This window comes from Mytilus californianus, unplaced genomic scaffold (genome assembly GCF_021869535.1).
Source record: "Mytilus californianus isolate M0D057914Y unplaced genomic scaffold, xbMytCali1.0.p SCAF_26, whole genome shotgun sequence".
In the NCBI taxonomy this organism is placed as follows: domain Eukaryota; kingdom Metazoa; phylum Mollusca; class Bivalvia; order Mytilida; family Mytilidae; genus Mytilus; species Mytilus californianus.
The window spans coordinates 199,392-266,657 of NW_026262675.1; the positions used below are offsets into that span (position 1 = coordinate 199,392).

Here is a 67,266-nt window from a genome sequence, read left to right on the forward strand (position 1 = left end):
AGATACTAGTAGGCATTAATGGTAGCCTTTTCCTAAATTCCTCTGCCCATATCGTAAACTTGGATATGTAATGGCTCGTTTCGAAGCTGAGACATTTTCACAGATGTGGTTAAGTTTTCGGTGTACGAAGTGTGTTTAGATTTTTCACAAACAAGGCAACCCCGAAAGGCCCCATATGAGTCCGCTTCGGCAAGTGAAAGGTCCCAATATCACACATTTAAATTCTCTGGGAATTCAATTCTTTACAAACATTTAATAACTCAAAAATTTTTACGTCCTTATTGTACAGTCTTCTGCTCTCCAAAAAAGCACAAATGGTTAAGCTCAGTAAATTATTAAAAATAGCATTGCATACAGGTTTTGTAATTTCTATTTATAGTTGAGTATCTCACTACGAGGCGAATTGGGGATATTGACCCAGCTCTTCAACGTTCGCCCGATGTTTTGAATTTTCAATTATCAAATGTATTTTGGACTCGAGCGTTACTGAAGAGACATAATTTGCGTTTCTGGTGCAGTAAAATTGGTACCGTTTAAGTTATTACTACCACTGGGTCGATACCTCTGCTGGTGAACTGTTACTCCCCAGAGGGTATCGCCAGCCTATTAGCCAGAACTTCAATACTGGCATGAAAATACGGATATTGTTTTAATGAAACTTGCTGTTATAATTTTTTGGACATAGTTCTTAATTAAGGAATATATCTCTCTCATGAAGACCTCTGATTCCTTATCTGAAATTGAATAAATGTTAGGTAGGCCCTTTTTGGTTTTATCAGCTCTTCAACGTTCGCTCGATGTTTTGCATTTTCAATTATTTTGGACTTGAGCGCCAGTCACTGAAGAGACATAATTTTCGTTTCTGGTGCAGTAAAATTGGTACCGTTTAAGTTATTACTACCACTGGGTCGGTACCTCTGCTGGTAGACTGGTGGTCCCCAAGAATATCAACAGTAGGTGGCAAGTTTGTCAGTACTGGCATGAAAATACGGATTTTGTTTTAATGAAAATTTGTTGTTATTAAATTTTGGATACACTTTAGGCTCTTTTTTTGTTTCATCATGTCTTCAGCGTTTGATTAAAGGTTTGACTTTTTTTAATATTTTGGACAAGAGTATCACTGAAAGAGAGGCGAAGGATACCAATGAGACATTCAAACTCATAAGTCGAAAATAAACTGAAAACGCCATGGCTAAAAAAGAAAAAGACAAACAGACAAATAACAGTACACAAAACAACATAGAAAACAAAAGACTGAGCAATACGAACCCAACCAAATAACTGGGGGTTTTCTCAGGTGCTCCGAAAGGGTAAGCCGATCATGTTCCACATGTGGAACCCGTCGTGTTGCTCATGTAAGTACAAACCTGGTGATATGTCTAATTCGGTAGGTCACATTCAGGGGAAGGGGACGAGATTGTAGTTACGACAATTGGAACATATCCGTCGTCATCTGTGAAACAGATATACCATAACGTTCAACCAACTAGTGATGGCGTCCGTAAAATTTTCGAAGGGATGATTTCAACTTCAACTTCAACTTGAATAGACTCGAAATTACAGTAATCGGCCAAATTGCACGGCAATTAATTGAAATATACAAACATATTTAACAGATTTGTAGTTCTGCTAGGAGGGATAATAGATGGAGTATGATTTTGACATAATCACTTTACTTTTATATATAGAGTATATAGTTCTCCACACTTTTCACTCTACCTTGACATTGATCTCTTTTCATAGTTTTATCTAGTAAAAGATTCAGTGATAATAAGTAAGCAGCATTCGGTAATTTTATAATCTAGGAAAAGAGGACGGATTGGAGGCTACGACACGTGGAACATATCCGGTTTAAACATTGACACAGATTTTTCATAACGTTCAATCCGATAATGTTGTCGTCCGTCAAACTTTCAAAGGGATGACTTCGACTCTAACACCCTTGTTCCGATCAATTTCTTTATTAAGAAATAATCCTTTGAGATATATATAAGTCAAATCTATGTTCAGCCTCAATCTGTGTCCTTTCCTTAAATCTCTGTCCTGTAACGTCATGATACTCAAATATGTGTCCTTTTTATTAGGTATCGGTAATTTGAATTGATGTCATGAAACTTATCTCTGTGCTATTTGGTTTCACCTGAAATTTATTTAACCATTTGCCCATCAAGACTTCGTTCAACTTGATGAACATGCCGGAACAGTGGTAAAATTTCACAAAACAAGTGTATCTTCCTTTGGCGTTTTACAATGTTACTTAATGGTATCAGTTACTAGATTTATAATTATATAATATTTAAGCCGTGCAATGACCTGCATTTATTATTGCAAAGTTTAATGGTGGACTTATGTTCATATGTAGTTATCAGCCTATTTTATATGTGCAAGTAAACTTTTAACGAACAATGACTGAGAAAACTCTCTAGTCCTAATAACTCTGTTACACAACGCTGTAAGTAACAAATATGACCAAGTAAACATTTGGAGCTAAACATCCGCATGGCAACACATGACACATATCAAAACGGTAGCGTGTGTGACGCAATATAGGACAGGGTATGACTTGGTTAAAAGGACACAGATTTGAGAAATATAATTGCAATGAATAGGACATGTATTTGAAAAAGGACACAGATTTCAGCCTAGACATAGATTTGACTCATGCATGTATATTCCATATCTAGGCGTTAATTGGGTGTGAGTACACAGCAATGGACAGTTCAGATTGGGAAAATTGAAATCATGTCTTTAGTTGTAGGTAGATTGTAGTTTTCAACCGTCCTTCATTACAATAAAAAAAAACGTTGCATGATTGTCAATGTGTCATGAAATAAAATTTCTTTCATAATGTAAGTTCTAAATGGAAAAAAATATTATATTACAGTATTTGTTCCTAACGAAATAAAGGGTATAGAATATTTGTTCCAAAAGGAATAGATCTTTTGGAATTGTTTATTACAAACTTTCTAGGAAAACTTCTGTTAGGCAGAACAAATATACGTTGCCAAATGAAACAACTGGTTTGACAAATAGAAATGTTGTGTTAAATAATGCATGTGTGCACTCAATCATCTCCCTAGCCTGCTGTCAACACCGCAGTGAATTTGAACTCCGCTTCGGCAAGGCGAGTTCGACTAAGATCTTAATTGACTATAATAGCAAGTTTTCTTTTCGCCGGGTAATCCGACTTCCTCACAAAAACCTAACAACCATGATATAGCCAAGTGTACTGAATGTGGTGTTAAACACAACCAATCAATCAATGAATCTCCCTAATTTGGGACAATGGTTAAAAATGCAACATTAAAACAAAACATAAAAATAATGTGAAAAGGGCTTGACTCCTCAGATTCGCGCTATTAACACAAAAACAACTAACAAAATTAAAAAGGCACAAATTTAAGTTATATATATATATGAGCACTCGCAGTTAATAAAAGCAGGTTTTAAGTCTTATTTCTACCAATACATAGGCCATAGCAAATTCATAGATGTAAGAGGATATAAGCTTTTTGTAATATCCTTAATTAATGTAAAGTGAACATATCCGTTTGATAAATCGATGACCTTGGCCTCTTTTGAGCTAATTTGCAAGCATACATTCAGGTGGATAAATGTCTCATTGCATGGCAACATCTTAATCCTATTTTTATACAGAGTTGTCTTTATTCTTTGCAAGCATACATTCGTTTGGTCTCTTGCGGATAGTTGTCAATGTCAACATACTCTATCCGTTATTTTTATACAAAGTAGCTTTTTAGACAAATTGTTTCTGATATAACATTTATTTCTTCATTTACATAATTTGATAAATTGATATATGTTTGGAAAATTATTTCAATAGGTTTTTTTTTCTTAAAAAGAGGAAAACTGTATACATCATCAGGGTTTTGAAGGCTTATCTATTTATGACTAACTATTCATGGTAAAGGTGATATAGAGAAATTGAACATCAATTTTCCATTTGAAGCATAACTTTGTGTGAAGCAACTTATTATGTTTCCTTTGTTCTTGAGAGTAAATAACACACCAGACCTCTCATAAACTGACAATAATTATGAATACCTGATTATGCTCTACAAAGAATCGATTTACATAAAAAGAAAACCATTCGATAAAAGTCAATAGGACAGTAACACCACAACAACAAAAAAGAAACAATAGGGGTCAATATACCTTAATGAAAACTGTTATGAACGTTTAATTATACTTTGATAGCTTTGTTTGGTCGAAAATGTTGTTCCTGGCAAATTAAAGAGTTGCAGATTTTCCGTTAAGAAATTCCGCCAACTTGTGTCCTTCGAGTGACAACTTTTGTTTTTACACTTGTTGTTAATCCTTCATTCCATTATAACTGTTATTTACCTGCTTTATATTGCTAATTAGGTATCAAGATGGAAAAAATAGTGCTTACTTCCAAAATTATGCCGCATTATGTATGTGTTGACAGTGATACGTATGAATAACATTGAACGTTAGCGACCTATTGTCTACAAGGATGGTTATATGTGTTACGTATGCATAAAAAGGGAATTTTCCCACGGTAAACATGATTAATACTTGAATTCGAACTTATCAGCTGAAACTATAGGTATTTATTTTTCACATACGAAAACATCTTACAAAAAACCGTTTAACATTTAAATATTTATTGTGCCTGCAATTGTTGTATTGCGTTCTAAATAGAATGAATTTCATAACAGCGTGGACATGGACACATGATATTTAAATGTTATCGTGTTTATCACTGGCTGTCGACATCAAAGACTTCACGCAATTGCAGTATTGTAAATGCTCTTTTGTTCCGACGTTGGAAAGTTCCGGGCGGAAAGAACTAACTAGCCGAAAAGTTCCGGAGGAACTTATTAACTAGTTACTTTGTTCTTCCTCTGGTTTAAAAGTTCCACCGGAACAAAGTGACTAGTTGAAAAGTTCCAACGGAACATATCAACTAGTTAGAAAGTTCCTTTTTGCCAAATTAGTCAAAACCGGAACTAACAAACTAGCCCAAAAGTTCCAACGGAACTTATCAACCAGGCAGAAAGTTCCATTTGGAGAATTGATGCAAAGTAAAAGCGCAACATATTATATTTGAACCTTTCAAAGGGTAACCAAGATACTGATTACAAAAGTCAAAAGGAACTTATCAACTAGCCACAAAGTTCCTCTTTGGCAAATAAGTCAAAACCGGAACTAACAAACTAGCCCAAAAGTTCCAACGGAACTTATCCACCAGTCACAAAGTTCCATTTGGAGAATTGATGCAAAGAACCACATGAGGAGGGGGGTATTCTTCCCTCTCTTGAGGGTACCATGAATACTAAATTTGCATGATAATGCAACTTATTCCGTTTTATGTGAGCTATGAAATACAACTTAAATTTTGCATATTTGTCCCCAAAGAAACCCCTTTCAGTGCTTTGGGTATTCTTGTAAATTAATGGTTTGCTCTTATATATACTGATACTCATTCTTCCCCCTCTTTCTACAAAAAGGACGAAATATGGTATATTCGGAACGATGTAACTAGTTGTTCTGTTCCGCTAGAACTATTCAACTAGCTACATTGTTCCGGGACTTTTCAACTAGCTACTTTTTTCCGGAACTTTTCAACTGCACTCGAAATAAAACAAATAGTTGGAAAGTTCCATCGGAACAAAGTAACTGACGGAACATAGTGGCTGTTACATTATTATGTCAACATAACAGTAACAGTGCACTGTGTAATGATAACCTTTAAACTGGGTGCACTCGTTTAATTATTCTAATATAAAAGGTATTATGAACATATTTAATTCATGGATAGATACTGAAACACAAATTAAAAAAAAAAGTACAATTCTAAATCAAATAGCTGTGATCCGTCCATTCGTTTTTCAAATCAACAGAACAGCTGCATTTAACAGGTCGGGCACATTTCCTTATACGAACATGTATTATTTAAATTAGCATACGTATGCCCCGTCAATGTATGTTTTAGTGTTTGTTTACAAATAAAGCTTCTTTTTTTTATTTTAGCGATTGACCAATCCACTGAATGATTTGCAAAGCATGATGGACTACTTGTCTATAAATGCATGATGGACTACTTGTATATATATATTCAAAACAAATTCCTATAAACTTTCATGCAAAAACTTTTATTTTATGAATTGACATGTGTAAAATAGTAATGATGTATATCCCCATTGAGAGGTCCCTGACATACTGTAATTGCGAGAAGTCTTTGTCGACAGCCAGTGACCGACACGATAACACTAATGTCTTGTAAAAGTATTAAAAACTTCTTTCAAAAAGAAAAATGATACGAGGCAGTTTATCCTTTATTATTCAATTCCATCAGCAAGGTACTTGAGTAATTGATTACAAAAGCGTTATAAAGAAAATCTTAAAAAAACACTTTTAAAATAGTTCAAAAAAGTGCGTCCTCTGTGATACAGATGCCTTCACATTTTTTGCCCTATATTTACTGCGTCGCTCTTTGATTAGTTGGCTTATAACCTCATTAACTTCATAGTTATGTGATAACGTTGTTACGGGAATGTTTGATACTGTGCAACATGTTCTGTTGCTGAAACTGGCGAAGATGCCGAAACAAAAGCCAGTGTCCGACGACTTGTCTCCTGTCTATAAAACATAAATCCACTGGCGGAACTAACTCACAGACTGGTAGAGCGAATACAAACGATGACTTTCAGTATGGATTTTTATTTACACTTTAAATGAACGGATGGTGTCAATTCAAAAGGCTGACTCCGACTGAAAACTTAACTCCAGTCGACACATTATAAAGATAGACAATGCTTACAGGTTACCAAAGAATTAAATTACATAATAATAAATTGACAAATTTTACAAACATACAATTAGTACGTAAAAAAAATAACAATAGACGATGATTGAAAAACGGATTAATGCCAATGCAATCATACATGTACTGAACAAGAACGGATAAACGGATATTCAAAAGAATTATCTATGTACGCTATAAACATTAATGGATTAAAAAAATAATGAAACGAAATAGTGATGTAGCATAAATTAACATATCTCTTGTAGAGTTTTTCACACAGTTTTAGATTAAAAAAGCACATGAATGGTATTTAAGAATGCAAATCGAAACACATTGTCTATTGAAGTTAGAATGAAATTGTCTGAAAAGATTAGACAGAAACTATAAAAAAAATATTAGAAATAAGTCCGAATGTCCGAAATAAGAAACACACAATTTGGTTCGTCTTTTTTCCACGATCGCAGTTACTGCAATTTAAAATTAAATGAATGTTATGATGTTTCTATAAAATTTCTATTTCCTTGTATTTATGCAATTGAAAGTTCATTTTGAAGAGCCGTTTCCTCTACACAAAACGTCCGGTATTTTTGAAATAAATATCTATTGCGTACTTTTTGCCATTATGTTAGAAAAATGATTTGCAGAAAGTTAAATCTGGTCTTATACTCTGTGTTTTATTTACAATGCACTGGAACGGAATACACTGGAAAGAATGTGTGTTGGTAAGATCCTTTTCTTACATTATTTTCTTTAAATTAGTGGGTTTCATAATAAAGTCATCTTTTAGATTTGCTTTAAAGACAAATCAAAAGAGTTCAAACAGACATCGTACAAATGAAAACTGTATAATTCCTACACTTCACGCATCAGAGATTTTTCTAATTATTCTTAGCCTTAATTGTCATAAATTTTCCCACTTATTTACATATTCGATTAAAAAAAACATATTTCATTAGAAATAGCCAATGACTTGAGAATAATATAAAAATACATTTTATTGTAACAAAGTAAAAAGTCAGGGTTTTGTTTACTTCCGTTACCAAAAACAATCATTTAAAAAAAAAACTTATACATTTCAAATAAAAATCAACTTCTTTCAACATTTTTTACCGCCCAAAAATGCATTATTTGCATGCCATGCTAGTATTTTGAAAACTTCTAATCTTTGTTAGACCTATTATGATATAGGCAGCGAAACTTAAGTTATTTTTAAACATTCACCTAAGTTTTTCACAAAATCTGAATCTTTTTTTAACTAAGTTTTCAAGGACGCCAGTCTAATCTTTGGTATGGGACTTTTGATATTATTATATTACAGCCATGTATACTTTGTTTAGAAATATAGGGCATTTTTTTTTAAATAATAATCAATTAAAGTATTTAGATAATACCTTTAAACAGACTTTTGTACAAATGTACATAACAGAATTAAACTTCACATATTATGTATGTAATTATTACAAAATGCAATAGTGTATTGGCTCAAACACATTTACAATACATTAAAGTTTAGGGAACAGTCATTATCTATCAGCTGAGGGGTCGGTTCATTTTAGGGGGGGGGGGGGGGGGTCATTACCAAAAATATCATACAGTTGGGGGGGGGGGGGGGGTTGCCATCAAAAATTTTATTTGACTGGAAGGGGGGGGGGGGTCACACAATGAAAGTTTTTATGTCTAACAAGCATATAAATTGTTGACGATATTGAAGTGAGTGTGCAATCTTTTAAATAATTTCTGTCATTATTAAATCATTGATCATGTACAGCACTAGCAGGATGCCTAAGTTCTCAAGGGTAGTGAATCTGGTCACTCCTTATCACAGTCATCTGTTATGGTTCATTATCCCATTGAACTATTATATTGACCCTTTATCCATAGGATGTGAAAGTTTACAATCCGACTTATCTCAAGATTAACAACTGTATAAAACATTTGTCTCTTACTAGTTTTGACCACAGGAAACAATGAGTTTTAAAAGTTTCTGAACATGTGTATTACAACTTTCTGAAGTGTTCAAATCATTTTGATGCGATTACGGATAGATATAGGACTGTAAAAGGTGTGTACGTTCTAAAATAATTTGTAAATATGTATAACTATTTTATGAAATTATTACAAAGATATCGAATAATAATAAGAATTTTTAATGTTCAAATCGAGGGCCCTTGTTGGGCAGCATGGCATTCACACACACAAAACAAGACACTGGGGTTTCGTAAAACATTTTTCACATTGAAATAAAATATTGAAAGTTCATATAATTATTAACCTACATTTATATTTCTTTATGTCAAATAAATCATGTACATTTTTGTACATATTTGATCCAGGAAGGACTAGAACCATAAAATCAGCAATATTTGTAATGTGCTATTTTCAGTTGCACTTCCAAGAGTGGGATTGAAATAAAAAAATAACTATACGATGAGAAAATTAAAATCCACAAAACATTTATAAAACTTCAAAATTTTAATAAAGGCATTAAAAGAATTGAGACATATTGTTTACTCTTTTTTTTATGTTTTTTCATTCACAAATAATTCTGTGTCAGACAGTAAATTTACATTTATTCATAATAGAGGGGAAATCATTATTGAAAGGTTATATATAAAATTTGTACAATTTTATAGGTTGCAGTCAAATAAATTAAATTTGGAACAAAGAATTTTCTTTTTTTTTTTTTTTTTTCTTTTTACGTCATTTCATTCATTTATAAGAGCACATGCTAATGTATATAAACAAATTTGGCTAGAATTAGCAGTTTCAAAACCAGGGACAATCTGTATTAAGATATGACTTCATTCTGTTCATGAAGGTTCAAGTTAAAATGCAATATATTTTTTTTTCATTTAAATGCTTATTTTGTCAATTTTTCTTCTTGCATGTGTCAGATATTCATATTCGAAAGAAAAAATACAAGACGAAAAACTCTATTGTATACTCAGGGTTTTCTCAAAGAAGAATAAACTGAAAAATGTTTACTAAAATCAGTTGCATCAGCTTCAAAACAAAGTACATGGAAGGTCATGATGAAACATCAAGGCAATATAATATTTACAGAATATCACCAGAGACATATATATACACATATATATACACATAATCACTTTAATACTAGTGTTTGCTAACCAGACAAAGTAAATTATCTTTATCAAATTAATTAGTTCAAGCTACTTATATAAAATAACAGAACTATAGTGTAGAATGTATTATAAAATATCAGTTCAAAATCAAAGAAAATGAGTACTGCAATCAAGGAAAATCTTTTTATGCTGTATTCTGTTACGGAAAGTGTCAATCTCCACATACTTCTCATAGCTATTTTTCAAGTCAATGCCTGCAACTTTGTACTATGTAGCTTGCAGTTATCATCTTTTTTGTTGGGTGGGGGTCAAACTATGTTCTCAGGTGGGTCATCGTGTGGTTCATAAGAATCATGGGGGGGGGGGGGGGGGGGCGGTGTTGCCAACAAAACCTTTTAATGTGAAAAATTTGAACCGACCCCCTCAGCTGATAAATAATGACCATTCCCTTATCACATATAAGAGCATAACATCGTTATATAATATCCAAGCAATATATAATTGGTGGTTTTAAATATATATATATATATATATATATAAGTCTAGAGATTTGCACAACGATACTAATATAAGATGGTATTATACGAAGATGTTGTTAATAAATCGTGTTGACAAATATTTCGGCTTAACAAATAGCCTTCTTCGGTGTCAATTATTTTAACAATACTGATAATATGTATAAAAATAGCTCAATAATACAGGTAAGTTTTGGTCTATTGATTTAATCCAAAATCCTGAACATCATAATATAAAACAAAACTCAATACTCAAATATACGTGACTGTGTATATTTACAACCCAAAATGAGTGAAAAATAAAACTTAATATTTTTTATTGATGCCGTTTGGATGATGTACATTTAGTTCCTTTATCCAAAAGCTTTCCCGAACCTGTCGCTGGGCATCACTCCAGTGAATGTTCTGTTCAATCACTAGGATCTTCATGCGGTTAAAGTCATCAAGTGTGTGACCAGACTGTCTGAAATGCTGAGAAACTGGGAGAAGTGGCTTCTTAGAGATATCACTCCTATGGCCATTGAGGCGTTTGTGGAAAGGCTGCTTTGACTCACCAACATATTGGAGGCCACAAACCGAACATTCTAGAATGTAAATAACATTCATACTTTTGCAGTTAACATTGCAAAATATCTTATAGTTATTTTCGGTTGCCTTACTGTGAAAAGTTGATGAGTGATGCATCTGTAGGCAGCATTTGCAGCGTTTTTCATCACACGAACGACATTCTCCAGAAGTATATATATATATACAAGTCTAAATTGAAAACAACGTTCAAACCTATGATTGCGTTGGATAAAAACCGCAATTTTTATACGTGTGCATGCAAAACAAATTTCTTGTTAGAGGGGTCTAAATACAGCACAAACAACATTTTCCAAAAGACCAAAAAAGTGAAAAAGTATATTTTAACAAAACGCATTTGACTAACAGGTCGAACAACAAATGTTCTTAAACTCTGCTGACTGCCATTGGCGATTGCCAAATAAACGGATCACCGATGTAATAAATGGATCTTAATTATAAATCTAATACTAAACAGAAAACAATAAACTTGCGGAAAAGATGATATACCGCAAACAAAAGGTGCAAAGGTTTTTGTACACCATATCCGGATTTCGACAATTAATGTCTCTTCAGTGATATTAGGAATCGAAACAGTATTTATGTACAAGTCTAAATTGAAAACAACGTTCAAACCTATGATTTCGTTGGATAAAACCCGCAATTTTTATACGTGTGCATGCAAAACAAATTTCTTGTTAGAGGGGTCTAAATACAGCACAAACAACATTTTCCAAAAGACCAAAAAAAGTGAAAAAGTATATTTTAACAAAACGCATTTGACTAACAGGTCGAACACCAAATGTTCTTAAACCCTGCTGACTGCCATTGGCGATTGCCAAATAAACGGATCACCGATGTAATAAATGGATATATATGCCTAAAAAAGTGTGCAAATCAATACCAATATTAAAAAAGGAAACAGTAAATACAAGTATCAATAAATATTTCGGATAACAGATATCATTCATCAGTATGATAATAATGGTGTAAAATGAATCATATCAATCTACGTATTTATACATCCAAAAATGAATAGCACTGTGCGATTTGAACTGATATAAATCTAGACTTTCAGAGTTGACGAAGGTATAGGGGTTATAACAGAGACGGCATCAGTATTCTGTTAATTCAGAAATTATTGCGTACATTTACTATTGCGATTTTTGAAGAATGGACAAAAATGCGAGATTTATTATTGCAATTTCAGGAAAATCTGCATACACTTATATGTATCAGATATCAGAATACGAGTTCTTATTATTGCAATTATCCCCCAGTCGCATTATTCGCATTTATAGAAACCTCGCAATAATTTCTGAATTTACAGTATTCAGTATTTGCTTGCAAGTCAGACATCTTTTGTTCCCACAACCCTTGCAAGAGCCCGCTGACGAAGAGCCTGGTTTAGAGGATAAATCAGCTCTCATCAGCTAGTCTTTAAGGCTTTTGGGCCTACAGAAAGCCAGTACGGGTGATGATCTTTGATAGTTTTGAATGTTTTTCTATTTCTTTCCAATTTTCTAGGATAATGTGTGATAATTTGTCAAATTAAGGATGGTAAGTCAGCACAAACGGGACTCTTTTGTTGACCTTAATCTCTTTATATTGCAAAAGTTCATCTTGGCTGACGTTTTCAGCGCGAGAAAAAACCTACATAATTATCTTGTCTTTTGTAGCCCCGATTTTTAGGTGACCACGAAGCTCTTGTAATCGTTTTTTCACAGAATCATTGGTGGAGCAAATCCGCTTCGTTCTGATGGCCTGGCTGTAGGGAATTTTCTTTGTGCAGTGTTTTGAATGACAACTTATGGGAGAAAGATATTGATTGTGAGTTTGCAACATAGATCTGTAAACATAATTCGATCCTTCACTTGTGTTGCAGTGTCAAAAAATGAGATCTTAGAGTCGGAGATTTCATAGTTGAATTTTATTGAGGAATGGACGTCAATGGCATGTTGACAGAACTTCTAAGTTCTTGTTTAGTATAAATATTAACCCACTTCATGTCAATATCGTCGATAAATCGGCACCAAGAGAGAGTTCAAGGATTCCATTTTCTTAAGATATGTGTGTTGTATCTTGTATGTAGGATGGTATGTTTTATACGTGTGGTCTTAAAAAAGTCAATAAATTCTGATATTTTCTCTGTAGAGTGGTCATTGGCTGAAACTATTGGTCTACCTGGATTGTAAACTTTGTGTATTTTTGACAGAAGATAGAAACGTCCCGTCTTTGATTTTTCGGTTGTAGGTATTCAAATGTGTCCTCATCTATATGATCCTGTTCACACATATTTTTCAGGTCTGTGGTGACTGTTTTGTTGAATTTAGGAGTTGGGTCAGAGTCTTATTTCTTCTTAAATCTTTCATCAGAAAGTTGACGTTCTGCCTATTGAATATAATCACATTTGTCCATGACGGCAACAGCGCTGCCTTTATCTGCTAGTTTTATTATTATGTCGTCTCTGTTTTTAAGCAACTGCACAGCTTCATTTTCTTCAGATGATGAATTGTTGAATGTATGGGAAGTAACGGTGTTACGTCGCATTTAATTTTGTCAATAATATGTCTAAACTGGCACATTTACTGGGTTTAGGAATCTATGAACTTTTTTTCCTAGATCTTGGAATTTCCACATTGGGCTCATACATGACACAAGATCAACAACTTCTTTAAAAGTCTGGTCAACTATTCGTTGTTTAATCTTATTCAAAAAATATTTTATCGAAATTGACTGAAAAAAATTATGGCTTGGAAAGGTAGTTCTTTAAATTTTGTGTCATAGATTTCAGATTTTTTTTACTTTTTAAAATCATGTTTACATTAAATGTATCAAAAACACCTGTACAAAATTCCAAGATTAGGGGCATCTTATCTTTTGGATATCTTCGGAATATAATATATATTTTTTTGTATATCTAACCGATTTTTTTAACAGTTCTATTGTGTAGAAAAATGACCACCATTCATTGTAATAGAAATTATATCGTTGATATCTAGTTAGTTGTTATATTGGTTGCGTTGTTCCTTATGAATCTTGACATACTCTCAACAGAAGAACTACTTCTATTAGTCATTTAATTGATGTTATGCCAACATCACTTTCTTTTTAGCGTAAAATTAGAAATTAACAAATATGGTAACTGTCCGAAATTGGGTCAAAATGTTGCGTATTCTAAAATATAATAGAGGTCACCTTGACAATGGTGATAAAACATTAATTTGAATTGACCGGAGAACGATTTGATATAATAGTGATAAACAAAATGTTTTCCTTTCTTAATAACATACAATTTTAGTAATCATTGTAACGTCACCTTTGTCCAAAGTTTATGTCAAATATCTGTCACAATAGTTCCCTGTAGTCATCACAATAGTTCCCTGTAGTCATACGTATTATTTTGTCTGATTTGAATACGATTGTTTCCAATGATTTCCTTGTTAGTTTTTTAATTGTTTTACTACATCTGTTTCCATTTTTAGATTATAAACAAACCGAAGTTGAATTTTAAATAAAGGATAAAACAGAAACAGTTGTCTGTTTCCTATCTTGACTTACATGTACTTTTAGAAACTGACAATGAGGGTCAATTGAGTTCTGATCTTTATGGCAAAAGCGGTGATGCTAAATTTCCTGTACCAGAAATGAGAATACTTGAGTTACAGTTATGAGGGTATGGATGGGATTTACAGAATAGAGAATAATGGGCAAAATGTGCAGAATAAATGGCAAAAAAAAAAGAATAGAGAAAAATAAGCCAAAACAATAAAGAATAGAGAATAATGTGGTGCTAAAATATACAGAATAGAGAACAATGGGCAAAAAGTATAAAGAATAGAGAAAAATTACCTAGAAAATTAAAGAATACAGAAATGAAAGACCCCCATCCAGACCCTAATTTATCTTGGAAAATACTTGATAAAACCAAGGAGTTACATTATATAATATAACCATGAGTTACATTATATAATATCACCTCCATGATAAAACTAAAGCAACGGTACTTGATGATGTAGTTCGCAAAAACTAATGCATCTGTTGTGTAGTACTTGCACCTTCTTTGAGATATATTTTTAACCTTAGTTTAAGATCTGCAAAATTTCCAAAAAGTACTTTTAAATCTGCAATAGTGTGCTCAATTTTTAAGGAGTAATTGAATGCAGTCCTGATAATTATAGACTTTAATGTAATACATTAACGTGTCACTACAATTATACCAAACTTAAGGATGATGAGTTAATAAGTCTTAATATTGATAAAAAAAATTAAAAAAATGGAGTTATATTTCTTAAAAGGCATTTGATTTGGTCAACAATCTTTCTTATTGAAAAAGTTCGAAATTTATAACGTCTCTAAAGATATTCTTGAATGGTTCAAATCCTATTTATCGGAGGGACGGCATAAAGTTAAGATCGCAAACACATTATCTGATATTCAAATCTTTCAATGCATTGGCACCTCCCTAATCAAAAAGAAAATATACAAAATGTAAATGTTGCAAATTAGCAGGTTTAGTTCCATTATCAACAAAATAAAAATACAACTGCCAAAGCCAAAGACATTGTTTTAAAGAAAACATTTGTGTATTTTGGTGCACTAATATGGAATAATTTGTGTTCACTGAGGTTGTGAGTACGAACCTGCTCGTTCGACTCGATCTTTATTGACTAGGATTGCCAGTTTTTCTGCCAAAAGTTGGTGGTTCTCTCCCTGCACACGACTTTCTCCGATAATAAAAGCTGGTCGCTGTGATTATACATCAATCAGTCAAAACATTTGGTTGTAAAGCCTCTGTCCTATGCCATTAGATATATAATTAGAATACTTTATTTTAATTCGATAAAGTATAAAACATATAAACATAAGCTCTGGTGAGCTTTTTCCGTCTATGAAAACGAATACAAAAACAAAGTCTCATACACGTATACAACATAAAACTGAATACAGTCATGCAACAAACAAACAAAAAATCTTAGCAAGCTTATATACAAATTACGATAGAAATGAATGACAATAACAAACAGCAATTCATGTGGCAAGCGCATCTCTGGGTCACTCAACAGCACTGAGGTCAGCACCGGTAAGATAAGAAAAATGTAAAGAGAAGCACTACATATCAAAGCAATCGAAGCTAAAAATTTGAGACAACAAATAAAATTAAGAAACCGTTTAGTAAACAAATTGAATAAAATGAGTTGCAATGCATACAGTATCAGCATGAGTGTGTTGACTTAATTATATTGTTTGGCTTATCAGAGCATACAACAGGCTGAAGCAGATCTCAGCATAGCGGGTGATATCAGGATTCCCTTAGGGTTTGTTATTTGTCTCTTCTTGGTCGATTTTTCAGATTGTAACATCGGTAAACTACTGTCGCCTTAATTCATTAGATTGTGAAGTCCAGAGAATTCCTTTGAGACGGTAAAGATGCATCACAACCAAACACGACCTTGTATGGTGAAACTCGTGCCTATAGAGGGGAATCCGTTTGGCTGTTCAGGATGTACAAATTCGCATTATTTCTGGACAGGGACGGACATAAATATGTGATGCCTCGTGAAAGGAGAGTGCCACGATGTCTGCACGTGAAGAACTCGTCTAATTACCGTTTCGTAGGTGGCCTGTTGGAAAGCAACATTTATGTCCCTATCCAACATAATAGAAAAGAAAGGATATGGGTATCCATACATGACACAAAATCAATATATGCAAGGAAAAAACAAAAAAAAACAAAGGAACATCCCTTTTATTGCTGTTCTTCATCATAAAGTCACAACGGAGCAAACAAATTCTCACCTCACTGCAAGTGTAGGAGGGCCCCTAGCACCGGTTTGAGCGGAATTCTTTGCAAACTGACGATCACGCCACAACTGTGAATTGAAGAACAAAGCCATGGAGTAATATCAATAAAATAAATCTGGCAAAGATATCAAACATGTACTGTCATAATTTATCCAGACAATCACACTGAAGCGTGTAAAAAACAATACAAACATTAAGACAACCACAGGGCACATAGCGATATATGTTAGATAACTTGGCTGGAAATAACGTATGTATAGGGCAAATAATACGGGTAGACTATACAAGATGTAACACCACTAACTCGGGCCAAGTCAAAAACAACATACACGTAGTATATATTTAAAACAAAATTGTTCCTACGCATAGGTGTAAATATTAAACTATTTAGAATACATTTTGGTATTTAGGTATCAAAGAAAGGTTAAGTACTGGGGATCCTTGTAGAACAACTTTTGACTGATAATTTTGAGTAATACAAAAATGTATGAATTAATTCTAAGATTTAGGGCATATATTGCCTGTATTTCAGATATGATATGAAGTACCTGGTTTGGTGTATTCAAAGTTCTTGTAATCAGTACGGTCTGATGTGTAAATAACGGTATATTGACATCCAACCCCCCAACCCAACCCAACCCCCCATAATTGTTTGAAAGTGAAAAAATTAAAGAAGAAAGCAATGGGGATCAAGAATAGGGGGTGTGCGTCTTATTAAAATTTGATTACACAGACTGGTCTTAAATTCAGAGAGCGATGTAACAAACACCAGAGAAGTTTGAAGTTTTAAGCGACATTTGAAAATCTCCAAGAGTCCTCTTTATCAGGGTCAACCCATTGCAGAACATACCTATTTGACTTATTATCAATGTGTTCTCTTCCTAAATATGCATGAACAATCTGCTACTGAACGCAAACAAATAAAATCACTCAGTAAAAAAATCCCTTTTTTAATCTCTGCTTCATATTACACACTTCTGGTTAGAATCTATATTTTCTATAAAAAAATCTTTTATAAATTTTATTCCATTACAAGAACAGTTTATCCTTCTGCCAGCATGACAAGAGTTCATACTTAACGCAGTTTCGCCAAAAAGAACTAATTATAGACATACAAACTTTCCGGATTCCCAGCTGGTATTTGAAGAATAAACTTAATTCCACCGAACCATTAGTTATTTTCTTTGCAAGATCTGTGTTTTTTGTCATATATGTCTCGATGAAAATGTCATGAAATTAAACAGGCAATTCATTGAATTGTGTTTCAAAATTTCAGTCATTTGACAAAATGACTTGGTAATTTTAGTCATTTTATAAATTGCCTGTAATTTCAGTCAATGTGATTAAATCAGAAAATGACTGTAACATATATATTATATATTGAATTCTAAAAGATCATCTTGTTTCTTTTCAAATACTGCTATTTCTTAGTTTTATTTCTCTTATAACTTTTAATTGTAGGAAGAAAACAGCCATGAAAGATAAACCAACGCCTTATTGTTGTTTTAATCATTATCATGACAAGAGTGAATGCAAAGGTAATTACATTTTGTTTTTTGCCTTTTCTATATTATCACAATTCTAGCACCAAGCTGAATTAACTTTTAAATCTGAATCGTGATTTATTTTTCAGAATGTAAACCAGGAAGCAAATCAACAGATGGAAAGAGATGTATTCCTTGTCCCCCTAACACATACGGAGACATTTGCAAACACAATTGTAACTGCGAATTGAATCAAAAGTAAGCAATAAGTTAGATTCTTTTAAAATATAAAACTGAACTGCAAAATATTAAGAAAAAATTATCCGAACGAAACATATCGAATATCTTGATTAAACTTTAAAACAAAGAAGATGCAAAACCTGATTTTAATGCACAATGTATTTGAATTTGTACTATTAGTCTGATAAGCTTAGTTTGTTTGTTTAAGTTTTCGAATGTATTCCCTTTTCCGGAGCTTTATCGTACAATTCTTTGAATCATAAAATACAATGTTACATCTTACAAAGTCTATCCGAATTATTTGCCCTATAAATACGTTATTTTATGCCAAGATATCTAACATATATCTTGATGTGCCCCGTGGTTGTCTAAATGTTAACATTGTTTTTGAACGCTTCAGTGTGCTTGTCGTGCCAATTATGACAGTACATGTTTGATTTATTTGCCAAATTTATTTTATTGATATAACTACATGGCTCTTTTCTTCAATTCACAGTTGTGGCGTGATTGCCAGTTTGCAAAGAATAACTTTAAGTGAGGTGAGAGTTTTTGCTCCGTGTTGAAAGCTCCTCGCTATGACTTTCAGATGAAGAACATCAACCGTTCAAAAGCGCTGTTACTTTGCTTTTTGTGTTTTTGGCTGTGCATGTATTGAATTTTTGTCATGGATGGATGCCCCATATCCTTTTTTATCTTCTTGTATCAAGCTCTAAAATCTTAAAATTAGAAAATTTAAATGGGAAGATATGATCTAATTGCCAATTAGGCAATTTTCCATCAGAGACCAAAAAGTAGAGGTTAGCAACTACAGATCACCGTACAGCCTTCATCAATAAGCTAAGCCCATACCTCATAGCAAGCTTAAAAGGCCCCGACATGACAAATGTAAAACAACTAAAAACGAGAAAAATAACTAATTTCATTTTTTAATTAGATGTGACAGACAAATTGGTTGCATAAATACTTATCCAGCATTGAGGAATGAAACTATCATACCAGTCAAATTGCCCGTTACACATGAATCTACAAGTATAAAAGGTATTTTTTTCAAAAATTTAATAAATTATATAAATCCGCTGACGGATTTTAGCCTTCAGTTTAAGAGCACTCAATTAATTGATTTTGCTTCAACTTTATATTTCGGATAAATGAAGAACAGAATACTTTAAGAACTTGTATTAAGTCATCCGTCGTAAATATTATAAACTGTACACAGAAAACTATTTTTCAAATGTCTATGACAAAGATTTGTAAAGACCACAATATGGTGATGTTTCGATACTTTTAAAACTGGGATTACCTTATAAAAATATTAACAAAGCCATAAAAGTTGCTATCCAGGCTGATTACCGTGAAGACTTTTTTTCCTTTAAATTACCAAATGACATAAGAAATAGATCATCATTATCTGTCAACATAAATGAAAATATAAGATATGAATATTGATTTTTTGAACAGATATAGTATCATCTGTGAAGCCCATAGTAATAAATAGAAACAGTGCCGTTTTGGAACATAAATTAACAACATATGGAATAGAAAAGATTAAGCACGTGACAAAAACAAGTAATATAAGAACAACAGAAACAAAACAACACACAGAGGATATTCTGCCACCAGGTTTGTTTTAGTTTTAAAAAATTCATATGTTTTTATTGTCCCCTGCGCAACGCGGTTTGAGGGACATAGAAGTACAGTGCGGACTCGACCATCCATGTGTCCGTGCGTCCGTCCTCTCACATGTAAAATTCAGCCAAATTTTTATGAAATGTATATTAAGGGTTTATATCAGCAATTTCTCGGACGAGTTCGAAAATCATTGGGCTGATCAACTATTTTTAAAGGTGTTATGCCCCTTGAAAATATGAATTACATGGACAATTGCAATGTTCACATATCTTGTACTGTTATGAAATTTATATCAAAAGTTTGTATCAATAATGTCTGCATGGGACGAGTTCGATAATCAGCACAAATCAATCATTTTACAGGAGCTATGTCCCTTAGAAAGGGAACCCGATTTTTTTTAAGGAAATTGCACTGTAAGCGCTGCTCTCAACCCTACATTTCTGGTCAAGATTTTTTTTTATGAAATAAATGTTTATATTAGCAAGGATTTGGAAGAGATCGATGATCAACGCCAACCAACTATTTTTTACAGGAGGTATAGACCCTCGGAAATATATAAGTTACATGGAAATTAACACTGTTCGCGTTCTCATGCCTACATTTCTTGTAGGATATTTTTAACGAAGTTCAAAAGAAAAAAAAAGAGTTGTTGCCTTTAAACTATGTACATCGGCGGGGGACATTTGAACACTGTTCTTTTACTTTCTTTTTTTTTGTGTTGAAAATGTGTTATACTTATAAGAAACAAAGAGTGGTTGTGACTTGAAAAAATGGAAAATTATTTTAAAGAAAATCAAACTTTAATGTAATAACCAATACGACTTTTCTATTGCATTTTGATAGTCTTATATGAAAAATGAAAAATTTCTACTTTCAGACACCAATTTCATATACTATGTGGTAGTAGCTGGAGGTTTGGTGGGTTGGTTTGTTTTTTGTGCTGCTGGGGTTAAAATTGGTTATAGGCGTTTAAAGCGAAAACACAATCTGCGTAATCAACAGTCCGAAAATGCAACAGTATCAGCTTTAATTAGTCCGTTTGCCACAGAGAGCATATATGATGAAATAGAAGAAATGTCCACTCCAAATCTTATATGCAGTCGTCGTCATTCCTACTTGAGTATACAAGAAGACGAAAAAGAAGATTTAATCGAATCGGAAGATAAAGACATTGTTCTTGCTTGTGAAGTTCAAATAAATTCTCAAAAAAGGAGATCATCAGGAGGGAGTGAGAAATCAAGTTTATCTTGTGGAAACTGTCAACAAAATGATGAAGGCGATTACCTTCATCCGTATACGTCGATACAGATTCAAGAGCAACAGACATACACCACATGTAATTAACATAAAAACATGATTATCACATTTCCCGATACATTGTAATATAAAAATAATAAACTTTCTGTTTTGTCTAAAACAGTGACACCAACAAATAAACTTACCTGTATGGCGGCACATGTAGTTGCTTGATCATCAGTCTACAAGTGCCTGTCAACATTAAATGTGCAGTTTTCATGATCAAATCGCCATCTACTATATTATTTTGATATAACATACCGACACTTTTCCTTTCCATACCTTTGCCTTTTTGAAAAGGAGGAATTAATGATAATATCAATGAACGCACTTACAGGGTATGTACTCCATGAAAAAAGTTGTCAGCCATGTCCCGTAACGTGAAGGTTTTTTATGGACACTATATTCATGCCCTGCCATTTTAATCCAATACATTAAGTCCTCTGTTATTTTAGAAGCCCTGACATTTTGCAAATTTATTGTCGGCTAGTTGTCGTGCAAAAAGGGAACGTCAAAAGTTTAATTGAAAACAACTAACACATCGGTCTTTAAGATCATGATCTTTTTATTACTAGTATCAGCAAAAGAACTCTGCTTTTATTTCATATTGCCCAGAGAGCTTTTTGTTGCTCATTACCTATCTGTTTGTTACAATTAATAACGGCTTTTAGCGAAACGTTAGAATGATAAGACGCCATATATGATTTATTTCTTATGAAACAAGAATCTTGCATTCTAATTGGTTAATTACCGGGTGTAAGCTAAACTATTTACACTGGATATAAAATTTGGTTTAAAATTTATATGAAAAAAATTGCATTAATTTCAAAAAATGCAAAAATTACAACAAAAAATTTGGAAAAAATTCTCAAAAAAAAATAAAATTGGGACCAATATTAAAAAAATATATATAACTTAGCCAAATTTTTGGCCAAAATTAAAAAAAAATAGTCATATTTGACAACGCGCAGCAACATCGGTGTTGAAAAAAAATGTAGTGGAATTTCTTCATAAGAATTTTTCAATTTTACACCCCGGTATAAAAATGAATAAAGAAACGCTTCATAAGCCTAAGTTCGTTTTCTTTGTTTAATCATTTTATCAGTTTAGTTATCTAACCGTTCGTTATTTCTTATGATTATTTGTAAAGAAGCATATCTTATGTAAATATTGATACTATCAGCAAATTTTGATATTTATATAATCATGCAATCAGGCAGATGGTCATAATTGCTTTTTGAAACGCATACCTTCTTTTGTTAAGAATTCGAGTTTCAGGTTTTTTTATAAAGAGTTGGCGCCTATAAACGTATTTACACTTTTGGTATTTAGCTATATTTTGCCTCCGAATGACCTTAGATCTACTCCGAATCACCTTTTGACGTCAGGCAACAATCACTTTATAATTGTGACGTCAAATGCTTTGAATTGTGATGTCAAAGTTTACGGGAACCTGTGTGATTTTACGTAATGGCGGACAAATTTGCATACAAGTGTAAATACGTCTATTTATGTAATGATAATAGTGCAGTTTTTTGTGTATGCCTGTTTCGGGGAAAAGTACATTTCCGTCGACAATTATATTTATTTGAATCATCGGGTCGAAGAGCGAACCATTGCCATATCTGATTGTGGTCTAAGAAACTGCTCTGGATCTACCCAATTGGTAATTGGATCTGTTCAGTTATTGTCCTTACAGTTCATCGTTATTAGATTTTTCATGTTCCGTCTATTAACTTGAAAACTTAAATAGACAAAATGTAGACATAAAAAATAATTAGAATACAAGATCATACAATACCACAAAAATATTTATATGAAGGAAACAATCGGGTTATTTTAGCGTGTTTGCCTATTAACTTGAAAACTCGAATAGATTCAAGCATTTCAAGCTACTTTAAGCCTGTGGTTTATCTTTTTGCTGTGCTTACAAATCAAGAAAAGATACGTATCATGGCTAGTGAATGATATTTTGATATGTCTGTATGAAGAAATCGTGCTTATCTTTACGTTTTTGATGTCACAAAAAGGGGGTCATGAATCTGATATAGCAAAATTTTACTAATATTGAATTAAATGTGATTTGGTAATAAGAACTGATATTTCGATATGCTTCGACAAATAAGCGAGTCACGAAATATCTGATTTTTAAAAGACTGACCAGAACATGCGCTTTGTCAAATGTTATGGCTTTGACGGAACTGGTTATGCTATTTTCCTCGTTAAAGAAATGAAGCAATTAGAACTTGGTCTTTTTTAGACTTGATGGGAAAACACATAGGATTCAATGTCTACCTGTATTTATATTTGTAACAATGACTAGATTCCTGATCGATTTTAAAATAACAAAACGGTACCTGACAAGTGAGCATTAAAATACACAAAAAACCTTTAGAATTTCTAATCATACAAAAATTTTGAGACTTTTTTTTTGTCTATTCCTTATTTTTTTAGCCATTTATTCTGCACTTTTTGTCCATTATTCTCTAATCTGTAAACACCCTATATCATATTCGGGAAGTAACCGCGTTTTTTGAGAATTTAAGTAAATGTGTCATTTTATATAGATATATGGTGTCTTCTAGCTATTCCTACATTTATATTTTCAGTTTCTGTCTATTCCTACATGGAAAGAACAATAGATGATTCTGGGAACTCCAACATGAATTTCTAATATTTTACCTATAAAATTAAAACTGCAGGAATAGTCAGAATAAACCAGATACATGTATAGTACACATGCTTTGCAATTTTATTTAGAAAGATCTGTAAATCATATAAACAAACCATACATTTGTAAATATCGTATATCAGCTCATAATTTAGGCATAGAAACAGGCAGACTCTATATGTGATCCGTGTAAACTCATCGAACGTTAAACAAACTTATTAGTAAATGTTATCTTATTAATGTTGTAATAAGATCTTTTAATATTGTTTACATTGGCAGTAACATCGATTTTGTCATCAACAAATTAGAACATAATTAAATTTGTATTCTTTTCGAGTGGTTTTTTGGGATGTATAAATACACATCCACGTTTATTTTCTATTTAGAGATTGCTTTATCGATATATAACATGATACATATTTATTATAAGATTAAATCCTAACTATCATACTGCCTGTCGATACTTTTATTTCAAAGTTCATTTCACAAGTCATGTCATCTTTGACTGTCCATGGCGTTAAAACACTAAATCCCTGGGATGTGTTTTAATTGATTTTAGTCTCTGATGCATGATTTTTTACTATTAATTGTTTTTGGCTTTTAACTAGCTTTCAGTAACTGCGAGTACTCCCAAATCGTACTTTCGTGTTATTTGACCTGTTGACACAATCTGCTATTCAATGTTTACTTATTTTGTGTTATATCTCGTCTCACTATTTTTAATATGTTCCACCTTTGATAAGTATTAAGTATGACGATACATTTTCACTTCTGTACTCGTACTGTGAACAACAAATGTATTTATTTTGTAAAAAATATTTCCGTACTCCTAACAACAAAATTATTATATTTAAATTTATCTGTGTACGTTACTTCCATTTTTTTCCCAGGTTAAAGTTGTCTTTTTGACATTGTTCTACATCTTTTTTTTTTTTATTAATATTGTATTTATATTTTGTCATAGATCAAACTTATTCGTTCAGTGCATGTTTACTTGTTTTTGTTTATATGTCTTTTTGATCGAATTAAGCCATTTCAATTGATATTTTATAGTGTGTCTTTTTATGTTGTAATGTTACACTACTGTTTCAGGTAAGGGTGAAGGTTGGCGCCTGTTAAAACGTTTAAACCCGCTGCATTTGTATGCACCTGTCCTAAGTCAGGAGCCTGTTGTTTAGTGGTTGTCGTTTGTTGGTGTGGTTCATAAGTGTTTCTCGTTTCTCGTTTTTTGTATAGATTAGACCGTTGGTTTTCCTGTTTGAATTGTTTTACACTAGTCATTTTGGGGCCCTTTATAGCTTGCTGTTCGGTGTGAGCCAAGGCTCCGTGTTGAAGGCCGTACTTTGACCTATAATTGTTTACTTTTTACACATTGTGGCGTGGATGGAGAGTTGTCTCATTGACACTCATACCACATCTTCTTATTTATAGATATTATTATGTTGATAAATGTACAAACTGTAACACTAGCTTTATTGTAGATGAATCATTTATCAATTATGGACTTTTGACGAGGTTCAATATAATCTAACAGGTCCATATATAACGTGTTGACGGAGTGAAAGTTCTTAGTTAATTTATTCATTACATATTATATGTAAATAGTGTAAGTTTGAAAATATACAAAATATATATTGGGAAACACGTGACCAAATAAACCAATGAGAAACAAGAAACATCAAACCATATGTAATATATCTCTTTATACTTGAATGTCAAAAATATAGTCAAATCCGAGAAAAGTATATTAAAAAGTATTATTGAAGAAATCCATCTGCATACAAACTAATCCACATGTTATCTGTCAGAAATATTAAAGAATTAAAGAATTTTGGTATATTATCTAAATCAGCAGAAAAACTGAGAATTTAATTGCATGTATTATATATGTAACACTCTCAAACGTGTCCATCTCCCTAAACGTGTCCAATAACCTTAAATGTGTCCTTTTCGCCAAACGTGTCTTGAAAACACAAATCACCCAAACGTATCCAATTATTTACTTCGCTTAAACGTGTCCGATTTTTTCCCTCTCATATAAAATGTCTGACAATTGTTATCCGCCGAAACGTGTCCAATTACACCCAACATCATGACAGTAGTTACAAAGCGGCTTGTCAATTTCAACTTTATTTTGAATTAGGATTAAACAATCTGATAATGTAGTAGCCCCTTTTGTTGTCTATACAACATTGTCATTTATTCATGACAATGTCATTCGATGTGTTTAAGCATCACCGCTATTTAACACTTTGTACATTGGATACCAATGACAGTTTGTCCCGCCTTCTTAAATTGATAGACAACCGTATTTTGAACGTCATATCGGGACACTTTTATACATGGATTAAAAATAAATCTATTAAATTAGAAATAATTTTCAGTAGAAAATCCAAATAAACTACTTTTTCCATTCCATTTCAAAACAAGCAATGCATTTTCAAGACATTTAGTCAAACATTTTATTTTTTTAAAAATGCATCCTCTTCCAAAAAAAGGGAAAAAAATCGTTGCATAAGAAAGAAAACTTCAGCATGTTATATTTAGTACCGATGTTTCAAATACAAATCAACTATGAAAGTTATTCTGGAGTCGTAAATTTTACGGGATCCATTGATTTCATTTAAATATGAGAACAGAGGAGAGATCAGGAGTTGTATAAATATAAGATTACATTGTACTTGCTTGAAAATAGTGCGTTTAAAAGGAAAGTTCTCGTTTGCAATAAAAGTCAGGAAAAACGTGCCTCTCTTTGTCAATTGAAATTTATACATTTTCGCTACGACTAACGTGCGTGAATATAATATACTTTTCTAAAAGAGGCAATGCATTTCACACACTAGTCTAACTCTTAAATGTTAATTTTTACTAAAAACTCACGATGTCTTTTATGAACAAAAATATGATAGATAAAAAAATACCGTTTTCGTCGGATATTCTTCGGTGCAAAAAGATGAGGACAATTTCCCCTGTATTTTTTTAACTTAATTGCAAGCTAAATATCTAAAATTTTGCATCGCTAACCAAATTTAATTAGTATGAATCCGAAAGACATTACATTATAAACCTTCTTTTTCATGGTGAATTGGTAATAATTATACACTTTCGAACTTATTCTTTGGATAAAGAAAGTCTGTGATGTAATTTACAACGCACAAAAATATGTTTGACTGGCATTATTTATGTGCCTGTCCCAAATCAGGAGATTGTAATTTAGTGGTTGTCGTTCGTTGCTGTGTATTATATACTGACGGACTTTAGAAACGCAACACACATTTTTGTGGGTTTTCGTTTTAAAAATCATGATTGATAATCATAGAACTACTATTCATGCTTACCATACTTCTTTATGTTCAGAAAAATTCAACACCTGACTTACCAGAGATTATTGAAAATACCGGATTATTGAAGTCGCACGAATTTCTTTGAGAGAAATTTGAAACCCATAATTGATTGTTTTAAGGGTTTTTTTCGTGAAACAATTCTTTCAATACATTCCCAAACTTGCATATATAAAAAAAATGTTGCATCTCTATATTTCCGAAACTGAGCAATGAAAATCTTAATCAAACCATAAGAATATTGCAGGCTGCAATACGTGAACGTGCTGTTTTCAAACAATTTCACATCAGAAACTCGCCTTACTGTCCTTACAACAATGGTACAGGCAGACGAGATTTGTTAATGACCATCCATGACCAGATCAACATGTAGTGACAACTCCACGTCAATAAAATTAGATTATGCAACGTCATTTGCGAGACATGTTTATGGCCACAACGGCAACTACTAATCTTGGCGCCAAATGCCTTGGCAGACAGATTCATGCCAAAAATTTTTCCCATATACTGAAATGCCAAAGAATTGTCTGTATAAAAACATTTAAAGCTCAAAAGTTTAATCCGTTTTATTGCCAAAACACACTGTAATGCATGGGACAGAGGGAAAATCAGAAGGTATAAAAAAGAACTCAAAACATGCCCAACAGACTTGGTTGACCTTTCTAACAATCATTTTGGCGTTGGTTACAGGCAGTCATTGCCTTCGACGGTGACACATCTTTTGATAAGGGGAAAACCAGGGTTTCAGTGCATACCACATGATTTGAACATTAAAGATGACGTCATCGTTTCAACTTTCGAAATGCAAACACTTTTTAGACAATAAAGAAATGAATGAAATTCATGATTAAATCTTTTTTTTTAGAAAAAAATGCATATTTGAAAATGATAATAAAAAAGAATAATCTAGTGTTGCGTAACCCTTTCACTGCCACGCCGATTTCATACTTTGCCAGGGCAGATTTTGGATATTCAAAAAACAAGTGTACTGCTTATGACGTCCACAATGAGAGAACGTCACGGAGAGGGGCACAGATAGAGGTGTACACAGAACAACAAGTATCTTGGGGTTTTTAAGATTTTGATCCGAACCGCAGCAGAAGAAATGCGAGTCCTATATTTGAGGGGTGTCGTAGTAATTTCAAGCGATACATTTATGTTTAGAATTGTTTCAAATTTAACCTAATAAAAGTATATCAGTTAAACTTGAATATTGAAGATCGAACATTTATTGAGTATGTCTTATTGAAATTCAACCTATTTTCACGGGAGGGGGGTCTCTTCCTATATGAAGGTATATACATATGTGCCGCTGGAATGGGTCCCTTTTTTGATTCGTCAGATATATCAATGGGGTGCAATTTTACCGAGGAAATATATCAATAGGTAGTAATTGACCAATTGTGATATATTTAGGTACTATTTGAGCTGATAAATATATGAATGGGTTATGATTTCGCTGTGAAATATATGTATAGGTAGGGATTTCACAATTATTCAATATATGAATGGGGGGTGTTTTTTAAATCCTAGCTGCATAACTGTACCCAAAATCCTGGCAATGTTGAGACCCCCCCCCCCCCCTCCCCCCCGTGCCTATTTTAAAATGAATAAGATTTATTTACGTGTATATACTGAATAATTGTAGAAGTACAATGATTTTGAACATGATATATCATAAAAAATAAAAAATCTTTGATAAGTATATTGGAGATTCCAGAAATGACATTAACAGTTTCTATTTAGTTGTTATTGGCTTTGAACTAGCTTTCAGTAACGGAGTGCGAGTACTCCCAGATCTATACTTTGTGTCTTTTGTGGTTTTTTTTAGTTGTTTTTGTTCTTTGTTACGATCTGATACGGGAGACAGATTTATAAAAGTTTTTTCAACTTTTCCGAATCCCATATTTGAATTTTATGTAAAATTGTACTACTGCATTGTTATAATTTTCCAATAATAAATACTTTTTAACCCTTTGAGCGCCGAGATGTTGTTTTTTCACATTGTTTCGTTGCCATACATATTTGAATGACGTTACTATAAACGATACGTAACGTAACGTCAACACATTACCTACAAGCATATGCACGTTTTCCTCTTTAATCGATAAATTGGACATCTCGTACATTCGGAGAAATTTCCAATATCCTCGGGACTAACCTTTAAACTTGAGTACACGTAGCAGACCTTGCGTATATTCAGTGATTTTGTTTTATTTTCGGGTTGGAAATCGAAGTTATTTTATTTCATTTCTATTTTTTTTTCTAGAATACTATAAAATAAAACAACGACAATATGGAAATAAATGAACATTTTATAACATGATATATATATAATAACAAACAATAAAGAAATATTGAACACAATATAACTCAATTACTGTATTTTGAGATAAAGGATCATGCAAGATTTGATATCATCGAGGGATTCAAAAGACGAGCAGTGTTCTCAGTTTCTTCATAGTTGGCGCGGATCTGTTTTTTTCTAAAGCACCGTCGACGAAGAGTCCGACTTAACACTTTGCGCATCACCACAAATGTCGGAATACTAGTATACAGCATAGTAAAGATTTAAACATCAAAGTCTAAACTGATTGAGCATAAAATCGAATGACAACTGCGTTCAGCGGCGAATATTTCATGAATATTAACAGCAATAACTTATCATTTTTTCTGATAATTAAATGTATAATCTGCAATAAGTTTACTTTAACATTACAATTGTGTGACTTATCCTTCATTTTGATTTGCCGATTTGGTTTTGAGGAACGTCACTTGTCTGACTAAACCAAACCAGTAGTAGTGAACTTTTAGCATCAATTTTTCTTTTTTTTATGTAGCCTAAACTGACCTTTTTTTGTTATTCAAGTCAATATTTTTCATTACGAAGGCATGCGAAGTTCCCTTATTTTCCCTCAATCTTTATTTTTTCATGCAACATTTGATGTCTAAATTTGATGTTTATCTGTGGTTGAAACTGTCTTGACCCTTTTATGGAGTAAGCCGATTTTTACAGATAATATTTAAGTTTTATGAACTTAAGTTCAGTAAAGAACACACTTATAGGTACAGGTTTAAGAAATCATTTGCTGTGTCCGACTTAAATCAGTTTTGTCATTATAAAATTAGGCTTGTCGATAAAATTATTTTATATTTCTTGTTGCGATCTTTGACTTCAAAAATCTGATATAAATCCCTTTTTCATTGGTGTGATTTAGGCAGATGATGAAAAGAAATAATCTAATCGTAGAGACACACTTTTTTGGCAAGAGTTCATTTAGGAATTCCAGTAAAATCGATATGGCCCCAAATGCTGTAACTATTTTCTTTCATTGCTTCCTACTTTATGATGTAGTACTTATTTTTCAAAACTAGTATATGGTTAGTTTGAACATGGAAGTATTATATTGATATAATACTTCCATGGTTTGAAGTATGACATGAAAGTGGTAAATTTTGGTACCAATAGCTATAGTTTACCCCAATCATAATTACGGACGATGTACTTTCCTTTTGACTGCGGTTGTTGAAGTTTTTGAATTTGATTTGATACATGCACAAACATAATCACAAACTGGTTACTTCAAAAACCCTTCTCCAATTTTAAAAAGAGATGCGGACTCGGTGTAAATGAGACTTTAACCCCAGGACAATATAAATAGGGGTCAACTTACAGTCTAAAAAGATAGTCGGACATTATACGATATTTCAAACACTAAAATGATAAAGTATACTTAGTCTGTGAATAAGTTATCAGACTACATGTACTAAAATTTGTTATCAGCATTCATTTCCTAAAATAAAATATAGCAGTCGGATATAAACGAACACAACCGCTTGGACAATAAAAAAATCACACTTAAATAGTAATGGAAACAACGACTGGGACAAAAATCAACTCTGACCTGAGTGAAAACAACCGCCGTTGACTGACACGGATAAATGGTGCCGAGTTGAAATAGTCACTTATATCCCATCATTTGTATAACGATGAAGCCGGGTTTCTGCTTGGGTCATAAGACAAAAAAGTATGAAAACAGCTATTCATTGACATTAATTCAGAGGTTTTATGGGCACAATTCCCGGTGATTAAAAAAGTTATTGAGTTTAAAGAAAAAAATGTTGACCTCGTTAAATTGAAATGGCTAGAAGGGTAATAGAATGAAGGATGATAAAAACAAATACAAATTGTATTATTTGAGAAGGAATCCAGACATGTATACATGTACCCCATTTCCATTCTCAATTTTATACAGTGACCATCTTAATGTCGGTTACAGTTGCAAATATTTCATTCATATCATTGACGAATATAGAAATTAAACGTGAAAAAAATGTTGTACATTAGGCATTCGTCATACCATTGGGTTTTATTTTATTTTTTTACAGTCGAAATCAATATTTATTGTGGTAATACGTGTGTTCTAATATGGTAATAGTTTGGCCTCGGGAATTACTGAGGATACATTTACTGTGTTTATACGTATCTGGTGCAGAAGTAGTAAGTGCATGTGGTGTTAAACGTTCAAGACAGCAACAAATATAGTAAGTCGGACGACACACAAACTTCTATCTATCTAGATGGGGTTAAACGCCATACACAGAATTCTGAAACATAATCCCCAAAGTCGAACGGGTTGGAACAATGTGAAGTAAAATTGGTACATATGGAGTTTTAAGTCAGCATAAGTGTTAAAGATGCTTCATAAATATTTTAACTTTACGTTATCAAATTTGTGTAAGTCTTAAAATAATAAGAATTACTGGCGGAACATATTTTTTTATCAGTTCTATATTGATTTTAATATCTATAAATAAAATACACTAAATAAAGTGCGACTGGATTTTTTTTCCTCTCAAAAAACCAATGTCATAAAAAGATCATATTTTTAAAATTAAGGACACTTTTTGATTATTTTGATATCAACATGATTATATTGGACGTTCGTAAAAAGGACACGTTTTGACGTCCTTCAGCAACTAGACATGTTTGGGAGTTCAGTGACGTCATATAGACACGTTCGGGGGATTGGACACGTTGGGGGGGGGGGGGGGGTGGGGGGGGGGGGTGGGTGGGGGGGGGGATGTGGACACGTTTCTGACTGTTACATATGTGTTCTTACATATTGTGTTCATTAACATATATCATTCTCCGTTCGTATTTTGTATTATGTATTATATTGTATTCCATGTACACTTTTATATTTATATATTGTGTAACTCAAGAATATTTTGTATAAAAATTCTTATTATTCGTGCATATAAAAATATAAAACAAATCCAAGTTAAAATTAGGTGATACAGAGTTAACGGAGATATTGAGATCTTTAATTTTGAAGTTGAGATTGTCTATTTGGTGTCAGATCAGTGAATTTTGCCGGGTCTTTGTGTTTTTTTATACTGATTCCAGAGCGAGATGCTATAAACGATTATATTCAGAAATGTGACTCTAGTAGAACTATATGAAGCGAGAATATTGACTATTTCTCTGTATTGATGAATGATATTGTCTACGGAGCTATTGGTCCGTAGACACAGTTATCGGCCTTTGGTTTTCGATGTCTACAAATATAGTCCCTAGTGTGGACAGTGCATAACTCGCAAATTTTTTTCATACACTGAAAGAGATTTTCCATTTTAATTTCGAGGGGTTCGTCCAATATGTTAAAGATTTATGGTAAGCTGTAATTAATAAATTTCTGGATTTTTTTTAACCAACTGTCTTTTACGGCTGTTGATATAAGGATTTGTCTTTCGGCAACTTGTCTTTCTATAGAGTTCTCTAGTCTTGAAATGATAGCAAAAGTTCCCAAGGCTTATTTATGGATTTTACTGATTACTGGAATTGTACCTGATAATATATATACGGTTTAGATATTTAATCTTACATCTTAGAATATTGTAAAGTGCTCAAGGCTTCAATGATCTATTCAAGAATTAGTTTCATTGCCAGTGCAATGTTTATAATTGATGCATGACTTCCTTTTTGAGATTTTTGTTTGTTTCACAATTCAACTTTTAGTCAGTTTCAATCACTGTGTGATAAAACCTTTCAATCTGATAAATGTGCTTCGGGGCAGTTGTAACTCATTTATACAAACTCTTTGTTTTGAACTGTAAATAGACCCAAATAATAGGATAATCCCTTACTAAGAACATGATTTACATTCATACTTCACAATTAAGAGGCATCCAATTCTACAATTTCATTGGTCGAGAGTACTTTGCTATATTCTAAGTATATGTAAGAGAATGATAATCCCTTTCTTCATGATTAAGTACGAGCGTCAGATCACCCTACCTTGAGTTTCTTTGTTCTGCATGCTTTCTTTTGTTCTGTAACATTTTGGCGGGAATGTTGAACACACATTGAAACTTAGAAATATTTAATTGGAATAAAGACTAACTTTCAAAATTTATGTAGAAAAAATCCACTAAAATTCCAGTGTCTATGCCGGGAATCGGACTCTAGACCTTAAGCATATGGACCCACGATTCATACCCCTACACCAAGACGACTAGACACAAATTCACTGTTTATTTAACATATTTAAACATTGTATCCGGGGCTCATAAAGGGTATATACTATATAGTAATATATAAAGTATATTATAATAATTGTATGGCATTCTGAACTAGATGTGATCAGATGTTATGAAGCGTAAAAGTTTTTTTTTTCGTATATTCTAAAAGAGCTGGGATGTAAAACAGTTATCCCACTCGGACTTGGTGTGTCAGTGTAAGATCACCCTCTGGCCTCCGGGATAACTATAACAAACTTTCAAAACACTAAACTTAACGTGCAGTTTTGATTATATCGCTTTTTGAAATTTTTTTTAAAAATATTTTATTAAGATATTAAAAATAGAAAACGGGCGAAAAGAGAACATACGTATCATTGTCGCGTTTGGGTACCTGTACGTGCTAAACGGAAAAAAACGGGACGAAACGAAACAAAACGAAAGGAAACGAAATGAAATGAACAGTAAATTTTAATTAAAAGTTAATATATAAAATAAAACAAGAGACAGACGGTTGTAAGCGGTGAATAGTGGATAACAAAATAAATATTTCTCAAAAGCGGAGAATTAATTTTAAAACAAGAAACACGGCTCTGATTATGATCATTCTTAGTCAGGAATAAAAAGCAAAAATTTCGAATTTATTGGTCGAAATGGACAAAAGAAATTCTAGGTTGGATAGTTAACTCCTATTTCACTATTGTGTTTGTTCTACACTTTTGCCCAAACGTCACTTGCTTGATAAAGCGCCCAGCATTTAGGAGTACTGGCATGAGAACTGACATCATTTAGAACAAACCTTTCTAAAATTGTTTAACTCCAAGGGGGAATCGGTCCGTTGGTGGCCTGATGCAAGGCAAAATTTCTGTTCCTATCAAATATACCCTAATTTATCAGTGGCAGTCTAAATTTTCCGACCTTCATCCCGAACGGCCTTTATTACAAGACCTACCTATTGTATTTTTTTGGTAATTTGTTCTCGTCCTGAACATGCATGAAATATTTGCAACTGGACGTTAAGCAACCAACAATCAATCATCTAAAGTTGTGTGTATACACATTTACAAATTTTAAAGAAACTAAGGTTCAACTCCCTCAGACAAAGTTGACCTTAGATGGATTTTGATAATTTTAGGTCCCTTTTGCTCTTTTATCTCTGCAAATGTTTCAGTTCTTGTACATCATTGGCTTTCAAATATTCAGCTTTCAGCGTTCTGGATGAAGTAAATCCACAAAAGTGCTTGGGACGCATGAAATTTATAAAGTGTTGTTTTCATTTTCTATTGGACATTCCATTCAATTCAAATGTTATTGTCAATTGGAAATAGTACATCGGGTGGATTAAGTGTGTGTTTTTTGTTTTATTCGTTATTGTAATTATTTTTTTTTTGGTGAGGGCGGGGGCTCTTTTAGTAGAATAGTTGTGTTCATATTGAATTTATCGGACTTTTCACTCCTATTCCTTAGTTTTCTAACCCCCATTTTTAAAACTCTGGGTTCGCCACTGATATATATATAGTGGTCTAAATACAGCACAAACAACATTTTCCAAAAGACCAAAAAAGTGAAAAAGTATATTTTAACAAAACGCATTTGACTAGCAGGTCAAACAACGGATGTTCTTAAACACTGCTGACTGCCATGGCGATTGCCAAATAAACGGATCACCAGATGTAAAAATGGATCTTAATTATTAATCTAATACCAAACAGAAAACAATAAACTTGCGGAAAAGATGGTATACCGCAATATAACTATTATCGAAAAGAATCTTATTTCGATGTGACAATGAAGCCACCGTACATATTGTTAATAAAGGTCGTTCCAGATGTTTATTGATAATGAAACTTATGAGAACTCTTACTTTGTATGCCTGTAAAAATAATTTTTGTTTTCCGGCGCCGAACACGTTCCTGGAGTTCAGAATAATATCAGTGACTCTCTTTCTCGTTTACAGCTAGAGCGTTTCAAGATCCTTGTACCGTTAGCAGACAAAGTACCTCACAAGTGCCCGCCAGTCTCACGAGTAATGTGGCATTAAAGTCTACAGTGTCGGATTTATGGCGACATGTGTTATCAACTAGAATATCTCAGTCTTATAAAGTTGGATATCGAGCTTATACTGCATTTCTTGCTAGCAACGGGGTTGTCTCGTTAGGTAAACCCATGCCATGCCTCCGATTTCTGAGGATATTTTGATTTATTTTGTCGCACATTGTTACAAAAACTTGAGACTTTTACATACAACCATTAAATTGTATTTATGTGGAATTCGGTTTTATTATATCCAAAGTAACTGTGATCATCCGTTTGATTATACAAATGAATCGACACTCCATAGACTCAATATGATCATACGCGCCGTCAAATGTATACAAGGAGAGCATAATCCAAAACCACGTCTTCCTATTACTTTTCAGGTACTTGGGAGAATTTGAAATTCTCTTAGAACAGGTGTTTTCTCTACCTTTACTGATTGTATGTTAGAAACGGCTTGTACAGTAGCCTTTTTTGGATTTCTTAGATGTGGTGAATTTACAGTTTCAAAACATTTTGATTCTACTGTAAATCTAAGTGTAACGGATGTTGAGATTCTCGATTCTTATGCTATTCTTCACCTTAAAACCTCAAAGACAGATCCTTTTCGTAAAGGTGTCAGTATACAGCTTCACAAATCCGATCATACCATTTGTCCTTTCGCATACACAAATATAATGACAACACAAAAACATATTTTTATTATCAAAACTACCTCACAACTGAATCATTAAAATAATCAACATAGTGTTGCTCATATATTAAAACTGACGGCACGCATTAATTATATAATCAAAATGCCGACAGATACACATGGATAGACGGGCGCTTAACGTACAGCGCAACTATCACATAAATATGCAGGCTGAAAATAATGTTTGTTATATAATTTTATATGGTATGAATGTATTCAGCTTTTATAAGACCAACACGCTGAGTTGGATGTTAAAGTTCTACCTTTTAACATTATCCTGGCTCCAAGCTACTAATACTTGGTCTTACTCTTAAATTCAGCGTGTATAGCGGGTATGCAGTGTAAAACAGATATCAACAAACTCCCACTTTCGAGTCTAGCACAACGTTCATTGCGACACCATTGATTCAGCTTTCCTATCGTACGTTCAATGATTTCATTACCAGAAATGGATGCAGATAGTAAGAAGCCTTATAAAAATTAATCTGAAATCAAATTTGAGGGAATACACGTGTATTGAACCATTTTATTGCTTAACGTACAGTAGAAAATATTTACACACGCAACCCCTTCCACATTATTCGGCTTACTGCGAGTTGATCAGTTTTCACTGTTATTCCTTAATGATAGGCGCTTTTTCAAGCAACCGACGTTTTTGCAAAAGTGTTGAACAGACACAATAGTGAAAAAGGAGTTAACTATCCAACCTAGAATTTCTTTTGTCCGTTTCGACCAAAAAAAAAATCGAAATTCTCTGTTATCTTTTGATCAGTTGTGAAAACCAAATATTTCTGAATGATTTATATGAAACGCTTATCTTCAGTTCAATGCAGGTTTAAAAATTGTGTTTTTTTCAATAACTGCAAAATATTAAAAATTTCAGGATATCTTATGTGATGTCCGATTTGTTTATAGAAATACAACCTCTTGTTTTAAGTTATTCTCTTTTTGCATTTAAAATGATTAAGTTCGTTCCGTTCTTTTTATTCCTACTCAAGAATGATCATGATCAAAGCTTTCTTTATATTTCAAAATGAATTCTCCGTTTTTGAGAAATATTCATTTTGTTATTCAATTTTTCTCCGCTTAGATCCGTCTGCCTCTTGTTTTAGTTTTTACATTTCATTTAGTTACGTCATTTTACGTTTTGCTTCATTTCGTTTCGTTTTGGCAAATTTTGTTTCGTACTTTACAGGTACCCCAAACGCGATAAGGATACTATGTACTCTTTTCGCCCGTTTTTATATTTTTAATTTCTTAATCAAAAATCAAAAAAATAAAACTTTCAAAAAGCGAAATAATCAAAACTGCACGTTAAGTTTAGTATTTTGAAAGTTTGATTAAATATCTAAACTATTCAATTCTAAAATGAAATTTAGAATTGTAAAATTTCTATTTTTTGGTGAAATTTTCAAAATTAAATTTGGAATTTCGATATTTTAAAACTTTGATAAAAATTCTAAAAAACTAAAATTTGAAAACTTTTAAAAATTTTACATTGATAAGTGTTACACGGACCTTTTTGCTGTGGGTAATTCCTAAATGTACAGCGGTTTCAACTTTGACAATGAGAGAATATTATATGTTGGTTTAAAATGGTGTGGAGTGGAGGTTCCAACTCGTGCCAAAAAAGCTGATATTTTAATAGGTGAAATTTCTAGTAGTGGTTGATACGCCATATAAAAAAGACAATAGTAAATATTAAATGTCGGTTTCAAGAATTATGAAAATGGTATAGAGTGGAGGTTCCCACTTATACCAAGAAGACGTTGTTTCGGTGAAGTTTCTTTTTACAAATGCTAGTGCTTGCTCTGCAATGTAGAGTTATGAAATAGAACTTTTTGTAGAACTTGAACTAGTAACTTACGAATTAGAATACTGGTGTAGAGCAAAGGTTCCCACTCATACCAAAATGGTTGATTCGGTGAGTTTTGTTGAAAATATAATGAGAGAGTGAAATCAGGTTTGAAAAGTCAAAGTAATGGTGTAGAGTGGAGGATCTCACTCATACCACAGAGCCCGTGTATCTGTGAATCTTCTCGTTATGCTAGTTTGTATTAATAAAATTGCTAGAGTTCAATACATGTAATATAATATATCTTCAATACACAGTTAAGACATCCAGAAGTGGTACTATTAAAAGAAAATACTACTATCTGACCAGTTGAGTTTGGTGTAGAGTGAAGGTTCTCACTCATACCATGGAGTAGTAAAATATTATAGCATAGAGTTTTCTCAATAACATTTAAGCATTTATCTCATAAAATTTGCTCGATTTCAATGCAGGTAAAATACAATGTTCAATAAAATGCACATTCATGGATTATTAAAATAACTTCGTACGTTTAAATCACCTGAGATTCTTCTTTTAAGTATGAGTTGATGTAGAGTGAAGGTTCCCACTCATACCATGTAACAGTAAGACCGTAACATATAGTTAGAATATAGTTGCCAGCTGATTCATTTGTTTGTCCAATAGTCCTTTCGCATTTGAATTTTTAATTTTTTGAGCCAAACTTTAGATAAAAGCCTATCTGGATGAATGCCGTCTTTATAAAGGTCTAGATTGTATATTGTAATCTCAGGACAGTGCTTGTGTTGCGGCAAGTTCTCCTACTGGGGTTGTGTAACAAATCCAAGTTAAAATTAGGTGATACAGAGTTAACGGAGATATTGAGATCTTTAATTTTGAAGTTGAGATTGTCTATTTGGTGTCAGATTAGTGAATCTTGTCGGGTCTTTGTGTTTTTATACTGATTCCAGAGCGAGATGCTATAAACGGGTATATGCAGAAATGTGACTCTAGTAGAACTGTATGGAGCGAGAATATTGACTATTTCTCTGTATTGATGAATGATATTGTCTACGGAGCTATTGGTCCGAAGACACAGTTATCGGCCTTTGGTTTTCGATGTCTACAAATATATAGTCCCTAGTGTGGACAGTGTATAACTTGCAAATTATTTTTATACACTTTCCAAATTTATTTCTTTATATTCTATGCATGAAATATTAAGGGGTGAAATTACATGTTAAAAAAAATGGGTGATGAATTTTAAGGTAAAGTTGTGATTTTGTCCAGTTGAAATAGGCCAGTCAATAATTAGTATGTCTGAAGCTGTCAAACTGTATTATAGACCCCCTTAACATAGAATTGTCCATATTTTGAGTTAGAGATGATAGATTTTTCTAAAATTTTGATATAATTTGCCCCAAAGGTAGTACACTACACAGTAAACATCTTTTTGAGATAGAGCTGGTGCGATTTTTTTAATTTGAATTTAATGTCTAAATGAAATGCACTACGAAATAACTGTGTTCTCGGTCCTATTGTCTGTTGATTTAAGTGAAATCCGTCCTTGTTGTCTGTTAAAGATGTCAGGTCGCATGTACCAAGCCAAATATAAAGGTGGATGGGGCCTAGAGATTCAATTTTGTTTTTGATATTGTCTCGCAATCACGAGACTCTTTCTGCTGTTTTAGCTCCCTTCTTTATCCATCACTTTTTGTGGTCTATTTTTGATGTATATGATTGGTTTTGGAGGTAATTACCCTTGCTATCTGATAATACTACGGAGTACGGAATTTTACCCCCCCCCCCCTCTCTGGACTTTCGTAGATATTTCCTGAGCTTATTCTCGGTAATGAATAATATTGGTGAAGAAGTTAAGTTATTTATGCTAAACTATATATAAATGGAGAATGAGGTAAGCAGCTATGCGAAGCGAAAGCTCAAGCAGACAGTATTTAGTCCAGAAAAAGCACACAGAAATGTTAAATGTTAAAAATATGCATTTAAATGCACTCGCAGATATATCTTTAGCAGCATGAAGCATACGATATGTGAATATGGCATCGATGGCTATAGATGTCTATGGGTTATAATTATTTTCAATGTGGTTGCCAGCACTCAGTCAAAGCGCAAGAAATACGGATGCACTAAAATTGCATCAAAAATGCCTAAAGCTGTTAAATTTAAAAGATCAATGTCTATGTACAGCAATATCGAGTTATTAGTATTTGAATGTTAAATGGGGGAACACAAGTCATATATATATATATTTCTCTAATTCTTCGTCAATTTATCCCTTTCTGTACCCATTGTATAAAAAAAATTTAATCAACGTGTTGTTCGTTTGATCTCAGTTCTTCATTGGTTAAAATCCGATTATGACGTCGAATTTTCTTGCTTTCCTCTGAATTTCCTATTGTGACGGCATGAAAAAAGGCGACCATGCCTGATAACGTCACATAGAAAGAACACATCTTTTTGCAGATCATTCGAAAAGAAGGAATAAATTTGCTTGCGTATTGTTTGAAAATCATTAGAGAAACAGATTCCACCACCAAATCTCGTGTAATACGATATTTATCCACTCTCGACAGTTAAATTTTAAATATTTAAAACGCTCGGCGAGCCTCGCGTTTTAAATTTGAAAATTTAACTGTCTCGAGGGGATAAATATCGTATCACACTCGATGCAGTGGTAGAATCTATATATATATATAAACGCCTAAAAAGTGTACACAACAACACCAATAACAAAAAAAGGAACTATAAATGTAATTATTTATAAATATTTCGGATTACAGATATCCTTCATCAGTAAATATGATTGTGATGTTGAATGAATCATATATCAGTCTACTTAGATTAAACTATACCAATCTTGAAATTTATACAATAAAAATGTCAAATCGAACATCAGGTAAGACGCTTGCACAATTCTAAATATGTGTTAAACACGACATAGGTTATATGACTAATTATTAATTAACTACACTGTTATTGGACTTAATATGATGAAAACTGCCTATGCAATATAAAGGTGTCAACTCGGCCAATACAGAATAACTCGGCCAATATAGATTTTTTTTTCTGTATTGGCCGAGTTCTGATCCGGCCAATACAGGATTTCGGAACGTCTCTAGTTTTTAGATCGAAAGTCACGATAAACACAAACTGAAAGTAAACAGTTGTTTGGAAGACGCAGTTTTCTTTACTCACCATAAACATGCTGAAACGTTCAGTATGGCATATATTTCAGGCTAAAGACGGTCACATTCATTTAAAAAACATTTTGAAAGCAGACGATGGAATTATTTCAGGTTTGGGGAACGAGTAGATTATCACAAAGTCCATTTCTTGTCGACCTCAAAATTTCACGATGGTACAAATCGATTTACTGTTTACTTTCGCTTTTCATGTTTTGTAAACTGTCATTTATTTTTAAACCCGAACCAGGCATATGCATTCTGGAAGGGTGACCTGTAATTGTATAAATCTTCGTTCTTTGGTCGGCTGGCTTATAGATAGTTGTATAATTTTCAACTCCTACATTATTTTTTTTTAAATATATTCAATTTGTTTCTGCATAACACATGCAATAGCAGTACCTTTCCAATTACTATTTATGTGTTGCGTCTAAATTTAAATTGTAACACTTTATAGTGACTGGAAAGGGTAGAAAAATTCAGCAGATTACAAAATGCTGAAGACACCTGGAAACAGCACCAGATCATTAGATATTGTATCTTATAAAAAGAAACTGAGATTTGGATAGTTCCACTTCAAGGTAAAAATGTTTATCTTTTGTGAAATGAAATAAAAAAAATATTGTAGCACTGTAGTTAATTAATAAAGATACTATTACGTGTATTTCTGTATTGGCCTTGTTATTGGTCCTCGGCCAGCTGTATTGGCCTTCGGCTTCGCCTCAGGCCAATACAGCAAGCCTCGGACCAATAACAAGGCCAATACAGAAATACTCACGTAATAATATCATATTACAACAGAGAGTTCAAATATATGCTTTAAATAAAAATAATAATGTGCGATATGAACTAGCAAAATTCTAAAGCTTTAACGGTGACGACAGTTATGATGTTACAAGAACGATTGCGTCAATAAGAATTCCAAATAAACAGCACTGAACGATCTAAATTTGTAAATATTTCAAATTTGACAACGGTAGAGTAGTTGCAACAGAGTCTGCGTATTTAAACACCGCAAACAAACGGCCGTTAAAATATAATAATACATTTTGACTAAGGTTAACTAGTTGAACGTGGCTTGGTACTTTTACATCCCTCAAAAATTTAAGCAATCTAAATTGGTATATTCAACAGATTTATTTTAGAGATGAGTAAGGTAAAGAAATAGAAACAGAGACTATAATAAAAAGTAATATAACCCAAATGTGAAGCACTGCATGGAGTCGAACTACATCTTTTCATTTATCTCATTTGGTGCAAAAGTTGTTAAGGTTTCTTATCCAAAATCTTTCCCGAGTGAGTCTATCCTCCCTAGACCAAGCAGAGTTGTGGTCAATGATTGTAATGGTCAGTCGATTGAGATCTGCCTTAGTGTGGCCAGGGGATCTCAAATGTCGACTGAGAGGGAGGTCTGGCTTGCATTGGTAGTCGCTACGATGACCGTTCATTCGTTTGTGAAACGGCTGTTCTGACTCGCCAACATACTGTTTACCACATTTACACTGTAGGAGATACACAACATTTGTAGTCTTGCAATTAACATTGCAAAATATGGTGTATTCTGTACCAGTGGAGTGACTGTTAAAAGTCTGGGTAACCAGTATTTGTTTGCAAGTCAGACATCGTTTGTTTCCGCAAACCTTGCAAGAGCCCACAGACGAAGAGCCTGCTTGAGAGGATAAATCAGCTCTCACCAGCAAGTCTTTAAGGCTTTTGGGCCTACGGAAAGCCAGTACAGGTGGCTCGGGAAAGATCTTGGATAGTTTAGGATGTTTTTCGATTTTTTTCCAATTTTCGCGGATTAGGTGAGATAAGTTGTCAAATTTTGGATGGTAAGTCAACACAAAAGGCACCCTCCTGTTGACCTTTTTGACTTTATATTGTAAAAGTTCATCTCGGCTGATGTTGTTAGCACGAGAAAAACCTTTATCAATGTCTTTTCTTTTGTAGCCCGATGTTTTAGGTGACCGCGAAGTTCTTTTTTTTTGCAATATCGTTGGTGGAGCAAATCCTTTTTATTCGTATGGCCTGGCTGTAGGGAATGCTCTTGGTGCAATGTTTAGGGTGACAACTCAAAGGAGATAGATATTGATGTTTGTCTGTGGGCTTGCAATACAGATCTGTAAATATGTTTCCATCCCTCACTTGCGTTGTAGTGTCAAGAAATGTGATCTTAGAGTCAGAGATTTCATATGTGAATTTTATTGAGGGATGGGCATCGTTGGCATGTTGAATGAACAAATTTAGTTCTTGTTCAGTATTATCCCACTTCATGTCAATATCATCGATAAATCGGAACCAAGAGAGGGGTTGATAAAGAGAAGAATTGAGAATTCTCTGTTCTAATTTCCCCATAAAAATATTGGCATAAGACGGGGCCATCTTTGTTCCCATTGCTGTTCCATTAACTTGGAGAAAGTGTTCACCATTGAATGTGAAGTTATTGCATTGTAATACCAAAGTTAGAAGCTGGATGAGACATTCAGTCGGTGGATGTAAGGTGTTACGAGAGTTCCAGACTTCCCTACAGGCTTCAATACCATCGTCATGGGGGATGTTAGTATAGAGGGAGGTAACATCAAGCGAGACAAGGATCGTTTCAGGTGGGAGAGGGTTCAAAGATTCCATTTTCTTAAGATAATGTGTTGTGTCTTGTATATAGGATGGTAAATTTTCCACATGTGGTCTCAGATGAAAGTCAATAAATTCTGATATTTTCTCTGTATTGACTTTATGTATTTTGGGCAGAAGATAGAAACGCCCCGGCTTTGATTCTTCAGGTTTTAGATATTCAAATGTTATTTTATCAATATGTCCCTCTTCACACATGTTTTTCAGGTTTGTGGTGATCTCTTTGTTGAATTGAGGGGTGGGGTCAGAGTCTAATTTCTTATAAAATCTCTCATCAGAGAGTTGACGTTCTGCCTCTTGAACGTAGTCACATTTGTCCATGACGACAACAGCGCTACCTTTATCTGCTGGTTTAATTATATATATATATATATGTGTAGGACTCTAAAGTGCGATGTGGACGCTAAAACGTGATGGTCACGCTAAAGTGCGATGGTCTACGCTGAAGTGCGATGGTTTGGTACGCTAAAGTGTGATGGTCTGTGCTGTTCAATGATCACGCTTACTGAGTCCGCGATCGATACCTCAATAAGTTAAAGTGCATTTTTCCGCGAAAGTGCGTTTGTTCATAAACGTTAGAAGTTACCGTAGAAACGTTAAAAAGCATTCTGACATTTGTACAAAAAAAAAACCGGACATGCCGGAAAACCAGAATATTTGTCCAGGGTTTTTATTAGACAACGAAAAAGAAAAAAGAAAAAAACCCACATGATTCCCATCCGGAACCTTTTTGGTCGATGCTAGACGAGGTTAACCTGATTTGGCTAATTTGTGTTAAAAGTAGGGCCTCAAAATGACAAGTGTAAAATAATTCAAACTAGAAAAATAAGGCTTTAAAAAAAGAATATGTTTGTTTGCCCTAACCCTACCTACCCAGAAAATAGCTGCCTACTCAAAATCTTTTATTGTCCTGGTGTGAAAAAGTTTTTTTTTTAATCAGATAGACATGAAGACTAAAAAACATCTGACACTTCAATTTCTCTTTGCCGGAAAATGCCTACCTACCTACCCACTGTCTGTACCTTTGGTAGGGTTTGGGCAAACCAAAATATTTTTAAGTGTGGCCTAACGGCCTTATTTATATACAAAACAATAAACGAAAAACAAATATGAATACAGCAACAAACTACTACCACTAAATTACAGATTCCTGGCTTGAAACAGGTTCATAAAGTATATACTAGCTTCCGCAATGTAACCATTTAACTTTTGCAACTAATAACCGAACTGCCTTCAACGACGCATAGGAAGTGTGAAACAATTTAAAAAAGAAAGACAACGGCTTGATTTATAAACAAAACAAAAAGCAAAAACCATTGCCTGAACACCATATCCGATACACTATCACACTAAAGCGTGCTATACCAGCGCACTTTAGCGTGTTATATACCATCGCATTTAAGCAGGCAATACCATCGCACTTTAGCGTGTTATACCATCGCACTTTAGCGTGTTATACCATCGCACTTTAGCGTCTCATATACTCGCACTTACAAAAACAAACAACCATCAGACTTTAGCGTTTGCCACAATCGCATTTTAGCGTAGACCATCGCACTTTAGCGTGACCATCGCACTTTAGAGTCCTGTATATATATATATATATTTAGACCCCTCTAACAAGAAATTTGTTTTGCATGCACACGTATAAAAATTGTGGTTTTATCCAACGCAATCATAGGTTTGAACGTTGTTTTCAATTTAGACATGTTTATATTTTTTCGTTTGGGATTGTATTATATTTTCCTTCGGGTTTGTATGATCCGTTCATCCTATTTAATTTGACTCCTCAAAATTCAAGAGTCTATCCTAAATTGAGGTAAATTGTATGGCTTTCCAAATACCGTTTCGATTCCTAACATCACTGAAGAGACATTAATTGTCGAAATCCGGATATGGTGTACAAAAACCTTTGCACCTTTTGTTTGCGGTATACCATGTTTTCCGCAAGTTTATTGTTTTCTGTTTAGTATTGAATTTACAATTAAGATCCATTTATTACATCGGTGATCCGTTTATTTGGAAATCGCCAATGGCAGTCAGCAGGGTTTAAGAACATTTGTTGTTCGACCTGTTAGTCAAATGCGTTTTGTTAAAATATACTTTTTCACTTTTTGGGTCTTTTGGAAAATGTTGTTTGTGCTGTATTTAGACCCCTCTAACAAGAAATTTGTGTTGCATGCACACTTATACAACGCAATCATAGGTTTGAACGTTGTTTTCAATTTAGACTTGTATATATATATATATATATATATATATATTGTTACATGCACACGTATAAAAATTGCGGTTTTTATCCAACGCAATCATAGGTATGAACGTTGTTTTCAATTTAGACTTGTTTATATATATATATATTGTTGGGCTGATGTTTAGACGAGTTATATATATATATATATATATATATATACTTTTTCACTTTTTTTGGTCTTTTGAAAAATATTGTTTGTGCTGTATTAAGACCCCTCTACCAAGAAATTTGTTTTGCATGCATCCGGATATGGTGTACAAATTTTTGAACTTCATGTTTGCGTAATACCATCTTTTCCGCCAGTTTATTGTTTTCTGTTTGGTATTGAATTAAAAATAAAGATCCATTTTGTTACATCTTGGTCCGTTTATTTGGCAATCGCCAATGGCAGTCAGCAGGGTTTAAGAACATCCGTTGTTCGACCTGTTAGTCAAATGCGTTTTGTTTAAATATACTTTTTCGCTTTTTTGGTCTTTTGGAAAATGTTGTTTCTGCTATATTTAGACCCCTCTACCAAGAAATTTGTTTTGCATGCACATGTATAAAAATTGCGGTTTTTATCCAACGCAATCATAGGTTTGAACGTTGATTCCAGTTTCGACTTGTATATATACAAATGTATATATATAGATTGCCTAACAATGTAATTTTAACACACCATTCAGTATGTAAATATAAGAATGTTTAAAATATTTACAAAATGATGAAAATAAACGCAATATTTCGCTAGACTAACTAGCTTTATCAAGCGTGCATCTATCCAGGTGAAATCGGATGTAGATGATAAGAAACTTTTGCAGCTCAATGTATGTGTTGCACTTGAATTTAGCTGCCTTGAAAATAATACATAATTTGGATGACGTTCAAGATTTTTACAAAATTGGTAGTTGAAGTTAGCAACGTCCATTGGCCAATATTACAGGATAAAAAGGACGATGCTGTGTACTAAATTATTCTTTATCTTTCCTGTATCTTTTCTCATCTTTTTCGTTAAGACCATCAGGTTCTAAAGTGTGGAGTTGGTGGATCCAAAAATGTTCTCTTCTCCTTCTCGCCGTGGTGTCCCACTCGGTGTTGACTTCTATGATTTGGAAAGTAACATTATCAAAAGAATGTTTCGTTGAACGAAGATGTCTTGTGAGAGGACAGTTTTTGTTGGTTTTGTACCATGAACGATGGTTATTGAGCCGAATATTAAATTTGTCCATTGTTTCTCCCACATACTGAATGCCACAAGTGTCACATGTTAATATATAAATTGAGTTCTCCGTTTTACAGTTGGAATTTGAGTAGATGGTATAATTTTGTTTAGTAACGGAGCTGATGAAAGAACTGCTTGTATTGGCAGCTTTACAACACAAGCAGTTCCTTCGACCACATTGTTTGTAGCAACCGGGAGATGGAGTAGGCTGCTTTGCTAATACAGATGTCACTAATTTGTCACGGATGTTTTTAGGTCTTCTGAAAGGCCATGACTGGTGTTGAGGAAAATACTTTTTTAAGATTTGAATCATTTTCTATAATTTTCCAATGCTTCTGAACAATGGAAGACACATTTTTAAAATCAGGATGGTAAGTGAGTACAAGGGGTGTTCTGTTAGCTGCTTTATTCTTATCTTTGTACTCTAGAAGATCTTGGCGACTAGTTTTATTTGCTCTTTCGAAAGCGCTATCAATGATGTTGTTATTGTATCCTCGAACAACTAGATGTTTACGTAGTTGTCCAAGTCTAGCATTTTGCGTATTTTCAGTAGAGCATATTCTCTTGATTCGCAATGCCTGGCTGAATGGGATGCCACGGAAGCAGTGTTTAGGATGGCAACTTTTAGGAGAAAGGAATTGATGTTTGTCCGTTTGTTTGGTATGAAGGTCCGTTATAATAGTTCCGTTCTTGATGTTACTCGTAGTGTCGAGGAAGTTTATTTTCTCCATAGATGATTCATATGTAAATTTTATTGAATGGTGGAAAGAGTTACAGTGTCCTAGAAATTCATTAAGATGTTCTTGTGAATCTGTCCATTTGAAATCAATATCGTCAATGAATCGGAACCATGATAAGGGCTGGTATGGAGCACTAGCCAAGAGGCGTTTTTCAAGTTGGCCCATAAATATGTTGGCATATGACGGGGCCATTTTTGTGCCCATACTAGTACCGTCTGTCTGGAGATAATGTTTTTCATTGAAAGAGAAGTTGTTGTTCTCTAGCATTAGTTTCAGAAGTGTAACAAGGCACTCAGTTGGAGGATTTTTTTCACTACGAGTGTTCCATACCTCTTCACACGCTGTTATTCCTTCGTCTTGTGGAATGTTGGTATATAAAGAAGACACGTCCATGGATGCAAGTATAGTATTGCTTGGTAGAGGATTGAGGCTTTCCATTTTCTTTAGATAATCAGTCGTATCTTGAATGTAAGAGGGTAGTTCTTTCACATGAGGTCTTAGATGATGGTCTACAAATTCTGATATCTTTTCAGTTGGATGACTATTTGCTGAAACAATTGGTCGACCTGGATTGCCCGTTTTATGTATTTTAGGCAACATATAGAATCTTCCGGCCTTTGCTTCGTTCTCAAGAGGTCGGAGATAATCAAAGGTGTCATTGTCTATATGCTTTTTGTCGAACATCTCTTGAAGGATGGTGTTGATCCTTCGAATAGTATTTAGTGTTGGATCTGTGGTTAATTGTTTATAAAAAATGGAGTTTGAAAGTTGGCGATTTCCCTCTGCTATGTAATCTGTTTTATTCATGACAACCACAGCGCCCCCTTTGTCGGCAGGTTTTATTACGATATCCTCATGATCTTTTAACGCTTTCAAAGCAATGCTTTCTGACTTGGATAAATTATAATTTCTGGTATTTGTTATACAGGACTTTATATCAGACCTCACGTAGTTAATGAATGACTCCAAGTTATCATTTTTACTCTTAGGTGGTTTCCATGAACTTTTTTTCTTAAATTTTGGGATGGGCGTGACTTCTTCATTGGTGTCAGTATCTGAATCTGTTAATCCAGCTTCTTCAAGGTTTTTCTTGCCCCTATTGTAGAAAAAATCTTTCAAGCGTAAACGTCTAGCGAATTGGTCTAAGTCCTCGTCTAGCTGAAAGTTATTTACATTTGATGGGATAGGACAGAAGTTTAAACCTTTACTTAAAAGAGATTCTTCAGCACGTGTAAGTTCTTTAGATGACAAATTTACAACAATGCTTTCAGTTTTTTGTTTCCGTCTTTTGAATTTTCTTTTTCTAGGGACCTTATGGTTTGTTGTATTGATATCATTCATATCCTGATTTAAATAGACAGTGTGAATTTTATCTCTTTGAAATTTATTCCTTTGTTTTTCTTCATATTTGGATAGTTCAATTTTTAAAGGCAGTGCTTTAATGCCTTTCTAGTTGCCGGGTTAATCCTTCCTTCCGCGATATCCAACTTATCTACGTGGGGGGTCATTAGACTCCAAGTAGATCCGGAAATGTTGAATTCTCTCCTCTTCTTATTGCGATATAAATTGTTTTTTGTTTCATTTCATTTACATTGGGAAATAGAGAAACGATCATTGTGTTTTGTTAGTTTTAAAAACTTTTGATATATTAGTATTTTGCATTATAAGCAGTCAACCGATTGACAAACTAGAATTATTTGAATTCCGTGTGGAAAGAGCTCGGGTTAATTTCGAGTGTTATCTGCAATCTAGATGTTTATAAATCATTTCAGTCGTTGATATAATAATTAAAGGTCGACTGAACATGAATTATATTATACAATTTAAAGCGCATTTCTGTTTATGCACGTGAACCCGTCTAACGTTATTTTCGCAGTTATATAAAGTAGCAAATTATCGTTCCTGAATAGGTGGCGCCGTGGTAGCGGATCCTGTTCCTCTACTTCCGGTTTCTGCACTGTGCAACTATTTCAGTTATATTTTTAATTAACGATGCCAAGTACTTGTTGTTGTGTACCTGGATGTCATTTAAGAGGAGGACATGCATTTCCAAATGACTTAAAAAGAAGGAAAAGTTGGATCAACGCCATGGCCCATACGCAGATTGGACGAGAACACGATGATATCGTGGAGTCCATCTCAATCAGCTGTTGTTTGCAAGGCACGTTTTACTGAAAAAGACTACGTGCAGGAAACTATTCATGGTAAAACTCTATTTTCTTTGTGAAATATATAGTTATATATGTAATCGCCATGCGAATAAACCAAAGTCTGTTTACAACCGCAATTATCGTTTTAGAATAAAAGGGGGTGGGTAATTCAAGACGTCATAATTTTTTGGATTACGATTCAATGTGATCTGTTTGAGATTTTTTGGTGATTGCTACAATTATAATGATTTCTTACAAGAGGTATATCTTAGAATTATTTTGGCAGTAATTATGCTAATGTAGTAATGACAGGAATGCATAAGCTATGCCTCATAGACTTTCTTGAAAAATATCAATGACAATGTTAACAGGAACAAAACAATGACATGCTCTCATCTATATTATAGTTATTTAGGTACAAACAATGTACGTTTGTTGCATAAGTCTCTCATGTTTTGTCCTTTGGATTTACATAACATACATTGAATCAGGCAAACATAGTTTTATCCAGATTGTAATGAATAAATCTAGTTAATATTTCGCCAGGTAGTACAAAGTATACATTGCTAATGGAAGTTCATTTAATTATAAAAAAACTAATGTTTTATAACGTTTTTCAGGGCGCAAACCCACCATACAGAGACTTAAGTCTACTGCAATTCCCAGCCTATTTTCCTGGACCAAGCAAGAGACTGAATCGTCTGCAAAAAGAAAAATCAGGGCAGTTTCCTGTGAAAACAAAAGAACTAAACTTGATGACTATTGTAGTAGAAATCTAGAGGAAAGTTTTGATTGTAAAGTTGGTTTTCCTGAAGAAGTCATTCATACTGCAGAAAGGATTTATGACTGTCCACCACCAACTGCCGAGCTAATGTTGAGCTTCACAGATGGAATTACGCAAACACCATCAATGCCTATGTTTTCAGCAGAGAATTTTGAAATGAAAACACGTGACACAGCCATGCATTTTTATACCGGTTTAGAGTTGTATACTAAATTTTTATTTGTTTTGACCACACTTGGTCCAGCAGCACATTGTTTGAGATACATATATTTTCAAATTGATAGGGTGTCAGTTGAAAATCAGTTTTTTTATGACTTTGATGAAATTGAGGCATCATACAACCAACTTGGAACTGTCTAGATTCTAGATTGAATCTAGTGTTAAGAATATTGTGTATACATGGATTGTTTTTATGTCTAAACAGTGGTGTGAGGCTAACACTTGGCCATCTAGTGGTTTAGTCAGGTATTTTTCACCATCCAACTTCAAATTAAAGTTTCCTACGACTTGGATTATTATTGACAGCACAGAATATCCCGTGATAAAACCTAAAGCTCCTAGAGCTCAGGCAACCTTTTCATCAAATAAAAACAGAAACACTGAAAATTCTTGAATGTTCGACACCTGGTGGTTTAGTCAACTATGTCTCTATGTCACATAGAGCGAATTATTGGACTTGGCAAAACATACAAAATTCTAATAAATCCTATGAATGGAACTGAAACAAAACTTTCATCTGAAATAACATTTAGTTGTTTTATGTTGTGTAATTTTAGAACTTGTATTGTGCCAAAGGATGCATAAATAAAAGTGACGCAATGAATTTTGTTCTGATATATATATATTTACAATTACATGCACATGTAAATTGTAATGCATATAAAAATAAGGAGATGTGGTATGATATTCAGTGAGTTTATCAAACTAAAGTGCATAAGAAATGGGTTTAAGCAGTTACAGGTGTTACTGTCACCGTACAATCTCCAACAATGAGAAAAACTCGTACCCTGTAAAAAATTTCAGAGATCTTACAACTAAGTTTTGTTGTCTCACCTTGACTTTGGTGAATTTTTTATATCTGTTGATGTAAATATAAAAAAGAAGATGTGGTATGATTGCCAGTGAGACAACTCTCCACACATGCACAAGAGACCAAATGACACAGAAATTAACAGCTATAGGTCACAGTACGGCCTTCAACAATGAGCAAAGCCCATACCGCACAGTCACCTATAAAAGGCCCAGAAATGACAATGTAAAACAATTCAAACAAGAAAACTAACAGCCTATTTTATGTAAAAAAATGAACAAATATAACAAATATGCAACACATAAACAAACGACAACCACTGAATTACACTTTTATAGGCTCCTGACTTGAGACAGGTACATACATGTACATACAGAATGTGGCGGGCTTAAACATGTTAGCGGGATCCCAACCCTCCCCCTAACCTGGGACAGTGGTGTAACAGTACAATATAAGAAAGAACTATAAAAATCAGTTGAAAGAGGCTAAACTCATCAGATGGATAAATACAAATACAAGTGGACGTGGTCGGGTAGTTGTACATCCAAACAACAAAAAGACACTAAGTACAAATCTGAGAGTACTCGCAGTTACTGACAGCTAGTTCAAAGCCACTAACAACTGATAAAAAAATCTTGCATCTAAGACTAAATTATCAATCCGTAAGCTCCCTTTAGAATTTTATAAATTTTAGATTTTACATTTCTGAGTTATGGGGTTTTATTCATTAAAAAAGGGGGGATTTTCCAGTTTTTGACAACAACCCAAAAATGCTTTAAGCAGTTCACATGAAACTCTGGTGAATTATTTATAGCTATTGATGTAATCTCCCTATTGATTTTCATAAATTTCAAATATGACATTGAGAAGAAATTGAACTTTATTTGTTTATAGTCTGGCAACAGATTTATTAAGTATTGCACAACAGCACAGTGTTTTGCACAACAGCAAGAAATCTTTAATTAAATATAAATTCAATTCATATAACTGATTTCAAGTTCATTGACAACATTTATTCAGAAACTATAATATGTCAAATATTTAATTACAATCCAAATTCAGACCTGTATCAAGCTTGAATATTGTGTCAATTTTTGCCCCAGCTGTTCAGGGTAATACCTCTGCGGGTGTATCCAGCTGCGCTCAGCGAATCAGTTTATTTCTTAATTAAGAACTCCTTTTTATACGACCGCAAAAAATTTTTTGTGGTTGTATATTGGTATGACGTTGGCGTCGTCGTCGTCGTCCGAAGACACATTAGTTTTCGCACTCTAACTTTAGTTTAAGTGAATGGATCTCAATGAAATTTAAAAATAAGGTTTAATACCACAAAAGAAAAGTGGGGATTGATTTTGGGGGTTATGGTACCAACAGTTAAGGAATTAGGGGCCAAAAAGGGGCAAAAAATAAGCATTTTTGTAACTTCCAGACATAACTTGTGTGTAAGTGTATGGATCTCTCTGACATTGTACCACAAGGTTCCATATCACAAAGGGAATGCTGGGATTGATTTTTAGGGGTAATTGCCTCCAAATTTTCGGAATTAGGGGCCAAAAAGGGGCAAGAAACAAGCATTTTTCTAGTTTCATGACAATAACTTGTGTGCAAGTCTATGGATCTCTCTGACATTGTATCACAAGGTTCCATATCACAAAGGGAAAGCTGGGATTGAATTTGGGGGTAATTGCCTCCAAATTTTAGGAATTAGGGGCCAAAAAGGGGCAAAAAACAAGCATTTTTCTAGTTTCATGGCAATAACTTGTGTGTAAGTGTATGGATCTTTATGAAATTGTACTACAAGGTTCCATATCACAAAGGGAACGCTGGAATTGAGTTTGGGGGTAATTGCCCTAAAAGTTTAGGAATAAGGGGCCAAAAATAAGCATTTTTCTAGTTTCCAGACAATAACTTGTGTTCAAGTGTGTGGATCTCTCTGAAATTGTAATTGAAGGTACCATACCACAAAGGGAATGCTGGGATTGATTTTGGGGGTAATTGCCTCCAAATTTTAGGAATTAGGGGCCAAAAAGGGGCAAAAAACAAGCATTTTTCTAGTTTCATGACAATAACTTGTGTGTAAGTCTATGGATCTCTCTGACATTGTATCACATGGTTCAATATCACAAAGGGAATGCTGGGATTGATTTTGGGGGTAATTGCCTCCAAATTTTAGGAATTAGGGGCCAAAAAGGGGCAAAAAACAAGCATTTTTCTAGTTTCATGGCCTAACTTGTGTGTAAGTGTATGGATCTTTATGAAATTGTACTACAAGGTTCCATATCACAAAGGGAAAGCTGGGTTTGAGTTTGGGGGTAATTGCCCTAAACGTTTAGAATTTGGGACCGAAAAGGGGCCAAAAAACAAGCATTTTTCTAGTTTCCAGACAATAACATGTGTTCAAGTGTATGGATCTCTCTGAAATTGTACTACAAGGTACCATACCACAAAGGGAAGGCTGGGATTGAGTTTTGGGGTGATGAATCATAAGGGGGTTCAAAAAATTTGGGGGGGGATTCTTTTTCCTTTTTTTTCTTTAAAATTTTCAATTTTAAATTGGTTATTTCTGATTTATATATAAAAGCAAATAATAATGATATGGTTTGAATAGGTAAATTAAATTTTTTTAAGTATCTTAGACCACTTTCATTCTGTGTCAGAAACCTATGCTGTGTCAAATATTTAATTACAATCCAAATTCAGTGCTGAATCAAGCTTGAATGTTGTGTTCATACTTGCCCCAACTGTTCAGGGTTCGACCTCTGCGGTCGTATCAAGCTGCGCCCCAGCGGAGCATTTTATTTCATTCATAAATTACTTTATGCTTGGAAATATAATTTTGCTTGGAGTTGAAAGAGTTGACATGTTGCAATGTACATTTACTCTACATAGTTCTATGGTACCAAATCAAAAGTTTATATAAAGAAAGAAGTCAAAGGTTTCCCATCATAGTTTAGTTACATACATTTTTTTTGTACCTAAGGTCGTTGAATATAGATCATTATATAAATAAGGAGATGTGTTATGATTGCCAATGAAAAAACAAAGGATTTTCTTATCCAAGGAATAGATTACCTTAGCCGTATTTGGCACAATATTTGGAATTTTGGGTCCTCAATGCTCTTCAACTTTGAACTTGTTTGGCTTTGTTACTATTTTAATCTGAACGTCACTGATGAGTCTTATGTAGACGAAACACACGTCTGGCATATTAAATAATAATCCTGGTACCTTTGATAACTTATTTGACTATAAACATAGATAAAAAAGGTACAAACTGGACATAATGCACTAGTTCATAAACAAGTGAGAACAATCGCCTTCATATAGTGCTCAAAATATGACATTCATAAAACTTATTCAATATCATTAGAGAACTCTAAATCTTAAATACTGAAAGCCACCTCTGATAAGTACACTGTACTATGCAAGATAATGATATAACTGGACTTAAAATACACACAACCTGTAATTAACTGCCTTTACAGCGCTTTCGTGCTTTGATTTCAATATCTGCGAGGCGACGTTTAATTATTGGTAAATCGTCACGTGAAATGTTACTATTGTTGATGATATCTGATATTTCATTTACAATTTGTTTGTAATTTGTGGTTGTAAAAGAAAGTAACAGTTGAAGTAGCTGGATTGAACAGTTTAACAGAATTTCATTCCAACGGCTCATTAATCTTTTGGATTTATGTCCCGGTGCCTGGGGACTCACTTTGATGTTTAAACCTTTTGGTACAGTTCTACTTTGAATATATTTTTTTAAGTTTGATAAATGATGTTCAGTTTGTAGTTTCTTTTTAGTTAAAGATCTTAATTTCTTGAAATGCAGTGCGCTATCCATGATTACACAAACATTTGTGAAATGCGTGCTACTGAAGATAATAATATAAGTGCCTATAAATAGCAGCACATGACATACAAATCTATGGGAGTGTGGATTAATCAGTACAGAGATTAATTCAATTACACAAATAAAATTATAGATTGCCTAACAATGTAATTTTAACACACTATTTAGTATGTAAATATAAGAATGTTTAAATAATTTACAAAATGATGAAAATAAACGCAATATTTCGCTAGACTAACTAGCTTTATCAAGCGTGCAACTATCCAGGTGAAATCGGATGTAGATGATAAGAAACTTTTGCAGCTCAATGTAACTAACTAACTAACTAACTAACTAACTAACTAATTTGATTCAGTATAAAATCCAGTACAAATGGATCATCGCTGAAATACATGACATAGAAAAACAAAACAAAAATAAAACATAAAGAGACAACAATTGTGACACTTATAACAAACAATAGACAAAACAACCACTTCCATATTATGCAATTCTTCCCACTGATGAATTTCTAATCAAAAAACATTTGTCTATATATAAAAGAAATCTGTTGAGAACATCAGTCACCGAACAGTTCATTAAATATCTAAATTTATCAAAATTATCTAAATTACAAAAACACGGTATAATATTAACAATGTCATCATTAAACTTTTTCCTCTCGTCTTTATAGAGGTTACATTCACATATAAAATGAAACTCGATCATCTTCAATTTTGTTATCAATACAATGTTTACATATTCTTTGATCCAAAGGCGTATTATTATATCTGCCTTTTTCAATGTGTAAATTGTGGTTAGAAATTCTTAATTTACATAACTGTCTAATATATTGTTTTGAGATATTCAACTTTGTATAAGTCTTAGGTTTATATTCCTTTTTTAACTTGTAATATGTGCGTAATTTGTTTTGGTTTTCGCCTGACAAACATGAGAAAAAATATTTTCCATATCTTTCTTGTAATATCTTTTTCACGGCAGAAATGAGTTTTCCTTCTGACAGAGTTCCTTTATTATTCCAGACATGGTCAAAACCAATGAATTTTAGAAACTGAAAAATGTGTTTATTGAAGGTACATGGAAAGGTACAATCAACATCTTCGATTGACTTATATGCTAATTTTGAAAAATTCAAAAGAGGGTATTTATACAAATATATCCAGTATTTAAGAGATTGCAAAATAACAAATATAGAGATTGGATAACGACCAAGTTCTGCCATACTGGTAATATTAGAAGCATATTTAGTTGCACCAAGTACAAATTTACAATATCGAATGTGAACCTTTTCAGGTGCAAAATTTAAAAAAGTTTTTTCTAAATCATCATTTGAACCTGGTGTTAATCTTTTGTCCAGGTTAAGAATGTACGGACCCCACAATTCACTTCCATAAAGAAGGACTGGTTTAACACAGGAGTCAAAAAGTTTTAAGAGCAAAGGTGTATTATTATGTGTACAGTGAAATTTACGTTTAATCATGAAAATTACTTTAAGAGCTTTCTTACTGAGATCTTCAACTGCAGGACTGAAAGAACCTGATGCTCTCATTACAATACCTAGGTATTTATACTCTTGAACACTTTTGATAAGATTTTGCTCAAAATAAAAATTACAGTCTTTCAATAATTTACCTGATTTATTAAATACTATTATTTGAGTTTTTTCTATATTCAGTGATAATTGCCATTTTTGACAATAAAGTTCCAATGAGGATGAACAGTTTTGTAGCCCTTCTTTGGTTTGAGACATTAAAATTATGTCATCTGCATACATTAAACAATTTAAGCTTGCATTCCCTATATCTACAGGATCACATTTCTTATCAAGATATCCTGGAAAGTCATTCATAAATAAATTGAAAAGAAGGGGACTCAGTATACACCCTTGTTTTACACCAACATTTGAGAGTATAGAATCAGTTAGTCCGGAGTCTAGTTTAATTGAATATTTAACACATGTATACATATCTTTGATTAAATGGAAAATCTGCCACTAATACCTTGCTCAAAAAGTTTAGAAAAGAGAAAATTCCTCCGAACTGTGTCAAAGGCTTTTCTAAAATCAACAAAACAACAATATAGATATTTTTTTGCCCTAAACATCTTATCCACAATAGATTTTAATGTATAAACATGATCAATTGTTCTGTTAGCTTTTCTAAAGCCTATTTGATTTTTACATAGTATGTTGTTCTCAGTTACAAATAAATCTAATCTGTTGCATAAGATCTTTACAAACAACTTACTTAGACAACTAGATATTGCTATACCTCTGTAGTTACTTGGATCTCTAACGTCTCCTGTTTTAAAAAGAGGTTTAATCATACTTTCTGTCCAACTACTAGGAAATAAAGTTGATTTCAAAATGATATTGAAAAGTTTGCAAATACAATTCAACATATTCACACTAGAATGTTTAAGCATCTCATTACTTATACAGTCAAAACCTACACTTGTGTTATTCTTTAAACTTTTTATAGCTTTCAGCACTTCCTGCATATTTATATCATAATCAAGTAAAACATTATACCTTGAAGGAAAATCATCCTGTTCATTACTACAATCTACATTTAAAAGTTTATCAAAATAATTATACCATTCATCAGAGGGAATATTGGAGCTCTGATCACTGATGTCCTTGTCAGAATATTTAAATTTATTAATAATATCCCAATAAGCCTTGGGATTTTTGTCTTCTAATTCCAGTAAGGAATCGAGCATCTTTGCTTTATACTGTCGTGTTTTTTTTCGTACTAGTTTTTTGAACTGCTTTTTTAGTCCACAGTAATTCTTCAACTTTTCTTCATTTACAGAACCCTTAGAGAGTGAACGAGAAGATTGGATTAAATTACGATACATTGATTCGCACTCACTGTCAAATCCTAAACTAGATTTCTTTCGTTTACGTTTTTTAGATTTAAACCTGTTACCCTTGGGAAGATTTAAATGACTTCTTATCTTATCGAGAATGTTGTGAAAAATATCTGTTAAATCCTCAGTGGCTTCATCCTCCCCGTTTCTTTGTAATACTCTGTCTTTACCTAAGAATAGTTGTACATTAGATTCAACTTCCTTTGATAACATCATATCTGTATAACATTTTTGAACCGCATTGTTCCATTGTAAACCCTTAGGTATTGGTCGCCCAACTTTTTGTTGTACTTGAGAATAATTTAAAGATAAACATACATTTATAGGACAGTGATCAGAGTGGACGGTAAAATCCTTTACAGTAAAAAAACATACATTTTTTAGCATATTATTACTAATACAATAATCAACAACAGCACTACCATTATATTGATGGGAAGTGGGTTTACCTAATGTATCACCTAAAGTTCTTCCATTTAGAATTCGGCTTCTAGATGATATGCAAAGCTCTAATAGGCGTTTTCCGTATTCATCAGTCTTGGTATTCTTTTTAGTACAATATCTCCTATAATGTACATTATCTGCCAAATATGAATTAGGAAGTATATCTTGTAAACTTTTGACATGATCAGATGAAATAAAGTCCAAATCATTTTCATTAACATGGGCATTTAGGTCCCCCATAATGATAGTCTCCCCTAAATTTGAAAACCTACTCAGGTCTTGCTCTATCTTCTCTAGTGTTGATAACTCACTTTTTAGAGATTTAGAGTAGCTAGATTGTATTGGTGAGTTGTAAGCAAAACAAACAAATATATCAGATGAATATGAAAAAAAAGTTTTACTTAGTTTTGCCCACAAAAATTCAGAGCAATTACTTTTTATTAATGAAATTCCTTTACTAACATTAGGTCTGGCATATAAAGCAATGCCTCCATGAATAGTTTTACCTTTCCTGGGGCGAGCAACCTTTTTCAATAAGGTATAACCTTTCAGTCATATATCATCTTCCTTATCAGCCTTCGTTTCTAATAGGCATATAATATCAGAATTTATATTTTCACAAAAATCAGGGTCATCAAGTTTACAATATCTATTTCCATCTTCCCTGTAAAACAAATCATGAACATTCCAAGAACTAATTGTTAATTTGTTTTTTAACATTCTTTGAATTATAAGGGATTCAACAGAAACCTTCAGAGTTGAAACAAAATTTTTTGAAAAAAAATAACTTAACCAAGTGGAAAAGTTACTAAAATGTAGGATTTTTTTTATCTTTTTTAATGTGTATCCTTCGAATTTGGAAAAAAAAAAAAAAAAAAACAAGTTATGACTAGAAAGATTTAAGACAATTGACTAGATAAAAATGAAAAGTAAAATAAAATATATCTTAGATACAATAAACAATACAGTAGAGTCATTATATATGTCAGGTATACATAAATATGGTGGGACTAGTTAATTCTTGAACATTTAAAGGGCTGCAACAGTGTTTACAACCATTTCAATCATTTTCATATCCTTGTTATCTACAAATCTGTGATTAACATTGTTATTTCTCATGTCGTGCTTGTTCATTTGATCTTTAGCATAGCCATCATAGAAACCATGGTTTTGGTAGTTTTTGCCACTAATTGTATTATTTGTTGGTACTTTGTTGTTCTTTTTGTATGAAGGCCACTTTCCATTTAGCACAAAATTTAAGGTCTTTTTCAAATTTCCTGCCAAGACTCTTGTTCCCTCGTTAATGTTAATGTAAAGACCATCTTTGTCATACAGATTCAACTTGACATTATATGATGTGTCATCAAGAAAAAAGTTAGAGTTGTCACACCATGTAACATTTTTGTTGTCTCTTATTTTTGAGTACAATGTTTCATTGAACTGGCAAATATTCCTAACAAGCCTAGTTGTCCTACATGGTAAAAGTGATGAGATGATTATTCTTGCGCCAAGTCTTTCAAGATTTTCAATGATTTCAACATATTTATCCACAGCGGAATACACCACATCAGGTGACCGTCGTATATCACTTGTTCCTACATGACAAATTACGATACTGTCAGTCAGATCTTCATACTGTTGAATATATTCTTCAAGGTCTGCTAATGTGGCGGTTCTTTTAGCCAGACCCTCCAACTGAAAAGATGCTGTCAGCCGCTTGACATCAATGAACTTTGGGATGGAACTATGATGAAAGATAACCCTTTTTTTAACAGGGTTTTGCTTGAATGTGTGATATTGAGCGAATGAGACTTCTTTCTCCTGAATCACTGTATCCTTTGCTGCTGAACTCTTTGTATTCTGATGCACATTTGACTGGTGTTGGAATCCAGACGTTTTTGAGCATGACTCATTTTTGGGTTGTTCTCCCTTCACTGCTGACCATTGACCTCCTAATATATCTTCTTTTACTGTTAGAAGCCTGTCGTGTGATTTTTCAATGGTGGCATCTTTTTCCTATAGTTTAGCATGTTTTTCATGGAGAAGAATTTCTAGTTCAGTTTGTTTTTCAGTGAGAACTATTATCTTATTTTGTAGCTTTTCCTCCGCTGCCTGAAACACTTCTTTTGTTTGATAACTGTTCCTCTCCAATTCCTTTGCTTTACTCATGAGTTGACATTTTTCTATTTCAGAGTTTTCAATTATCTTCTTCTTATCAATATCTGATTCTTGCATTTTTTCACGTAGCATTTTAAGCTCTCTTGCATGAACTTGTTTTAGTGTTTCTATAGACTCGGGAGATGTTTCAACCTTATTCAATAATTTTATTACATCTTGCACGATATCATTTCTTAACCCTTGAAGATTCATACTGAGTAACGTTTCAAAATTTTTTATAGATGAATCTGCATTTAGAATTTCCGATGACATATTTATCGTGCTTTCTTCTAAGATTGATAACCTTTGCTGAATCTGAGAGGATTTTGAAATTGAGTGTGGTTCATTTGAAACACCATTGATTGAGTCTGTATTGATTGTGGTATTTTCATTCTTTGACTGCAACAATGTGATTGGAACATTTTCTGGAGTTTTAAGTTTGATCTGACCTTGTTGTTGCAGAATTTCTGAATTTGTAGATAGGATTTCTGAATTTGTAGACAGATTTCATTGATTTCATTGACATGTGCACTTTTTGGAATGGTATATGTTGATTTGTGCAAGACTTAATATTATCTTCTCCGTTTTCAAATTCCAGACTTTTTGGGGTGGTCATTTCAGAACTAGACGATAAGTTTTCAACTATTTGTAGGGTTTTTTGAAATTCGTTTGAGCACCACTCTTTGAAGGATTTCCTTTGAATCATTATTTTACCTGTGGTCAGGTACACAATAACTTTATACATCAATGCATCCCCTTCATAATCCCCAACACTTTCCGAAGAGTGTACTTCAAACTCCGTTCTTTCGATTGTACCTTGTGAAGTGGAGTCATGCCATTCTACTTTTACTGAGGGGTTATTCTTGTTACCTATTATAAGCAACTGTCCTAATGCGTGGAGCCAAAAATGCATTCTTTCACGAGATGTTATAAATACTGTGCAATATGCGGCTTTCCTACATAATGTAAGGTCTATTTTTTCGAATGGTGTGAGTATTTTATTGTTTGTCTTTTGCGCCTTCTTATAAGGTGCTGATGGTAAGGTATATATGTTTTTCAATTCAGATAATTGGTACCGGTTTTCATAATTCACCGCCATTTTCTTTGTTTACAAATTGAAATATATATAAATAGCTTGTTATCTACTGATTAATCCCATCAGTGATGTCGGAATCTTGTGATATTTAAAATTAAATTGCATGAAGTTTGTTTCTGTTGATTATCCCTTGTAATGTTTGCTTAATAAAGCATTATTATATGTAAAGTTTCTGCTTGCCAAAAATAATTAACGTGGTGCCGATGTTTTCACCGGAAGCTGCCTTACGTTGCAATGTATGTGTTGAACTTGAATTTAGCTGCCTCGAAAATAATACATAATTTGGATGACGTTCAAGATTTTTACAAAATTGGTAGTTGAAGTTAGCAACGTCCATTGGCCAATATTACAGGATAAAAAGGACGACGCTGTGTACTAAATTATTCTTTATCTTTCCTGTATCTTTTCTCATCTTTTTCGTTGAGACCATCAGGTTCTAAAGTGTGGAGTTGGTGGATCCAAAAATATTCTCTTCTCCTTCTCGCCGTGGTGTCCCACTCGGTGTTGACTTCTATGATTTGGAAAGTAACATTATCAAAAGAATGTTTCGTTGAACGAAGATGTCTTGTGAGAGGACAGTTTTTGTTGGTTTTGTACCATGAACGATGGTTATTGAGCCGAATATTAAATTTGTCCATTGTTTCTCCCACATACAAGTGTCACATGTTAATATATAAATTGAGTTCTCCGTTTTACAGTTGGAATTTGAGTAGATGGTATAATTTTGTTTAGTAACGGAGCTAATGAAAGAACTGCTTGTATTGGCAGCTTTACAACACAAGCAGTTCCTTCGACCACATTGTTTGTAGCAACCGGGAGATGGAGTAGGCTGCTTTGCTAATACAGATGTCACTAATTTGTCACGGATGTTTTTAGGTCTTCTGAAGGCCATGACTGGTGGTGAGGAAAATACTTTTTTAAGATTTGAATCATTTTCTATAATTTTCCAATGCTTTTGAACAATGGAAGACACATTTTTAAAATCAGGATGGTAAGTGAGTACAAGGGGTGTTCTGTTAGCTGCTTTGTTCTTATCTTTGTACTCTAGAAGTTCTTGGCGACTAGTTTTATTTGCTCTTTCGAAAGCGCTATCAATGATGTTGTTATTGTATCCTCGAACAACTAGATGTTTACGTAGTTGTCCAAGTCTAGCATTTTGCGTATTTTCAGTAGAGCATATTCTCTTGATTCGCAATGCCTGGCTGAATGGGATGCCACGGGAGCAGTGTTTAGGATGGCAACTTTTAGGAGAAAGGAATTGATGTTTGTCCGTTTGTTTGGTATGAAGGTCCGTTATAATGGTTCCGTTCTTGATGTAACTCGTAGTGTCGAGGAAGTTTATTTTCTCCATAGATGATTCATATGTAAATTTTATTGAATGGTGGAAAGAGGATATCGTAATAAAACCTGCCGACAAAGGGGGCGCTGTGGTTGTCATGAATAAAACAGATTACATAGCAGAGGGAAATCGCCAACTTTCAAACTCCATTTTTTGTAAACAATTAACCACAGATCCAACACTAAATACTATTCGAAGGATCAACACCATCCTTCAAGAGCTGTTCGACAAAAAGCATATAGACAATGACACCTTTGATTATCTCCAACCTCTTGAGAACGAAGCAAAGGCCGGAAGATTCTATATGTTGCCTAAAATACATAAAACGGGCAATCCAGGTCGACCAACTGTTTCAGCAAATAGTCATCCAACTGAAAAGATATCAGAATTTGTAGACCATCATCTAAGACCTCATGTGAAAGAACTATCCTCTTACATTCAAGATACGACTGATTATCTAAAGAAAATGGAAAGCCTCAATCCTCTACCAAGCAATACTATACTTGCATCCATGGACGTGTCTTCTTTATATACCAACATTCCACAAGACGAAGGAATAACAGCGTGTGAAGAGGTATGGAACACTCGTAGTGAAAAAAATCCTCCAACTGAGTGCCTTGTTACACTTCTGAAACTAGTGCTAGAGAACAACAACTTCTCCTTCAATGAAAAACATTATCTCCAGATAGACGGTACTAGTATGGGCACAAAAATGGCCCCGTCATATGCCAACATATTTATGGGCCAACTTGAAAAACGCCTCTTGGCTAGTGCTCCATACCAGCCCTTATCATGGTTCCGATTCATTGACGATATTGATTTCAAATGGACAGATTCACAAGAACATCTTAATGAATTTCTAGGACACTGTAACTCTTTCCACCATTCAATAAAGTTTACATATGAATCATCTATGGAAAGGTGTTGATCCTTCGAATAGTATTTAGTGTTGGATCTGTGGTTAATTGTTTATAAAAAATGGAGTTTGAAAGTTGGCGATTTCCCTCTGCTATGTAATCTGTTTTATTCATGACAACCACAGCGCCCCCTTTGTCGGCAGGTTTTATTACGATATCCTCTTTCCACCATTCAATAAAATTTACATATGAATCATCTATGGAGAAAATAAACTTCCTCGACACTACGAGTTACATCAAGAACGGAACCATTATAACGGACCTTCATACCAAACAAACGGACAAACATCAATTCCTTTCTCCTAAAAGTTGCCATCCTAAACACTGCTCCCGTGGCATCCCATTCAGCCAGGCATTGCGAATCAAGAGAATATGCTCTACTGAAAATACGCAAAATGCTAGACTTGGACAACTACGTAAACATCTAGTTGTTCGAGGATACAATAACAACATCATTGATAGCGCTTTCGAAAGAGCAAATAAAACTAGTCGCCAAGAACTTCTAGAGTACAAAGATAAGAATAAAGCAGCTAACAGAACACCCCGTGTACTCACTTACCATCCTGATTTTAAAAATGTGTCTTCCATTGTTCAGAAGCATTGGAAAATTATAGAAAATGATTCAAATCTTTAAAAAGTATTTTCCTCACCACCAGTCATGGCCTTCAGAAGACCTAAAAACATCCGTGACAAATTAGTGACATCTGTATTAGCAAAGCAGCCTACTCCATCTCCCGGTTGCTACAAACAATGTGGTCGAAGGAACTGCTTGTGTTGTAAAGCTGCCAATACAAGCAGTTCTTTCATCAGCTCCGTTACTAAACAAAATTATACCATCTACTCAACTTCCAACTGTAAAACGGAGAACTCAATTTATATATTAACATGTGACACTTGTGGCATTCAGTATGTGGGAGAAACAATGGACAAATTTAATATTCGGCTCAATAACCATCGTTCATGGTACAAAACCAACAAAAACTGTCCTCTCACAAGACATCTTCGTTCAACGAAACATTCTTTTGATAATGTTACTTTCCAAATCATAGAAGTCAACACCGAGTGGGACACCACGGCGAGAAGGAGAAGAGAACATTTTTGGATCCACCAACTCCACACTTTAGAACCTGATGGTCTTAACGAAAAAGATGAGAAAAGATACAGGAAAGATAAAGAATAATTTAGTACACAGCATCGTCCTTTTTATCCTGTAATATTGGCCAATGGACGTTGCTAACTTCAACTACCAATTTTGTAAAAATCTTGAACGTCATCCAAATTATGTATTATTTTCAAGGCAGCTAAATTCAAGTGCAACACATACATTGAGCTGCAAAAGTTTCTTATCATCTACATCCGATTTCACCTGGATAGATGCACGCTTGATAAAGCTAGTTAGTCTAGCGAAATATTGCGTTTATTTTCATCATTTTGTAAATATTTTAAACATTCTTATATTTACATACTAAATAGTGTGTTAAAATTACATTGTTAGGCAATCTATGATTTTATTTGTGTAATTGAATTAATCTCTGTACTGATTAATCCACACTCCCATAGATTTGTATGTCATGTGCTGCTATTTATAGGCACTTATATATATAAAAGACCAAAAAAGTGAAAAAGTATATTTAAACAAAACGCATTTGACTAACAGGTCGAACAACGGATGTTCTTAAACCCTGCTGACTGCCATTGGCGATTGCCAAATAAACGGATCACAAGATGTAACAAAATGGATCTTTATTTAATTTATTAATTCAATAATACCAAACAGAAAACAATGAACTTGCGGAAAAGATGGTATACCGCAAACATGAGGTGCAAAAATTTGTACACCATATCCGGATTTCGACAATAAATGTCTCTTCAGTGATGTTAGGAATCGAAACGGTATTTGGAAGGCCATATAATTTACCTCAATTTAGGATAGACTCTTGAATTTTAAAGAGTCGAAATAGGATGAACGGATCATATAAACCCGAAGGCAAATATAATACAAGCCCAAACGAAAAAATATAAATAAGTCTAAATTGAAAACAACGTTCAAACCTATGATTGCGTTGGATAAAAACCGCAATTTTTATACGTGTGCTTGCAAAACAAATTTCTTGGTAGAGGGGT

The 67,266-nt window shown here is 33.5% G+C and overlaps 1 protein-coding gene across 1 annotated transcript; it reads left to right on the plus strand.

Moving 5' to 3' along the window:
• The first annotated feature begins 7,428 nt into the window (after nt 1–7,428).
• On the plus strand, nt 7,429–24,414 carry LOC127732622 (uncharacterized). The gene is made up of 6 exons (XM_052241704.1): nt 7,429–7,515; nt 18,225–18,301; nt 18,397–18,505; nt 19,422–19,525; nt 19,946–20,107; nt 20,994–24,414. The coding sequence occupies exons 2-6, from the start codon at nt 18,238–18,240 to the stop codon at nt 21,458–21,460; spliced, it is 906 nt and encodes a 301-aa protein (XP_052097664.1). The 5' UTR covers nt 7,429–7,515; nt 18,225–18,237; the 3' UTR covers nt 21,461–24,414.
• The last annotated feature ends 42,852 nt before the right edge of the window (nt 24,415–67,266 follow it).

What these genes read in the sequence shown, in the direction of transcription:
- LOC127732622 (XM_052241704.1), top strand. Translation starts at nt 18,238, where the DNA reads ATGAAAGATAAACCAACGCCTTATTGTTGTTTTAATCATTATCATGAC. An exon ending in TGAATCTACAAGTATAAAAG is followed by an intron (nt 19,526 to 19,945) that starts GTATTTTTTTCA and finishes TTTTTTGAACAG; the next exon opens with ATATAGTATCATCTGTGAAG. An exon ending in AGAGGATATTCTGCCACCAG is followed by an intron (nt 20,108 to 20,993) that starts GTTTGTTTTAGT and finishes TTCTACTTTCAG; the next exon opens with ACACCAATTTCATATACTAT.